General features: G+C 41.4%; 2 protein-coding genes across 2 annotated transcripts; both read right to left on the minus strand.

Annotated features, from left to right (window-relative positions):
• Positions 1–14,464: 14,464 nt before the first annotated feature.
• Positions 14,465–16,031, minus strand: LOC128689043 (uncharacterized). Its single transcript, XM_053777107.2, has one exon. The coding sequence runs from the start codon at positions 15,732–15,734 to the stop codon at positions 15,075–15,077; it is 660 nt and encodes a 219-aa protein (XP_053633082.1). The 5' UTR covers positions 15,735–16,031; the 3' UTR covers positions 14,465–15,074.
• A 2,741-nt stretch (positions 16,032–18,772) lies between these two features.
• On the minus strand, positions 18,773–43,490 carry LOC128689044 (blastula protease 10-like). The gene is made up of 10 exons (XM_053777108.2): positions 43,323–43,490; positions 40,995–41,175; positions 40,393–40,586; positions 34,306–34,509; positions 30,968–31,094; positions 28,841–28,975; positions 25,298–25,381; positions 23,984–24,146; positions 21,523–21,660; positions 18,773–20,406 (listed from the first exon to the last, which is right to left on the minus strand). Exons 1-10 carry the CDS (start codon positions 43,440–43,442, stop codon positions 20,400–20,402), a joined length of 1,353 nt encoding a protein of 450 aa, XP_053633083.2. The 5' UTR covers positions 43,443–43,490; the 3' UTR covers positions 18,773–20,399.
• Positions 43,491–72,089: the final 28,599 nt, after the last annotated feature.

A 72,089-nucleotide genomic window follows, 5' to 3' on the forward strand; every position in this document is an offset into this window, starting at 1 on the left:
GAATAGCAGGTGGAGTAGCAGGTGGAGTAGCAGGTGGAGTAGCAGGTGGAGTAGCAGGTAGGGCAGCAGGTAGGGCAGCAGGTGGAGTAGCAGGTGGAGTAGCAGGTGGAGTAGCAGGTAGGGCAGCAGGTGGAGTAGCAAGTAGGGAAGCAGGTGGAGTGGCAGGTAGGGAAGCAGGTGGAATAGCAGGTAGGGCAGCAGGTGGAGTAGCAGGGGGAGTAGCAGGTGGAGTAGCCAGTAGGGCAGCAGATGGAGTAGCAGTAGGGTAGCAGGTGGAGTGGCAAGTAGGGCAGCAGGTGGGGTAGCAGGTGGAGTGGCAAGTAGGGCAGCAGGTGGGGTAGCAGGTAGGGCATCAGGTGGAGTAGCAGGTAAGGCAGCAGGTGGGGTAGCAGGTAGGGTAGCAGGTGGGGTAGCAGGTATGGCAGCAAGTGGGGTAGCAGGTAGGGCAGCAGGTGGGGTAGCAGGTATGGCAGCAAGTGGGGTAGCAGGTAGGGCAGCAGGTGGGGTAGCAGGTAGGGCAGCAGGTGGAGTAGAAAGAGAGATAGCAGGTGGAGGGTCTGCTGAAGTGCCACTCATCCTAGAGTGTCAGGTGCATTGTTTTACGAGGTGAAATGTTAGTCATTGTAGCGGGTCGAAGACAGAGAGAGAGAGAGAGCGAGGGTGATAACACCTTACATACTGACATTCCTGGTTCCATGGTGGAGAAGAATGCTTAAGAACGCTTGATTTTGTTACCGTGGCTACTAGGCACTGTACGACCCCTATGGGTTTAGTGCTTAACGACTACTACTACTACTCCTGCTACAGCTGCTGCTACTATTGCTACTGCTGCTGGTGTTTCGTTCGTCAAGAGGCATTAACACTGTTGCGTGCATGTGTAATTACCTGTGTTCTTGGAGGTGGGTCAGCAGTCCCCCGCCCTCAGGGACCAGCTCATCAGCTCTGGCTAACAAGTTGTACCGGCGAGCAACCACCGCGCTCCTCCCACCTCTAATATAATTTTCGAAAATTTAGTATTATGCAAGAATTTTTATTACTACTTATTTTTCATTTATATATATATATATATATATATATATATATATATATATATATATATATATATATATATATATATATATATATATATATATATATATATATATATATATATATATATATATATATGCAATAAGATCACAGTAAACAGGTGATTTCGGAATATGCAAAACAACCACTCTGAAAAAATAGAGAAATTCCAAGCGCTTTCGTGACTACTCACATTATCAAGGAACTATGAAAGTAAAGCATCCAAGGAAGCTATATAAGGGGTCAGGCCAGCACCTCACTATCAGATCCCACAACGGTTAAACACCTGACGCGCGCCGACCCAACTTGGATAGGTCCTTTGCACAATTCACCCCACAAACTATTCTACCCAAGAAAATTTAAAAATTATTTGTCCAGTGTATTATTAAATTCTTCCCAAATTCTATTAATTATAAATGGATCTAATTTATATAAACCAAAGGAAATATTCATATTATTGTCAAAACTGTAAGAGATTTTAACCATCCAATTGATTTTCAAAAAGTTGAGAAAGTAGTATCAAGCAAGTCCATGGTCGACAGGAATATAATTGAATCTTGTTTCATAAAAAGCAGTTTTGACAATAATATATATATATATATATATATATATATATATATATATATATATATATATATATATATATATATATATATTTTTTTTTTATTATCACACCGGCCGATTCCCACCAAGGCAGGGTGGCCCGAAAAAGAAAAACTTTCACCATCATTCACTCCATCACTGTCTTGCCAGAAGGGTGCTTTACACTACAGTTTTTAAACTGCAACATTAACACCCCTCCTTCAGAGTGCAGGCACTGTACTTCCCATCTCCAGGACTCAAGTCCGGCCTGCCGGTTTCCCTGAATCCCTTCATAAGTGTTACTTTGCTCACACTCCAACAGCACGTCAAGTATTAAAAACCATTTGTCTCCATTCACTCCTATCAAACACGCTCACGCATGCCTGCTGGAAGTCCAAGCCCCTCGCACACAAAACCTCCTTTACCCCCTCCCTCCAACCCTTCCTAGGCCATATATATATATATATATATATATATATATATATATATATATATATATATATATTGACACCACTAAGTACTCAAGAACGGCCTCGTTTATGTTCCAGCGTCTCAGCATGGCAATCCAGAGGAGATAATGCCCCCTGAAATCTTAGCTGGCGTCTTTCTTCAGAAAGCTGGAAGAAATGCATAACCTCGTTTGATATGTAGTTCTGTTGTGTAGTGTAATGTATAAAGCAGATTCACTTAAGTATTAAAGTTATGGTTCTTGACGTGCTCTGCGGTATCATTGCTGAACTGTCCTGGACATGTCTTGTAAATGTTTAGTGACCAGGAGTAAATTTATCTGTCCTATGAAGCATTGTTTATACAGTCTTTGCAAAAAAATCGAACTCACCGATTACATCACGAATGTTTTGTTGTTACTTGCGAGCACTGTTACCGCGAAAAATTATTGTGGTTTTAGAGTACACTATAATTTGTAAGTTTCTATTGAGTTTCATTTTTTGCGCCTCTTTTCGTACTGAGGAAATAACAGTATATAACAAAATATCTACATTAGTGTTGTTATTTTTCTGGATGGCGCTCCAGTAACTGGTGCTGGATCATGACTCCAGGAATCATTCTGGAGTAATGGTGCTGCCTTCTGGACGTCTTGTGGACTTCATGGCCTGAGTGTACGTTCATGCAGTCCCGAGACTCAATGTTTCTAAATCTAGCTAGAATGGTGGCTGAAGACGAGTAAATAATTGGCTATAAGTGTAAGTTAAAGAAAATAAACGTAAATTACAACTAAGAATTCCCTTTGTTGTGTATCCAGGAAGGGACACACAATCCATCTCACTATACCTAAAACTTAACTTTTCCTATTTCCTCTCATGTTCTTATACTCTTATGTAGTGTTTACTTTTGACATATCATACTGCGACCCGAGGCTTGAGTCTTGTTGATGTTACCTATAGAGTGTCCTGTGTAAAGCTTGGAGAGGATCAGCGAGAGTGGGATGCCCATTCAATACCCACACAGTATTATATGAGGGAGACTGGGCTGCCCATTCAACACCCACTCAGTATTACATGGACAGTTCCCTCTCAATAATTCTCTCTAACCTGGTGTCTGTCATCTAGGAGATAACGGCTCTTGATTCAAAGAAGTTCAGCTCCCTTTCCTTTCCTCAGATTAAACCTGATTATCCCCGTCCCTTTCACTTCCCTGGTGTTGTATGACCCTTATGAATTTAGAGTTTCTCCATAATAATAATAATAATAATAATAATAATAATAATAATAATAATAATAATAATAATAATAATAATAATAATAATAATAATAATAATAATAATAATAATAATAATAACTGTAATAATAATAAAAATAATAATAATAATAATAATAATAATAATAATAATAATAATAATAATAATAATAATAATAATAATAATAATAATAAAATTTATGCACATTTTGTTTATGCATTATCATTTTGTCAATGGTATTATTCTTTGGATATATATAATGGAGATCAATCATTGTCTTAACTTGTTCCTCGCACGATGGTCATGCTATGCTCTTTGTGGTAAAATTTCGCAGATATTTTTTTTACTCTCACCCTGAAGACACTGCCAGATGTTACAGTTAAGGACACACTTTGCAGATGTTGCGGTTAAGGACATGCTTTGCAAATGGCAGGATAGTTAAGAACACGTAGTATTGGAAGTGTAGGGGTGTAGAACACACACTGCTGGAGACGTCAGTAGAGGACAAACATTTCTGGAGATGGTAAAGTTTAAGACACACAGTGCAGACACTCTGCTGGGGACATGTACTACTGGAAACGTCAGGGTTAATGATATGCGGTACTGAAGACGTCACAGTTTGTGACATGCAGTACTGGAGACGTGAGAGTTCAGGACCCGCAGTACTGGAGACGTCGACGTTAATGACATGCGGTACTGGAGACGTCGACGTTAATGACATGCGGTACTGGAGACGTCAGAGTTCAGGACACGCTCTGTAGGAGGCGTAGGACTCCAAAACACACGCCGCAAGAACACGCATTGCAGGAGACATAGAAGTTTAGGTCACGCACTGCAGAAGTTAGAGTTTAGGACACGGACTTAAAGAGATATTAACGTTCAGACCACGCGCTGCGAGACACGCACTTGTTCTCATTACGATGATCGAGATTAACGCAAGACTTATCAAATGATCACCCTCTTATTACAAGCTTAACGAACAACTGTTTATTAAAATTAATCTCTAATACTGTACGATTTGCTGATTAAGGCTATAGAAATGTGTTTAATCGCCGTTTTCGCATAATTGTCAAGAAGATCGTCTTCAAACCTAAACCTGATACACATTACTACTTTTTTTTTTGGGGGGGGGGGGGGTATGATAATTAATTTTCTGTTAAACCGTTTTATAATTGTCGAATAATCTGGCTGACTTCTTATTATGAAAGTAAACATTTGTGGCGAGCAAGCGGTGTCGAACTCCAGTGATCTGGCTGCTGGACGCTGTTGTTGGGAGGCACTGCCCGAGGGAGTTGCTCTAGATGGGGAATCACTGCCGTGGCAGGTCATTTCATTTGGGGAATCACTGCAATGGAAGGTTATTTCACTGGGGGAATCACTGCAATGGAAGCTTAGTTCACTGGGGGAATCACTGCCATGAGACGTTAGTTCACTGGGGGAATCACTGCCATGGGAGGTTAGTTCACTGAGGGAATCACTGCCATGGAAGGTTAGTTCACTGGGGGAATCACTGCCATGGAAGGTTAGTTTACTGGGGAATCACTGCCATGGGAGGTTTGTTCACTGGGGAATCACTGCCATGGAAGGTTAGTTCACTAGGGGAATCACTGCCATGGAAGGTTAGTTCACTGGGGGAATCACTGCCATGGGAGGTTAGTTCACTGGGGGAATCACTGCCATGAAAGGTTATTTCACTAGGGGAATCACTGAAATGGGAGGTTAGTTCACTGGGGGAATCACTGCCATGGGAGGTTAGTTCACTGGGGGAATCACTGCCATGGGAGGTTAGTTCACTGGGGGAATCACTGCCATGGGAGATTAGTTCACTGGGGGAAGCACTTCCATGGAAGGTTAGTTCACTGAGGAATCACTGCCATGGGAAGTTAGTTCACTGGAGGAATCACTGCCATGGGAGGCTAGTTCACTGGGGGAATCACTGCCATGGGAGGTTAGTTCACTGGGGGAATCACTGCCATGGAAGGTTAGTTCACTGGGGAATCACTGTCATGGAAGGTTAGTTCACTGGGGGAATCACTGCCATGGGAAGTTAGTTCACTGGGGAATCACTGCCATGGGAGGTTAGTTCACTGGGGGAATCACTGCCATGGGAAGTTACTTCACTGGCGGAATCACTGCAATGGGAGGTTAGTTCAATGGGGGAATCATTGCCATGGAAGGTTAGTTCATTGGGGGAATCACTGCCATGGGAGGTTAGTTCACTGGGGGAATCACTGCCATAGAAGGTTAGTTCACTGGGGGAATCACTGCCATGGGAAGTTAGTTCACTGGGGAAATCACTGCCATGGGAGGTTAGTTCACTGGGGAATCACTGCCATGAGAGGTTAGTTCACTGGAGAATCACTGCCATGGGAGGTCAGTTCACTGGGGGAATCACTGCCGTGGAAAGTTAGTTCACTGGGGAATCACTGCCATGGAAGGTTAGTTCACTGGGGGAATCACTGTCATGGGAGGTAAGTTCACTGGGGGAATCACTGCCATGGAAGGTTAGTTAATTGGGAGAATCACTGCCATGGAAGGTTAGTTCACTGGGGAATCACTGCCATGAGAGGTTAGTTCACTGGGGGAATCACTGTCATGGAAGGTTAGTTCACTGGGGAATCACTGCCATGGGAGGTTAGTTCACTGGGGAAATCACTGCCATGAGAGGTTAGATCAATGGGGGAATCACTGCCATGGGAGGTTAGTTCAATGGGGGAATCACTGCCATGGGAGATTAGTTCACTGGGGGAATCACTTCCATGGAAGGTTAGTTCACTGGGGAATCACTGCCATGGGAAGTTAGTTCACTGGCGGAATCACTGCCATGGGAGGTTAGTTCACTGGGGGAATCACTGCCATGGGAGGTTAGTTCACTGGGAAATCACTGCCATGGAAGGTTAGTTAATTGGGAGAATCACTGCCATGGAAGGTTAGTTCACTGGGGGAATCACTGCCATGGGAAGTTAGTTCACTGGGGAATCACTGCCATGGGAGGTTAGTTCACTGGGGGAATCACTGCCATGGGAAGTTACTTCACTGGGGGAATCACTGCAATGGGAGGTTAGTTCAATGGGGGAATCACTGCCATGGAAGGTTAGTTCATTGGGGGAATAACTGCCATGGGAGGTTAGTTCACTGGGGGAATCACTGCCATAGAAGGTTAGTTCACTGGGGGAATCTTTGCCATGGGAAGTTAGTTCACTGGGGGAATCACTGCCATGGGAGGTTAGTTCACTGGGGAATCACTGCCATGAGAGGTTAGTTCATTGGAGAATCACTGCCATGGGAGGTCAGTTCACTGGGGGAATCACTGCCGTGGAAAGTTAGTTCACTGGGGAATCACTGCCATGGCAGGTTAGTTCACTGGGGGAATCACTGCCATGGCAGGTTAGTTCACTGGGGGAATGACTGCCATGGGAGGTTAGTTCACTGAGGGAATCACTGCCATGGGAGGTTAGTTCACTGGGGAATCACTGCCATGGGAGGTTAGTTCACTGAGGGAATCACTGCCATGGGAGGTTACTTCACTGGGGGAATCACTGCTATGGGAGGTTATTTCACGAGGGGAATCACTGCCATAGGAGGCTATTTCACTGGGGGAATCACTGCCATGGAAGGTTAGTTTACTGGGGAAACACTGCCATAGGAGGTTTGTTCACTGGGGAAATCACTGCCATGGAAGGTTAGTTCACTAGGGGAATCACTGCCATGGAAGGTTAGTTCACTGGGGGAATCACTGCCATGGGATGTTAGTTCACTGGGAGAATCACTGCCATGGGAAGATAGTTCACTGGGGGAATCACTGCCATGGGAGGTTAGTTCACTGGGGAATCACTGCCATGAGAGGTTAGTTCACTGGGGAATCACTGCCATGGGAGGTCAGTTCATTGGGGGAATCACTGCCGTGGAAAGTTAGTTCACTGGGGAATCACTGCCATGGGAGGTTAGTTCACTGGGGGAATCACTGCCATGGGAGGTTAGTTCACTGGGGGAATGATTGCCATGGGAGGTTAGGTCACTGAGGGAATGACTGCCATGGGAGGTTAGTTCACTGGGGAATCACTGCCATGGGAGGTTAGTTCACTGGGGGAATCACTGCCATGGGAGGTTACTTCACTGGGGGAATCACTGCCATGGGAGGTTATTTCACTAGGGGAATCACTGAAATGGGAGGTTATTTCACTGGGGGAATCACTGCCATGGAAGGTTAGTTTACTGGGGAATCACTGCCATGGGAGGTTTGTTCACTGGGGAAATCACTGCCATGGAAGGTTAGTTCACTAGGGGAATCACTGCCATGGAAGGTTAGTTCACTGGGGGAATCACTGCCATGGGAGGTTAGTTCACTGGGGAATCACTGCCATGGGAGGTTAGTTCACTGGGGGAATCACTGCCATGAGAGGTTAGTTCACTGGGGGAATCACAGCCATGGGAGGTTAGTTCACTGGGGGGAATCACTGCCATGGGAGATTAGTTCACTACGGGAATCACTGCCATGGAAGGTTAGTTCACTGGGGAATCACTGCCATGGGAGGTTAGTTCACTGGGGTAATCACTGCCATGAGAGGTTAGTTCACTGTGGGAATCACTGCCATGGAAGGTTAGTTCACTAGGGAATCACTGTCATGGAAGGTTAGTTCACTGGGGGAATCACTGCCATGGGAAGTTAGTTCACTGGGGAAATCACTGCCATGGGAGGTTAGTTCACTGGGGGAATCACTGCCATGGGAGGTTAGTTCATTGGGGGAATTACTGCCATGGAAGATTAGTTCACTGGGGAATCTGCCATGGGAGGTTAGTTCACTGGGGTAATCACTGTCATGAGAGGTTAGTTCACTGGTGAAATCACTGCCATGGGAGGTTAGTTCACTGAGGGAATCACTGCCATGGAAGGTTAGTTCACTGAGGGAATTACTGCCATGGGAGGTTAGTTCACTGGGGGAATCACTGCCATAGGAGGTTAGTTCACTGGGGGAGTCACTGCCATGGGAAGTTAGTTCACTGGGGAAATCACTGCCATGGGAGGTTAGTTCACTGTTGAAATCACTGCAATGGGAGGTTAGTTCACTGGGGGAATCACTGCAATGGGAGGCTAGTTCACTGGGGGAATCACTGCCATGGGAGGTCAGTTCACTGGGGAAATCACTGCCATGGGAGGTTAGTTCAGTGGGGGAATCACTGCCATGGAAGGCTAGTTCACTGGGGGAATCACTGCCATGGGAGCTTAGTTCACTGGTGAAATCACTGCCATGGGAGGATAGTTCACTGGGGAATCACTGCCATGGGAGGTAAGTTCACTGGGGGAATCACTTCCATGAGAGGTTAGTTCTCTGGGGAATCACTGCCATGGGAGGATAGTTCACTGGGGAAATCACTGTCATGAGAGGTTAGTTCAATGGGGGAATCACTGCCATGGGACGTTAGTTCACTGGGGGAATCAATGCAAAGGGAGATTTGTTCACTGGGGGAATCACTTCCATGGAAGGTTAGTTCACTGGGGAATCACTGCCATGAGAAGTTAGTTCACTGGTGGAATCACTGCCATGGGAGGATAGTTCACTGGGGAAATCACTGCCATGGGAGGTTAGTTCCCTGGGGGAATCACTGCCATGGAAGGTTAGTTCACTGGGGGAATCACTGCCATGGGAGCTTAGTTCACTGGTGAAATCACTGCCATGGGAGGATAGTTCACTGGGGAATCACTGCCATGGGAGGTTAGTTCACTGGGGGAATCACTTCCATGAGAGGTTAGTTCACTGGGGAATCACTGCCATGGGAGGAGAGGTCACTGGGGAAATCACTGCCATGAGAGGTTAGTTCACTGGGGGAATCACTGTCATGGGAGGTTAGTTCACTGGGGGAATCACTGCCATGGGAGGTTAGTTCACTGGGGAATCACTGCCATGGGAGGTCAGTTCACTGGGGGAATCACTGTCATGGAAGGTTAGTTCACTGGGGAATCAGTGCCATGGGAGGTTAGTTCACTTGGGGAATCACTGCCATGGGAGGTTAGTTCACTGGGGGAATCACTGCCATGGGAGGATAGTTCACTGGGGAATCACTGCCATGGGAGGTTAGTTCACTGGGGGAATCACTGCCATGGAAGGTTAGTTCTCTGGGGAATCACTGCCATGAGAGGTTAGTTCACTGGGGGAATCACTGTCATGGAAGGTTAGTTCACTGGGGAATCAGTGCCATGGGAGGTTAGTTCACTGGGGGAATCACTGCCATGGGAGGTTAGTTCACTGGGGGAATCACTGCCATGAGAGGTTAGATCAATGGGGGAATCACTGCCATGGGAGGTTAGTTCAATGAGGGAATCACTGCCATGGAAGATTAGTTCACTGGGGGAATCACTTCCATGCAAGGTTATTTCACTGGGGGAATCACTGCCATGGGAAGTTAGTTCACTGGTAGAATCACTGCCATGGGAGGTTAGTTCACTGGGGGAATCACTGCCATGGGAGGTTAGTTCACTGGGGAATCACTGCCATAGAAGGTTAGTTCACTGGGGGAATCACTGCCATGGGAGCTTAGTTCACTGGTGAAATCACTGCCATGGGAGGATAGTTCACTGGGGAATCACTGCCATGGAAGGTTAGTTTACTGGGGGAATCACTGCCATGAGAGGTTAGTTCACTGGGGAATCGCTGCCATGGGAAGATAGTTCACTGGGGGAATCACTGCCATGAGAGGTTAGTTCACTGGGGGAATCATTGCCATGAGAGGTTAGTTCACTGGGGAATCACTGCCGTGGGAGATTAGTTCACTGTGGGAATCACTGCCATGGGAGGCTAGTTCACTGGGTGAATCACTGCCATGGGAGGTTAGTTCACTGGGGGAATCACTGCCATGGGAGGATAGTTCACTGGGGGAATCATTGTTATGGGAGGTTAGTTAACTGGGGAAATCACTGCCATGGGAGGTTTGTTCACTGGGGAAATCACTGCCATGGGAGGTTATTTCATTGGGGGAATCACTGCCATGGGAAGTTAGTTCATTGGGAGAATCACTGCCATGGGAGACTAGTTCTCTGGGGGAATCACTGCCATGGGAGGTTAGTTCACTGGGGGAATCACTGCCATGGGAGGTTAGTTCACTAGGGGAATCACTATCATGGGAGGTTAGTTCACTGGGGAAATCACTGCCATGGGAGGTTAGTTCACTGGGGAAATCACTGCCGTGGGAGGTTAGTTCATTGGGGGAATCACTGCCATGGGAGGTCAGTTCACTGGGGGAATCACTGCCATGGGAGGCTAGTTCACTGGGGGAATCACTGCAATGGGAGGTTAGTTCACTGTGGAAAATCACTGTAATGGAAGGTTAGTTCACTGGGGGAATCACTGCCATGGGAGGTTAGTTCACTGGAGGAATCACTGCCATGGGAAGTTAGTTCACTGGGGGAATCACTGCCATGGGAGGTTAGTTCACTGGGGGAATCACTGCCATGGGAGGTTAGTTCACTGGGGGAATCACTGCCATGGGAGGTTAGTTCACTGGGGGAATCACTGCCATGGGAGGTTAGTTCACTGGGGGAATCACTGCTATGGGAGGTTAGTTCACTGTGGGAAATCACTGCCATGGGAGGTTAGTTCACTGTGGGAATCACTGCCATGGGAGGCTAGTTCACTGGGGGAATCACTGCTATGGGAGGTTAGTTCACTGTGGGAAATCACTGCCATGGGAGGTTAGTTCACTGGGGAAATCACTGCCATGGGAGGTTAGTTCAATTGGTGAATCACTGCCATGGGAGGGTAGTTCACTGGGAGAATGACTGCCATGGAAGGTCAGTTTACTGGGGGAATCACTGCCGTGGGAGGTTAGTTCACTGGGGGAATCACTGCCATGGGAGGTTAGTTTACTGTGGGAATCACTGCCATGGGAGGGCAACCAGCATTCAAGTAGAGAAAAAAGGTTCAGGAGGCAGGTATTAAAAGGAAAGAAATGCAGTGTAGCCACAAGTATCATAGGGAGAGAAAAGTGACATTGTTACCAGCACCAAAATGAATGTTGTGGCAAGCAGCGCTAAATGGAAGTAAACGTCTTAGTATACCAACATTATAAAGAGAGAAACGTGTTAGAACTAGTAGCATTATAACGAGGGAAACGTGCTGTTGGGGCCAGTAGTATTATAACGAAGGAAACATGTTGGGACCACCAGCGAAAAATGAAGGAAGCGTGTTGGGACCTCTAACATTATAATGAAGGAAACGTGTTAAATATTACTGAATATCATCATTATTGGGACTTGTGCTATCCAATTAACAGAGCGAACTTAGCGTTCAAGCAACAGCACCAGTGGCGAAAGTTTGAAGCCGATCAGACGAGCCATTCTCCAGTGGCGGCACTAATTCCTAGGCACTATCCTGGCCGGTAGATACTTCCATTTTTAATTTCTAAGGCGCTGAGATGAACTAAACTGAAATTTAGCTAACTTGGTTTAATGGTAATAAAAACTTCTTAGTATATTGTATATAATATTAACAAATCTGTAACTATACTCTAGTATTTTATTCTCCATCATCGTCGAATTGGCTGCAACTTTTCTGGAAAGTTAAAAGCTGCGCCACTGAGGCTTTTGCAAGTTATCTCAGCCAGTTCAGGATGCTCAGTCGATGGACTCAGCAGATTTGGTCATAGTGCACATGTCAAGGTCATAGTGCACATGTCAAGGTCATAGTGCAGTAGTCAAGATCATAGTGCATGTGCACATGCCATGTTCGTAAAACAAATTCACAATTGTTGCAAGAACCTAGCCCAATCTTCTGTACACCAGCGTTGAAAATTTCAAGCCAGTCAGATGAGAAGTTGTCGAGTAATGAGATAAATAAAAACGACAATTTGGAGCAAAAGAAAAGAAAAACTAGGAAATAATCCAGGCAACTACTTAAAAGTCCCCCTCTTCGGGGGATACCTAATCGAGGACAGAATTGCCACGTAATTTATGGCAAAGCGAAGTGTTTTAATTTCGAGAATATATGACTAAGGTCATGATCACGGTTTCTAAAATGTGTCTCGACTATTACACGACCAGACGAGAATTACGTAGCCTTTGTTGCTACTTGTTTATTGTGCCTTCGCGTGCCATCTCGGGTAAGAAACTGACTCAAGATTTCTTTTCTCTCACAAAGTTGTGTCATTCATACAAGCGTGAGTGCTTGTATTGTGGCAGCACTTGTTTAGTGCTTGCGTTTTTTTGGTGTTTAGGATTTATTGTGTGTGTGTGTGTGTGTGTGTGTGTGTGTGTGTGTGTGTGTGTGTGTGTGTGTGTGTGTGTGTGTGTGTGTGGATTTTGATTGTTAAAGTTAAAAATACCTATGAGAGGGTGGATCAGGAAGTAATGTGGCAAATACTTCAGAGAGATGGAATGTTGGGGAAAAAATTATTGTAAAACATTTATATAGGATGGGTCCACCTCTGGTGGTAAACTGTTGAACACACAGCCTTGGAGAAGAGGATAAAAATGCTTCCAGGAAGAATATTTGGATTTCTTCCTGAAGCTGTTTGAATATTCCACTTCCCCTACCACCCCATCTTTTTAGTCTTTTTTACCAAAAGGTATATTTTATTACATAATATAGTACAAACGATTTAATACACACACACACACACACACACACACACACACACACATACACACAAACACACACACACACACACACATATATATATATATATATATATATATATATATATATATATATATATATATATATATATATATATATATATATATATATGTAGGGGAAGGAAGGAGAGGTAGGGGTGTCCTCGGAAAAGTTGGAGGGAAGGGGTAAAGGAAGTTTTGTGGGTAAGGGGCTTGGACTTCCAGCAAGTGTGCGTGAGCATGTTAGATAGGAGTGAATGGAGACTAATGGTTTTTGGGAACTGACAAGCTGTTGGAGTGTAAGCAGGGTACTATTTTGTGAAGGAATTCAGGGAAACCAGTTAGCTGGACTTGAGTCCTGGAAATGGGAAGTAAAATATAATTGCATATATTGTGTTGATACGAAATTTACATTTACTTAGTAGATAAATAAAAAAGACTTTCCAGTTCAGACTTTTATTGATATGTATTACATGATGTTTTATTCAAATATAATAAATTTTGCAGTAGCGTCAATAATTACACGCACTTATGAGCTATATATCGTTGACTGGTTAATGGAGTTTCAAGCTTATCGACTACACGAGGGTCATTCAGGCTGCAGGATAACCTTTTCACCACCAGACATGCACACTTTAATCCGTAAAGTATGGACTAGAGTGCACTCTCAGCGCATATACACTGAGAAACACACATCAGGGCATATGTTCTGTACTTCTTATATATATATATATATATATATATATATATATATATATATATATATATATATATATATATATATATATATATATATATATATATATATATATATATATATATATATATATATATATATATATATATATATATATATATATATATATATATATATATATATACAACGAGAACAAAAATATTTTCGCATGAACTTCATAGTTTTTAATAGCGAGATATTATTCTATGTAATTATGCTAGTCTTATAGGCTGGTGTGTGGAGTTAATGAACTGTGATTTTAGATTCATACGCAGTTTGATATTAAGATATTAATTTTAGTGAGATCTTCACTTACTGTATAAACAGACGGTCAAGATATTATAATGTTATAGTGATATATAAACACCATAAAAAACGACAAGTATTTTAACTATAATTGATGAATTTATCATCAATATGTCACTCTGAGGACAATAAATGTCTGCCTCCTACATTAAAATATTGCAGAAGTTTGCAAGAATGTCTAATTATCGCACAAATCTTAGATTACAGCGTAAATACCTATCATATATCATCGAGGAAGGAGTATTACTAAATACAGAAATATACAAGCTATTGTGTATGTGTGCTTGTGTGATTATGTGTATATGGCTCATTTTCATTTTTCAATCAAAACATAACAGTTCACTCGAAAAAAAACTGATCGTATATTCACATGAGCTGGTAGACACTTCACTCACATAGCTGGTGATTCACTCTCAGTTAACAACAGTTTAGCTCACTTCAATTAATAGTTATTTTTACAAACCTTGGCTTTCTTTATATTAGATTTTTTTCACAAGAGGAAATGAGTAGGTGTATTCTTGTTAAAAGTAACGTTTCAGATGTCATTTTATAGTTCAACTTAGCTAAAGGTTTCCTAGAAATATCACGTAGAAAATAGAATGAAAATTCTGTCTTATAAGTCAACTTCCTTATCCGTTCAATAAATATGTGGACACAAGATCATTCCGGATGTAACTGTAGTAACTACCGGGACACCCAGCAGACAAGTAGAACCAGGATATCCCGTAGATAAGCAGTACAGGGACATCCAGTAGACAGCAGATGTAGTAACTACCGGGACACCCAGCAGACAAGCACAACCAGGATATCCAGTAGATAAGCAGTACAGGGACATCCAGTAGACAGCAGATGTAGTAACTACCGGGACATTTAGTAGGCAGGCAGCAGCTGCAGGAAGTACTGCAACACCTAGCAGACAGGCAACATTTGTAAAAAGTACCGGGAAACCCAGAAGCTGTAGTAACTGCCGGGATACCCCAGAAGACCAGCAGCTGTACTAACTACCGGGATATCCAGTAGACAAGCAGCAGCTGTAATAACTACCGGTACACCCAGTAGATAGATTATATATATAATAGCTATTTAGACACCCAGTAGACGCTCTTGTAAGCCGAGGAAGCGATGGGACGTAAGAGTCTGGGCTTCTTGTAGTGATTCATCAAGTTAGTGACAATTACATCCATGATGCTGCCTCTGTGGGTGGGCTTGTTGACCACTTGCTGAAGGTTCAGGTCCGGAGGGATCTTATGCTCCGGGAAGTCCCTGAAGCCCCCGAGGATAACGACTCCCGTATCTGGCTCTCGGCTGTAGATCCCGGTCACTACATCCATGAGGTGGGCCATGAGGGGCTCCCTGAGGCCGCTGGTGTGAGGGTGGGTGTGGTGGACCACACAGAACACCACGCAGGACACATCGCTGGGTAAGCCTCGGGGGTCCACCCTCACCCACAACACGTCCAGGTTACTAGGGACGTGGAAGGGTAACACTGTGGAGGTAATGTCATCCCTGACGTAGAGGGCCAAGCCACCATGTTTCTTTTCTGGCCGAGTCTGCAACCACAGCGTGTATCCCTCTATCTCAGCCTGTGCAGCATCCCCTATCCTGGCCTCGGTGAGGGCGCAAACATCAATGTCCCGATCCTCCAGCCTCTTTTTAAGATCTTCTAATTTGTCTGCGAGTGACTGCACGTTAGCAAGGAGGACTGTGGGTAAGGCTGATCTACTCCCTGCCCCTGCCATGGCTGCTCTCAGACTGACCACCTTCAACTTGGTCCACCCTCGCCTGCCCAATTATACCACAGAAAACGAAGAACCGTGTAACAAAGAGAATTATTCCTGTCGCGCTTATTAATGCTTAGAGGATTTAACCTTTGGTCTTTTTCCAAGTTAAGACTGACCCTGCGTCATTATTTATCACGTCACAGTGTCCAGGTGTTTTATTGACTCACTCCAGCCTTCAGGCCGCGCATCAAACCCGAGGATAAATCAGTTTTAATTTTTTCTTGATAGCGATTTTTTTTTTCGGTGCTTTTAGTAATACCTTACGATGGTAAATATAACACTAACTCTCTCTCTCTCTCTCTCTCTCTCTCTCTCTCTCTCTCTCTCTCTCTCTCTCTCTCTCTCTCTCTCTCTCTCTATCTATCTATCTATCTATCTATCTATCTATCTCTGTTGAGAGCAAATATTCGTGATATTTACCAGACAACAAATATGCTGAGACATCATTAAATCGCTCATATTTTTTTCAGCTTGCCTGACCCCCCTCCCCCCCATTGCCTCCTTCCCACCAAAAAATTATAAGAATATAATTATAAGATTATAAAATATAATTAACTGGAAGCGGAGCGTGAACACAAAAGAGAGATATAAATATTTACAAACAAAAATGATTAGGATTTGTTTTAGTTTTTTTTCCAAATCGGGTAATTATTTGCAAGAAATTCCACACGCAATGCTCACCTGACCGGGATAGTTTTTTAAAAGCATTTAGATCTTGCAGTTTATAATGGCTTGTTTGTCGTCTGGCTGTTGTCTGTTTTCTTGTCTGTTTACCTGTTACTATTTATTTATTTGTTTGCCTGTGTGTTCCTGTTTTTTTTCTGTTACTTGATGTTTACGTACCTGTGTATGCGTGTGTATTCTGCAAATTGTCCTTAGTTTCGAGTGCAGTGGTCGACTGTTAGCTCCTGGCCCCACCTCTTGCTGTAGTTAAATTCCACACATTCCTAGACTTTTGGGCCCTTCCGTACCAGGTGAAAGTTATTTGAACAATTTCTAACGCTATTATGCATAAACTCAAAAAAAATCAATTGAAGGTCATTTTCAAAACTGATTTCCGTAGACATCTACGACCACTTCTTGCGCTGACTGACCCACACTGGTTTAGCGATTTATTAACATTTAATTAACATATAATAGTAAAAACTCTCGGTCTCTACAGTCTTTATTTAAAACAGGAATAACAGAGACTTCACGCTTGTTCCAGAGGATTGCAACGGCGTATGCCGTTCTTGTCAACAACAGTCAAACTGGTAATTTGACCGAGGGGGAAAACGGAACATGTGTGTGTGTGTGTGTGTGTGTGTGTGTGTGTGTGTGTGTGTGTGTGTGTGTGTGTGTGTGTGTGTGTGTGTGTGTGTGTGTGTGTGTGTGTGTGTGTGTGTGTGTGTGTGTGTGTGTGTGCACGCTTGTGGTACAATGAGTCAGATCAACGGTGCACACACTAGAGGCGCAGATCAAACATCCATTGTGATAACGTGTCCTGCGTTGATTATAATAATTATTTCAATCTACACCGAGCGAAACGTCGTCAAAATGACACCTTGCTCAGCACTTGTGTGCTTTTCCTTAGTGCTTTTCTTAGTGTTGGATTTAAGTGATGGAATGTCCTTAGCCTCAGAAATCTTTACTTTTAGCAAAGATCAATGATAAAAAAATTTCGAAATGAGCCATCATAGCCAATAATCTTTAATATAAAGCTATTAAGGCAGAAGCCATAAACGGGTCATTGTTATGAAATTAACTGTAAAACAGTCAGCCCATACGAGTTTTGCAACGCCCGGTAGACGGCAGTCAGTCAGCTTTGACCAAGTAAGGGATGGACGTCTTTTCTCCCTTAGATCCCCTCACAGCTCCTCTCTTATCTTCAAGGCTTCGAATTCCTGGAAAATGTATCGTTCCTGACGAATAATAGACTTGAACTCGAAAACATAGAGACGTACTCTTGATATGCGTCAAAAACGACACCTTCAAAGAACGAACTCTTAAAAAAAGAAGTATTTACTTGAATAAATTCATCTGAAGGTACGACACACTTGTATATTTGTCCATCTTTATTTCTGGAAAGGGGTTAATAAGGAGTGAAAGTGTTGTTCGTGGCAGCATCTGCCGGACTTGTGTAAAACAAACATCTGTTTTACATTACACACATCGTCACTGGCTGTCATTATTAACATATAATTCGATATTGATAGCGGTATCCACGAATGAAATATATTCGATGATTCATAAAGTTTATTTTTTTTTTCAGTGAAATATTACATTATCTTTCAGAGGAATACAGAGTTCGGAATATAACTACAGTCAAAGTGTTTATTATGATCCACAGACGTAAAGGAAAGTGTTTTTACAAGAAAAGTAGTGTTGAGGAAAACAGTTTTTTCCCAAATGTTGCACCTGGTGCAGGTGCTGAAGAAGAACTTATACTTTGTACCTGGAGTAGGTGCTGATGAAGAACTTATACTTTGTACCTGGAGTAGGTGCTGATGAAGAACTTATACTTTGTACCTGGAGTAGGTGCTGATGAAGAACTTATACTTTGTACCTGGAGTAGGTGCTGATGAAGAACTTATACTTTGTACCTGGAGTAGGTGCTGATGAAGAACTTATACTTTGTACCTGAAGTAGGTGCTGATGAAGAACTTATACTTTGTACCTGGAGTAGGTGCTGATGAAGAACTTATACTTTGTACCTGGAGTAGGTGCTGATGAAGAACTTATACTTTGTACCTGGAGTAGGTGCTGATGAAGAACTTAAACTTTGTACCTGGAGTAGGTGCTGATGAAGAACTTATACTTTGTACCTGGAGTAGGTGCTGATGAAGAACTTATACTTTGTACCTGGAGTAGGTGCTGATGAAGAACTTATACTTTGTACCTGGAGTAGGTGCTGATGAAGAACTTATACTTTGTACCTGAAGTAGGTGCTGATGAAGAACTTATACTTTGTACCTGGAGTAGGTGCTGATGAAGAACTTATACTTTGTACCTGGAGTAGGTGCTGATGAAGAACTTATACTTTGTACCTGAAGTAGGTGCTGATGAAGAACTTATACTTTGTACCTGGAGTAGGTGCTGATGAAGAACTTATACTTTGTACCTGGAGTAGGTGCTGATGAAGAACTTATACTTTGTACCTGGAGTAGGTGCTGATGAAGAACTTAAACTTTGTACCTGGAGTAGGTGCTGATGAAGAACTTATACTTTGTACCTGGAGTAGGTGCTGATGAAGAACTTAAACTTTGTACCTGGAGTAGGTGCTGATGAAGAACTTAAACTTTGTACCTGGAGTAGGTGCTGATGAAGAACTTATACTTTGTACCTGCAGTAGGTGCTGATGAAGAACTTATACTTTGTACCTGGTGTAGGTGCTGATGAAGAACTTATACTTTGTACCTGCAGTAGGTGCTGATGAAGAACTTATACTTTGTACCTGGAGTAAGTGCTGATAAAAAACTTACACTTTATACCTGGTGTAGGTGCTGACAGAGAACTTACACCACTGTGTACCTGGTGTAGGTGCAGATAACAATGAATTTACATCCCTATGGACTTAGCTTTATTTCATTTATGTTATTTTTTCACTAGTAGTAAGCCAACTAGTTTATTATTATTATTATTATTATTATTATTATTATTATTATGATTATGATTATGATTATTATTATGATTATTATTATTATTATGATTATGATTATGATTATTATTATTATTATTATGATTATTATTACTATTATTATTATTATTATTATTATTATTATTATTATTATTTATTATATAAAACGTCAAACCTTTGTGGTTCAGTCAGCGAAATGAACGCTGGAGGCTCGATCCTCTGTAAACATTAACTCAACTCTCCCAACCAGGCTTTTACCTAAACCAAGGAACACAGGTAGGTAGTAGTACCACGACTGCCAAATACAACAATTATATTAAGCTTTGCACTTCACTCTAAGCCTATATATACCCTCTGTGTCCATGTGTTAGTTTGTAACAGCTTGATAAAGCTTCTGGAGAGCGAAACGTTGCCACAATAAAATGTCACATTAGTTGCACTTGTGTCCTTTTACCTAACATATTGTCGGCAATTCTACAAGAAGAAGAAGAAGAAGAAGAAGAAGAAGAAGAAGAAGAAGAAGAAGAAGAAGAAGAAGAAGAAGAAGAAGAAGAAGAAGAAGAAGAAGAACAGACAGTTTTTTGCCAATGGAGTTAAGTAAGGTTTAAGAGAGATGTACTCGCCAAGGTTCTTCTGAGGAAGACTTTGAAAGGTCTCCCAGTACGTTAGGCATTTATAGAGCTGGTGGTGGAAGCTGTGTGGATGTCCATCAACCTGCATGAACGATGTTTAAGCTGTGTAGACTTCCAATAACCTGCTGGACGATCACTAAGCTTAGTGAAACATCATTAAACAGCGAGGACATTCTCTAAGCTGCGTGGGTCATCATTAAGCTGCGTGGACGTTCTCTCCAAGGTGGGTGGACGATCACTAAGTTGTCTGGACTATCATGAAGGTGTGAGAATGTTCATTAAGCTGCGTGGACGATCAGTTATTTGAATGGACGTTCATTGAGTTGTGTGGACGTTCAGGAATCTGTGTGGGCGTTCACTGTGTAGTCACTGCCACTACCTCCTGCATAGCAGAAAGCGTAATGGTCATTAGTGGCACCCCTGACAACGTCAGACTTGACGCAAGACTAAATGTATGAGTATCTCGTTATTTGCACTAATTACTGCTGCAGAAAAAAATAGCTGCTTGAAAGCAAAGTAAACAAATAATATAAATGTTCATTTTGTCTGGTTCAGGCATATTTTTTTTTAAGCTGAAGTAAACAGTACTGGAGATTAATTGGATTATGGTGCAAACAACACCTGCAGCGGGTACAGCAGCGAATTGTTGAAGGTACTGAGGAAAAGACACATTTCGGAGCAGGTTTTTATTTTGACAACGTTTCGCTCTAATGTAGCTCGGCGCAAATCGAAATGTTGTCACGATAAAAGCTTGATTAGGATATGTGTTTTTTCATCTAGACTGATACCACTATCTGTTATTATATGCTATGTTATACACCTCTCGGTGTGTATGATGCACCGAGCGATACACACTTCTCAGTGTGTATATACTAAAGAATACACCTCTTAATGTACCTGCCCGGAGAGTAACACATCTTGGTGTATATACACTGAGAGTGATACACACTTTTCGATGTATATACACTGAGACATACACCTCAGTGCATATACGGTAACAGGGACACACCCCATAGTGTATACACCCTTGTCCGGGCTGTGAAGTATATATATATATATTTAGGCTGTTGAAGCTGATGTGTCAGATATTCAGAAAAAAAATTCTCAGAAAAATTATTACACTGGGAAACAGTGAATTTACGTAACCTCTATCTAGATTAAACCTTGAAATATTTTCATACTTTCTTGAATACTTTTCCCAAAATTAGAAAGTATTACTGAAATGTTAATCTGTAAATTACAAAAAAAATTGATAAGGTGCTTATCCACGAAGTATTACCCACAATTTAATCTACAGAACAAAACTAGTATATCTCAACTAGTTTCCTGTCACGTGAAGTGAGTAGTGAGATATATAAGCTTAGAGATTTATAATAGATGGTGATTATTGAATCTTTAGTACTGTTTTATACTGGCTTGTACTTTTAGGAATGTGTCACTAATAGTAATATAATATCTTGAAATAATATAAAAACACAGTAAAAAATACTGAAGTTACCTGCAGGTAGGGATCTGATGAAAGGTGACCTCTGCTGACCAGCCCTTGTAGAAGTTGGTGAGAGTTTGGAAGTTGAGGATCATGGTGTTGGTGGTGGAGGTGAAGGAGCGTCCGGCTGCTATCTCAGTCCCACAGAATCTGAGTTAAAGTTACTTCTTTATAAAGATTTCAAGTCGCAGTTCAGTGGCTGGAATAACTTAACTAACCAAAACTTGGGAGAGGAAACTAGAGACCAGGTTTCGGTCTCTCCTGAAACCTTATTAAGTCACATTATCAGTATGTTTCTTGATAATGGTTCTGGGTGAAGCACAGCGTCATTTGCAGTTTCCTCTACAAAGCGAGAATTATGTGGTTGGTTAATGGGGTTTAAAGCCTATCGACTACATGATGACCTTTTCACCGCCAGTCAAAAATACTATAATCCCAAATATAGGATTAATCTCAAAGAGAATATAAACTGAGAGTGCCCGTGCACATGCACGTTTACTCTGTGCACACACATCAGGAAGAATATACTCATCAGAGTATATGTAGGTAAACTCCTGGATTAGTTCTTTTTTTTTTATTTGCCGGTATTCTCCCGGCCCGGGCCTTTTCCAAGTGGTGGCCCGGCCTTGGCGGCCTGTCTAGGGAGTGTCTGAGACCTAAGTCTCCCATGGAGGAGGTACAAGTACCCCCTCATCGTCGGGACCAACTGTCCCCAGGCCTAGCAACATTCCCCGCCCTCAAGGGGCTCGTAGGGAGAAGCTAGGCCTCTCTGGTCTGCCATCTCCGCCCTAAGAGGGCTAATGGGAATGTCAATCTTGTGAGCAACAAGCTCTGGCTTAGGCACCTATTCTACTCTAGAAGGGCTGGGCATGGTGTCGATCGGGTTAGCTGAAATAACTTCTCCAAAAAAAAACCTGCTCTGTTTTTTTCGTGATATGAATATAAAACTTTAAACATTCTCCAGATAAAATTGTCAGTCTGAACAAACTTAAAAAAAAAAACATTAATTTTAATAAAAATTTAATAAATTTAAACTGGGCTAGAATGTGAATAGTTGGTTAGGCTAAAATATATTAAATTTGTAATAGTCAGGGTAGGTAAGGTCTCTAAGTTAGTTTTTATGAAAAACTTTATATTTTACACCATTTATATGAAAACAATAAATATGTAAGAGAAAATTAGAGAAAATATCTATTTTTTAGGACGGTTCTGCCTAAATAATTTTTTTCCTAAAAGGCGTGACACCACACACACACACACACACACACACACACACACACACACACACACACATATATATATATATATATATATATATATATATATATATATATATATATATATATATATATATATATATATTCATATATGATGGGGTCCACCTCTGGTGTAAATTGTGGGACCCATATATATATATGGTCCTAGGTAGTAGGTTGGTAGACAGCAACCTCCCAGGGAGGTACTACCGTCCTGCCAAGTGAGTGTAAAACGAAAACCTGTAATTGTTTTACATGATGGTAGGATTGCTGGTGTCTTTTTTCTGTCTCATAAACATGCAAGATTTCAGGTACGTCTTGCTACTTCTACTTACACTTAGGTCACACTACACATACATGTACAAGCATATATATATACACACCCCTCTGGATTTTCTTCTATTTTCTTTCTAGTTCTTGTTCTTGTTTATTTCCTCTTATTTCCATGGGGAAGTGGAACAGAATTCTTCCTCCGTAAGCCATGCGTGTTGTAAGAGGCGACTAAAATGCCGGGAGCAAGGGGCTAGTAACCCCTTCTGTATATATTACTAAATTTAAAAGAAGAAACTTTCGTTTTTTCTTTTGGGTCACCCAGCCTCGGTGGGATACTGTTGGTACAGTGAAAGAAAGAAGATATATATATGGTGGAAATATTAGGTCGTGTTTCCATAAGTCACCTGCTGTCCATGTTCACCTGACAGTGAAACATGTACAAGGTATACAGGCCTAGTTGACATCAGTGAAACATGTACAAGGTATACAGGCCTAGTTGACATCAATGACATAATACTATATAGAAAGCCGCTTGTTATACAGAGCATTTCGGGCAAATTAGGTCAGTTTTGTTCGACCCGCACCAGTCGACTAATACCCAGATATTCATTTTAGTGGTGGGGAACATAGACAACCTGTGTAAAGACACATGCCCAATGTTTCTACCCTCGCCGGGAATCGAACTCTGACCCTCGCAGTGTGATGTGAGAGCTTTAGCCACCAGGCCACGGGGCACCCTAATTTTCCCGACATGCTCTTCATAACAGGGGGCTTTCTATATAGTATGTCAGCTATGGTCTATATACCTGTTACATAAGATTAATATTATTAACACGTTACCTAAACATTATCCTTATTGTTGCGTACGTGTCCTAAGTGTTGCATACATGTTGCATACATGTTGCATACAAGCGTTACATACGTTTGTTCATTTCATTACTCACATATCACCGGAGAAGGGGTTTTTCGTCCTGATCTCTAGATTGTCGAAGTAACAGCAACTCTTGCCGTCGCAGTAGTTAGACTTGCCGTAGAGCTTGAACGATGTGAAGGTGAGGCGAGGAGTGAAGCACTTGGGAGCCACGATTAACTTCACACATTTCACACCTGTGGGGAAACAGGTAGTCATGAACACAACGTCAAGAATACTCCAGCATAAGCAAGAAGGGAACGATGTAAGAAGATCGGATACTAAATATAGATTACAGGAAACAAACACTTCAAATATCCCTCAAGGAGTAAGATCAGGGGATGAGCTTGATGCAAAGACTACCACCAGGGGCACACATCAACTAAATAAACTCTGAAATTGATATTCGTTCGACAAATCTAAGATTAACTTCTCGGAAGTCTTAACACTGAATCATATATAACACATGTTAGGCGTATATACGACATATGTTGGGCCTATCTTGGAACATGAATTCCCTTGGTTGACAAAGCATATTACGAAACTCGAGAAAGAGCAGAGATATTCAACGAGATTAGTCCTAGTGCTATGAGACGAGGCTGAAGAAACTTAGCTCGACGAGATTACAGGATAAAAGAACCAGGGAAGACGTGATAATGATACATTGATATACTGTTCGAGAGGCGGTGAACAGGTACACAAGGGCACAGTTAGAAGTTAAACAAACAGAGGAGTCATAGGGACGTCAGAAAACATTTCTTCAGCTTTAGGGCGGTCGGGAACTGAACTAAGAATGAATATGAAAAAGTTCACGAAGTTAGGAAGTTGTATATACAGCAAACAGCAAATTAAAGAATAGGGTTATGAACTAAGACTCAGCTGCTGCATCCATATACGTGTGAGTACAAGCAGGTGAGTACACACCTGAGTTGAACACTGCAATGATACAGTGAAGTCCATGGACGGTTTAAAAAATAGATATGACTAGCTCCAGGCTGTGATGGATATGTGGGGCAGCGAGCCCCTAATAGGAACAGCCTAGTTGACCAGGCAAGCACTGGGCGAGCCTGACCCATGACCGGGCTCCGGTAGTAGAAAAACTTTCAGAACTCATCAAAGATATATCAAAGTTCATTCACCTCAACTGGCTGAAATAGGCGGAAGGAAGAGCAGACGCTGACACATTCTTAACAAAATCAAACAGCCAATTGTAACTAGGTAAATACAAATAAACAATTACAAATTGGTAACTGAGCCTGTACGAAATTTTAAACTTTTACAAAATAGAAACAGAGAGCCACACATGGATAAAAGTCACTGTATTTTAAGATTAACAATCACTAGTTACCGGCATGGTAGTTGTTGGGGAAGTTTGGTGACGTGATGATTCCTGGCCGAGTGATGCGCTCAGAACAAGCACTGATTTTGTCAGCTGTGAGAGAAATGTCGGTGATTAGCCAGAGTCATGGTAGTTGGGACAGTTATGGGGGCAGTGTTGGCTAGTATTGTTAACTTGTCTGTTATTGGTATCATGATAATTGTTGATGGTTTTGTAGTTATTGATGTGTTTATTAGCGTAGATGGTAGTCGGTTAATGGTGTTGTAGTTGTTGGTGCTGTGTTTAGTTGAGAAGTTGATGATTGAGGTAGTTTTTGATGCTGAAGTTGTTAATGCTTTGTGTTGATGAGTAGTTGATGAGGTGTTGGTTATATGTCTGATTCGTTTGTGTCGTTGTTAATTTTCGGTTAATGTTAATGTTTCGCAATTTGGTGGAGCTCCTGTCTAGAAATAAACTTATTCTTGTTCATTAAATGCATCTGTCACTGATTAATGATTCTCAGTGAATAGAGAGAAGAATGACTGGAAACTCAAACTGTGGTCCACTCATATAAGAGGCGCAACGTTATAGCCACTCAACCGATCGATACCATGCCTAACCCTTCTAGGGTAGGGTAGGTGCCTGAGCCCGAGCCTTTAGCTCATAAGACTGTCATTCCCATTTGCCCCCTTGGGGCGGGGATGGCAGACCAGAGAGGCCTAGCTTGTGGCTAGGCCTGGGGACAGTTGGTCCCAAAGATGAGGAGGTACTTGTGCCTCCTCCCATGGGAGACTTAGGTCTCAGACACTCCCTAAAGAGGGAGCCAAGGCCGGACCACCACTTGGAAAAGGCCCGGGCCGGGAGAATACCGGCTAATATTTAATAATAATAATAAGCCACTCAACCACGGAGCTTACAATAGGATGATTTTTACAATCAACACAACTGAGACTTGGATATATTAACGGTATCAAGTGTGATCCCTAGTCTCATGTCCCATGTACAGGGCTGCAGGGGCCTTGACACCCTTCAGGGCTGTGGGATGAGATAATAGGGTTACTGGAGAAATGTTATGGTGATACCGACAAGATGTGGAAAAAAACACTTATATACAGCTCAGGACATTTATTAAAGTAGGGTTACTGTTGATGTTGCTGATACATTCATGTCACAGCAAAACTGTGACATGAATGTATCATGTTAATGTAAGTTCAGGAGCTAGAGTAGTTACAGAACCGGGCAGCTTTTTCCATAGTTCAAGTTCCGGACAGTTCTTCTGTTTATTCATTCAACTTATCATGGATTTATTATTATTATTATTATTATTATTATTATTATTATTATTATTATTATTATTATTATTATTATTATTAATTATTATTATTATTATTATTATTATTATTATTATTATTATTATTATTATTATTAATTATTATTATTAATTATTATTATTATTATTATTATTATTATTATTATTATTATTATTATTATTATTATTATTATTATTATTATTATACCTTTTAATTAAGACATTATATCAGCATTACTTCTGTTACGCTGCTGTGACCTGGACATCCATCATAAATTGCGAGTATGGGTGAAGAAATGTATATATATACACACATATATATACACATATATATACACACATATACATAGGATAAATTCTCCAACAATAAAACATAAGCAAATACAATTTGTTGCTAGGTTTATCTTGATCAACCATGAGTGTTTATCAACACTGTATGTTGTAACTGGGCAAGAAAATATGATAGCAACAAATGATATTACAAAATAAATGCAATTCCTGTGTCATCTGGGTTATCCTAGGTAATCTACACCTAGGTTGCTATGTATGATAATTTACGTAACTGTATTTATGTGTACTTGTAACTGAATAAACTTATTTATTCACCTGTGACTGAAACCTGATCTGATCAGCTGATAAGACACCTGTTGTCCATGGTCATCCATCCGTAAAATGGGTACCTGGGTGTTATTGGACTGGTGTGGGTCGCATCCTGGGGGACAAAACTGACCTACTTTGCCAGAAATATTATACAATACAGTTTTTATTTCTTTGCAAGTTTACGTTGAGATTCTGTAGTTACAATAGTGAGTTGCAGTCTTCTTCTTCTTGATTCGCCGGTACTATCCCGGCCCGGGCCTTTTCCAAGTGGTGGCCCGGCCTTGGCTCCCTTTCTCGGGAGTATCTCAGACTAACGTCTGCCATGGGAGGAGGTACAAGTACCTCCTCATCGTTGGGACCAACTGTCCCCAGGTCTAGCCACATTCCCCGCCCTCACGGGGCTCGTAGGGAGAAGCTAGGCCTCTCTGGTCTGCCATCCCCGCCCCAGGGAGGCTAATTGGAATGGCAATCTTGTGAGCTGCAAGCTCTAGCTCAGGCACCTACCCTGCCCTAGAAGGGCTGGGCATGGTGTCGATCCGAGTTGCAGCGCAAAGAGAGCCACTATCATGCCATGGCATTATGCATAACAAGTGGCTTTCTGTATAGTGGTATGTCACTGATGTCAGCTAGGACTGTATACCCTGTACATGTACTTGTAGAAATAAAGACAGTATTATTATTATTATTATTATTATTATTATTATTATTATTATTATTATTATTATTATTATTATTATTTAAGGCTCATTTTCTCTTATTATTTCATGCGTTAGGATAAGAGAAAACGAATAACATCAGTGACTAGTAAGGGAAGCTTACCTATACTCGCTTTCAAACCAGATAGAGATTTCGTTCTGATTTTTAACCCCGGATGTTGGGATATTTAACCCGGGAAGGTTAGCCACCCAGGCTAACCCAAGAAAGTCAGTGAGTCATCAGAAACTGTCTGTTTAATTTCCACTGTGGACCTTCAATCTTGCTTCCCTCAGGAAACTACCCACACTAGTGGACTAACACCCAGGTACCTACTTACTGCTAGGTGAACAGGGAAAGCAGGTGCAAGGAAACATGCCCTACGTTTTCACCCATGCCGGGGACTTAACTCCAGACTCTCAGTGTGTAAGGCGAGTTCATTGCCAACTGAATCTCAGGACACCACCCGAAGACTGCCATTCACCCCAAACATAACCTTGTCCATCCTAGCGTTGATCATCCACCCAAGTTCAGTAATACTGGACGAAAATATTGAAAGTAAATTTTCATTAATATTTTTTGCGAAGAGCACTGACAGCTGAAAGGTAACAACTGTTAATTTCTGCCGCAGATAAACGGAATTTATATACTTTTTTCCGCTAGTTCTTCAACAGTGAAGACTGTTGTTAAGAAAAGACATGTTGCATGATAAGTTATTAAGTGGCATAGATAATTTCACTTTAACAAAGTGAAGCGTTGTCTCAGAATAAAAGATAGTTCTGCTCTATGTGTGCCTTTCTGTAGTGCTTCAGCGTCGGTCCAGTGAGGACCTGTAACTGGCTGGTTACTGCAATACAAAATTTATTAACTACTGATCTGATTAAAGTACATACCTTAAAGAAAGAATAAATAGCAATAATGACAAGCGTGCTTACTAATTAGTGCACTAGCAAAAAGAATACGCGACTTACTGTAATAGGAGCCAGTTTTCACCTGGCAGTAGGTGCCGGAGGTTCCAGGAGGACAAACGCATTTGCAGGAGGCGCCTAAGTAACCTTCATTTCTGCACGGGTCAGTCTTCAGATGACACTTGGCCAGCCACTTGTCTGTGTTAATGGTATATGTGTACAAGCATCATCAGTCTCTACGTTAATATAAATCTAGCATGGTCATAACACACACACACACACACACAGTAGCGATCAGGGAAGAGGCGGGGCCAGGAGCTGAGTCTCGACCCCTGCAACCACAATTAGGTGAATTAGGTGAGTAGGTGAGTACATACACACCTGACGACACTGGAGGACAGGAGAGATAGGGGGAACATGATAAAGACATATAAAATATGGAGAGGAATTGACAAGGTGGACAGAGAATGTTCCAGAGATGGGACACAGCAACAAGAGGACACAGTTGGAAATTAAAGACACAGATGAATCACAGGGATGTTAGGAAGTATTTCTTCAGTCACAAAGTAGTCAGGAAGCGGAACAGTTTGGGAAGCGATGTAGTGGAGGCAGGATCCATTCATAGCTTTAAGCAGAGGTATGATAAAGCTCATGGTGCGGGGAGAGTGACCCAGTAGAGGCCAGTGAAGAGGCAGGGCCAGGAGCTATGACTCGACCCCTGCAAACACAACTAGGTGAGTACAACTAGGTGAGTACACATACACATACAGGCTGCAGGCCTGATCCAGCAACTGGCTCCTTGAATTTAACCCTGCTAAATGCAAAGTCATGACGATCGGGGAAGGGCAAAGAAGACCGCAGACAGAGTACAGGCTAGGTGGCCAAAAACTGCAATCCTCACTCAAGGAAAAGGATCTTGGGGTAAGTATAATAAGCACATCTCCTGAGGCGCACATGAACCAGAAAACTGCTGCAGCATATGGGCGCCTGGCACACTTGAGAATAGTGTTCCGATTCCTCAGTAAGGAATCGTTCACGACTCTGTACACTGTGTATGTCAGGCCCATACTGGAGTATGTAGCACAAGTTTAGAAACCACACCTGGTCAAGCACGTCAAGAAACCAGAGAAAGTGCAAAGGTTTGCAGCAAGACTAGTTCCAGAGCTATGGGGAATGTTCTACGAAGAAACGTTCAGGGAACTCGGCCTGACGACTCTGCAGGACAGGAGGGTTAGGGGGAGACATGATAACGACATACAAAATACTGCGAGGAATTGACAGTGTAGACAGAGACAGGATGTGCCAGAAATGGGACACAGAAGCAAGGGGTCACCATTGGAGGCTGAGGACTCAGATGAGTAAAAGAGATGTTAGGAAGTATTTCTTTAGTCATAGAGTTGTCAGAAAGTGGAATAGTCTGGCAAGTGATGTAGTGGAGGCAGGAACCATATATAGTTTTAAGACGAGGTACGATAAAGCTCATGGAGGAGGGAGAGAGTGAGGACGCAGTAGAGATCAGTAAAGAGGAGGGGCTATGAGCTATGAATCGACCTCTGCAACGACAAATGGGTGAGTATAAATAGATGAGGACACACACACAGATGATATATATATATATATATATATATATATATATATATATATATATATATATATATATATATATATATATATATATATATATATATATATATATGCACGAAAAAGTCGATAGGCATGGCAATCTTTAAGTAAAGATCTTTCACGCTTTTCATTGATTCATCAGGAGCTATGCAATGTTGCGAGGGGCAACAGGTTGACTGAGAAGTTTTCTCTAAGGAAAAGTGGCATATTGCTGTGTAGTCTCTAGATCCGAGTAGCTTATGTTCAACATCTCCTACATCAGATTCACTGAGAGTGAACACAAGGTCCAGCCTCTCTGGTTCCTCCACTCTCTCTCTAGTTGTGTCCCTGTGAATTTTTCAATCGCTTCTTTCAATAATTTAACTCTTCACGTTTCCTGCCCTCCGTGTGCCTCCGGATTTTCCCAGTCTATTTGAAACCTTTTTGGTTGAAGTCTCCTGTGATCAGTTATTGTGATTGTCACAGTCATCCACTGACAATCACAAGTGAGTTAAATAATTGCTACAACAACAGACAACTAACATATAACGACTGAAACAATCACAACTGAGCAAGGGCGTCACTTACTTATGCAGTTGTACATTTTATTAGCCAGTAGTTTATCCCTGTGTGAGAGACCATCACGCTGGCCTATGACGCCTTGCATTAAGGGGTCCAGGGTGGAGATGGTGGGCTTGCGGTTAATAGAGAAGCTCTGTAAAAGAGAGAGGAAGGCCCTGATAGCACAACCACACTAGGATAACTTTTCAAAGTTTTCAAATACAATTTTTGGTCCTCAAAAAATGACACAACATACAGTGAATCGTAAGTTTACAAATGAATAAGAAAACTGACCAAATATTGTTCCTCAGGAACTGGTATTGCTTTAATTTTGGGAGCTGTTCTCAAAAAGTAAATTTAACTAGTGACACAAACTTAATTTTTGGAATGCGAAATCTGAGAGGAAATTAAACCTTATATAAAACCGATATATACAAGTATTGGCACTAATATTAATTATTAATCACTATGTATACTTATTCCAGGCATACTAAGTAGATATGCCTTCAAGTATTTCCTGGTGAGCACCAAACCCTTATGGATCGTACAACCTACCTTCAATTCGACAGATATATAATTTCCCAGAGAAGCTATACGTGTGCTTAAAATATGATGCAATGAACGGTTCTGCTGAACACTTACCAGGTGTTGTAGTATACCTGATACTCTCGTGCCACAAGTACTTTTGTTAACCACTAGATACGAGAACTAGGTAATTAGGCGTAACAGACCTATATGAACAATACCTTCTCCCTTCCCTTTGTTGCAACATATTTCTAGAACAGATAACAACAGACTGATATGGCTTTTAGGATAACTAAACGATGGTGTCTTGAGAACATGATGGCAGCTGCTTTCTTCACTGAATGATCTAAATGCCGTCGATACATTATGACCCGTATTTCGATCGTCTTCAATATATGAAGCACCTCAACATTGTTCAGCATTATCAAGAATGTTCAGTTACAATTACTAATACTGAATGTCCCTCTGGCTTGCTCCAGGGAACGACAAAACGTCTATGGGCCCAGTTAGTGTTATCTGGTGGATTTTCCCGGTCTGCCGGCACTGAGAACATACTGGTTGCATTTATCAGCATCAAATACAACGAATTTACTTCCATGTACATAATTCTATGCACGAGGAGCTTGGAGAGGACCGCCCAGCTCTTACTCTGGGACCATTAATCTTCGCCAACACCCGCTAGCTTACTTAATCACTACAACATGGTTTCAGATCTCCAACCTACCGCTGGAAGCCTAACTCCTGACATGCATCGCAAGCATCTATCTGCCAGTTATTATTATAAAGAGTGACAGAACACCTTCAGTTCTGACACACCTTATCATTAATGACTGAATACCCACTATATAAATTTTGTATTAAGTCTTAACATTACAGTATATGTTAATGAGTGCCACGGCACTGAGGCTGGCACTTCGTCTGCCGGAAAGCAACTTCCTGGCTCACGTAGGCCTCTGAGGAGAGGGATCGTGACTTTCTCGCTCTTCATTTTCCCAACGAGGAAGAAGGGAGAGGAGAGGCATCCCTTCTTAAACAGAGAAATTTTCCCACATTATGCAGGTAATAACATTAATAACACTACTGCTACCACTAACATTAATAATAATAATAATAATAATAATAATAATAATAATAATAATAATAATAATAATAATATTATTATTATTATTATTATTATTATTATTATTATTATTATTATTATTATTATTATAATAAGGTCAAGAAGGGAACGTGGACAGTGGCTGGACAACATGAGACGAAGTTGACGATCAAGAAGACAAATGGAAAGGTAGAGACGACGAAGAAGAAAGGGACTGCTGTGGAAACTGTTGTGGAAACATCCAGTGCATTCTCGGTGCTCCCCGACGAATGCGAGTCGACTACTGGGAACGCCACTACAAACGACACCAAGGAAGGTAAGAATATTGTTGTTGTTGGGGATAGTCAGGTTAGATATATGGATAGGGCTTTCTGCTTGATGGACAGGAGTAGGAGACAGAGAGTTTGCTTTCCTGGGGCTGGGATGGAGGACATTGTTAGCCGGCTTGACAACATCATGAACGGTAATGGGATCAATCCCATCATCTGTCTCAGTGCTGGAGGCAATGATGTAGGCAAGTGCAGAAGTGAGGACTTAGTTAGAAGGTTCAAGACAGCAATAGACATAATTAGGAAGAAGGGGGGGCGCCCTGTTATATGTGGCATTTTGCCAAGAAGAGGTGTTGGAAATGAATGGTTGTCCAGAGCAATTGGTATTAATTGCTGGCTGGATAAACACTGTAAGGATAATGCAGTACCATTCATTGACAACTGGGACAACTTCTATGGCCGAAATGACATATATGCCAGGGATGGGGTTCACTTATCCAGGGCAGGTGTGGGTTTTCTCGCTAGCTCAGTTGAGGGGGTTGTTAGGACTTTAAACTAGTATTAGTTAGAGGTACGGGTGTAGAGATGATAAAAAGTGAGTATGGATATATTGACTTATGCTCTGATATTAAGAATCTTAATAGTAACTGTCATGGAGTAACCCTAGGTAATGATAATTTCAGAAATCGTGTAAAAACAAAGATGAATAGGAAAAAATGTGCAGAAGAAAAAACATATGATGGTATTTTATGCTAACAGTCGAAGTGCAAGAAATAAGATTAATGAACTACGTTTGATAGCATGTGCTGGGAACTTCGATGTCATTGCATTAACTGAAACGTGGTATGATTGGAGAGGCGTAGAATGAGGGGAGATATCATTGAAGTGTATAAGTGGATGACGGGCATAAACAAGGGAGATATTAATAAAGTACTGCGGGTGTCGAACCAGGTAAGAACCAGAAATAATGGATTTAAATTGGATAAATTTAGATTTAGAAAGGATATAGGTAAGTACTGGTTTTCTAACGGAGTTGTAGATGCGTGGAACAGTCTTCCCAGTGGGGTGATAGAGGCTAGGATCATGGGTAGTTTAAGAAGAGATTGGACAAATATATGAGTGGGAGGGGCTGGGTTTGATTGGTGTCATTGGGTACGGGAGTTATTTCTTGGGTAGCTTAAGGTAGAAGTCGTTTTGATAAGGACCTGCCTCGCATGGGCCAGTAGGCCTTCTGCAGTGTTCCTCCATTCTTATGTTCTTATGTTCTTGTAATAATAATAATAATAATAATAATAATAATAATAATAATAATAATAATAATAATAATAACAGCAATAATAACAACAGCAATAATGATGATGATAATAATAATAATAATAATAATAATAATAATAATAATAATAATAATAATAATAATAATAATAATAATAATAAAATGAATTGCTCAAGCCATGGTATTGTAACTTTCTAACCTTGTCGCTGTAGTGCATGATAGATGATAAATCGTAGATGATGTTGAAGTTGTTGATCCTAGATTTGGCTCTCTTTTCGAAGTTCCTGACTTGAGAAGGTATGATGTTTTCGTTGTTGATGTGGACGAACTCGTCTCGGTCTGGGCGAGAATGTTCGTGTGCGAACCCAATAGCGTGACCCACCTCGTGAACCACTATTCCCAGCTGCAGTGTACGGTACAAGGATTTAGTTGGTATAAACCTTGGTAATAAATACCGACAAGTTGGTTTAGAAAGACACGTAAGCAAACACTATAACATATTTATTAGAAAACGTTTCGGTCCTGGGACCTTGATCACTTCTAACATGTTAGAAGTGATCAAGGTCCCAGGACCGAAACGTTTTCTAATAAATATGTTATAGTGTTTGCTTACGTGTCTTTCTAAACCAAGGATTTAGTTATGACTAGTGTATATGCTCAGCTGCAGTGTACAGTGCTAAGCTTAAGTGCTGGCTAGTGTATGTACTCAGTAACAGTGTACATACAGTGTACGGAACTGCTCGAGATCTGGAATGAGTTACCCTACAATCAATACGTTGTATTTAAGACCAGCACGCACTACCTCTCCTGTGATGAATGGTTTGAAAAACCGACATGTTGAAGATTGAGACACTTATGCAGCATATGGGAATCTTTATCCAGGAAACGTTTCGCCACGCAGTGGCTTCATCAGTCCAATACAAAGAGGAAGGCGTAAGGAGAGGAGGAGAATGAGGTAATCAGTCTATCAACCTGGAGTCGATGTGTTCAGTCCATCAATCTTGTAGAATGTACATTCTACAAGATTGATGGACTGAACACATCGACTCCAGGTTGATAGACTGTTTACCTCATTCTCCTCCTCTCCTTACGCCTTCCTCTTTGTATTGGACTGATGAAGCCACTGCGTGGCGAAACGTTTCCTGAATAAAGATTCCCATATGCTGCATAAGTGTCTCAATCTTCACTACCTCTCCTGCCTGGATATAAAGTTGTGATACCGACAAAAAGTGGAACATATGCAACAGTTAGGTATCTTTATTTCGAAATAAAGATACCTAACTATTGCATATGTGTCTTACCTAACAACCTGTCGGTATTTTATACCATTTTAATGTTCAAAAAGTGGAACATTAAAAAAAATGCCATCCCCTTAGTTCTTGTTTTAATGATAAAGTTTCGGTCGCTTCAACTTCACAAATGGTAAGAAAACGTAAGTTTATTTTTATCGGGAAAACCCCGGAGTAGAAGTAAGATCTATCAATTTTTCACCTTACTACCGTGTTCAGTGGTGGTCAGGACGGTGCCTGAGTGTTGATAATATGTTCTAGAGATGATGCTATATCCTCCTGCTTTCAATGTGGCTGTATTCAATATAAAAAAGTTGTCACACAGCATCTGCATCTGTAGAGATCTGGTTTTGTTATGTTCATTTGTGTCTTGATCGAGTACATTAAATGTCCCCCTGCCGGATTTGCAAAAATTGTCCCTATTGCTCGAATATTTGTGTTCGTTAATTCTAATGGATAAATTCCTGCTTGTCTCACTTACGAATTTCTTTTCACAGTGACCATACTGGATCATGGAAATAAATGGTATAAAATACCGACACAATGGAAATATAAACACAAATGCAGTATAATGTGATCCTTTATTGACAACGTTTCACCCACACAGTGGGCTTTCTCAAGTCACACACGGATCTACCTGGGGTTGGAAGGTACGAGAGTATTTATAGTCATGTTGAGGTCAGGTGGAGAATGCTGCATCTGATGATCTACCGGGTGGGGTTATAGAGTCTTGGGTAGCTTGGCAGGGGTATTGGACAAGTTTGGAGTAGACCTTCTGCAGTGTTCTATGTTCTTATGTGGCGAACCTATACATGGAACATCTAGAAGCCGAACGTTTCTCCACCATTATTCCTTCGTCTGTCACCTGGCTCCGTTATGTTGACGACATTCTCCTCATAACTCCTAAACGCTTCAACGTTCAAGCTCTCCAAGACAAGCTCAACCAGGTCGAGCCTTCAATCCAGTTCACACTTGAAGAAGAAGTCGACAACACTCTTCCTTTGTTAGGTAAGACACATATGCAACAGTTACCTAACAACCTGTCGGTATTGTATACCATTTTGATGTTCACTCTTCCTTTCCTTGATGCTCTGCTCTGCAAAGCTGACAACGAACTTCGTTTTAAAGTCTATCGAAAACCCACCAACCAAAACGATCTTCTCCACTTCTACTCTCACCACGACACCAAAACCAAACGTGGTGTAATTATAGGCTTCTTCCTACGTGCACTCAGAATCTGCAGCAATGAGTTCCTTGAGGAAGAGTGCACTATAATTGAACAAGTATTTTCTAAACTCCACTATCCTCGTCACTTCATCAGAGACTGCAGACGGCGGGCATTAAACATCTTCAACACACCCAGAGAAGACACTGCCGAGAAGAGATACATAGTCCTCCCAACCAACTCCATTGCCAAACATGTTTCCAACATCTTTGCCAAAACATCATTCCAAGTATCTACCTCCACAACCACGACCATCAAGGACATCACCAGTAGTAGACAGGACAAGCCTCCATCCTCTGCAGGGGTATACATAATCCCTTGTAATGACTGCAACAAATTATATGTGGGCGAAACATCAAGAGACCTCCAAACACGTATTTCAGAACACCAATATGCAAGCAGGACTGACGATACAAGGAATGCCTGTGTACAACATCGCAATTCACACAACCATTTAGTTAACTACAGAAACTCAAGACTTATAGCCACAGAAGACAACACTCAATACAGAAGAATCCTGGAATCATCGCTCATCTCTACAACCAACAATTTCAACCAGAACAATGGCTTCTATAACATAGCTGAACCACTCGCCAAGAAACTTCTTCATCGCTATCCCACATAAGAACATAGAACACTGCAGAAGGTCTACTCCAAACTTGTCCAATACCCCTGCCAAGCTACCCAAGACTCTATAACCCCACCCGGTAGATCATCAGCTGCAGCATTCTCCACCTGACCTCAACATGACTATAAATACTCTCGTACCTTCCAACCCCAGGTAGATCCGTGTGTGACTTGAGAAAGCCCACTGTGTGGGTGAAACGTTGTCAATAAAGGATCACATTATACTGCATTTGTGTTTATATTTCCATACTGGATCATGCAGACACCTGCGATAGATGTACGTTGTTTTGTCGTGGCCGCGTTGTAGTGAGTTCCTTCATGGATGTATTAGCTGCAGTAGCAGCTGCGAGGCGAGTATCGGTGTTTCCTTGCAGAGAAACTGAGCTCGTCTTCTCTATTCCTCAGGAATATATGAATGACGGGTGTTGTGGGATGTATCTGAGGATTACGATCTCGGCGATGAATTCCTGTAGGAAGCATGGCAGTTCTGAAAGCTGTGTTCAGAACAGCAAGATATCCTCAGAATACGATGTCCAATCTTTCTATCAACGTATACAGAAAATCTACCAACAAAGACGATCTACTGCTCACATGACGAGTTGCACACCAAAAGGGAAACATTCATAGGCTTCTTTTTGCAGACTTCCATTTCCTGTCCTATTTTCCTGGAGGAGTGCACCTATATTATAAGCATTTACCAGACTTCTGACTGCAGAGGAGGCAAAAGCCATTCCTAGCACACCTAGGGATCACTGGCTATAACAAATATGCACTTGGCATTTCTTGCTTTCAGAGCCATCAAGAAACTCGCCAGAATATGGCCTATGACATACCAACCTACACCGGTATTTACGTAATGCCGTTTGATCTCTGTGAAGAAATATTAAGAGAGATAGGTAAGAATTTATCCACCAGAATTAACTAACACAAAATTTTATGCTGTTGGAACGATCTTAGTGACGCTTATGTGATCCACAGGGACACAGGGACATGGGATTGGACCAAAACACTAATACTCATCGCAGGACCATATATCTACAGACGTCGTTGTGTGGGAGTTTTTCTCATTGTTATAACAAATACAAATGCCTAAGAAGCAGGAAACAATAATATAGCCGCCCCATTGCACACATGATCATCAGTCAGTTATTGTAGTCTCCACCACCCGACATGACAATCAGGTGAAAAACCACTATACCTCTTCTCAAGGGTTTACCCCCACGATAAGCTTATGTTTTCTTGCTATTTTTATAACTGGAATGGCACGATCCCAGGACCGAACCATTTCCACCATAACAGCACTACAATGGTTACATTTTGTGTTATTTTCCCACTGCTCTCCTACCTCATCATCTCTATCTCATCCACTCAACTCTCGCCCTATAATTTTGTTGTTCTTGATTCATTGGGAAGATCTTTTCACACACACATGATTTATCCCTGTGAGCTGAACCAATCCCGGAGATTGGTTCAGCTCACAGGGATGAAATCTAACACATCCTATGCTGAACATTAAAATGGTATAAAATACCGACAGATTGTTAGGTAAGACACATATGCAACAGTTAGGTATCTTTATTTTGAAACGTTTCGCCTACACAGTAGGCTTCTTCAGTCGAGTACAGAAAAGTTGATAGAAGCAGAAGATACTTGAAGACGATGTAATCAGTCCATCACCCTTAAAGTTTTGAGGTGGTCAGTCCCTCAGTCTGGAGAAGAGCATTGTTCCGTTGTCTGACAACGGAACAATGCTCTTCTCCAGACTGAGGGACTGACCACCTCAAAACTTTAAGGGTGATGGACTGATTACATCGTCTTCAAGTATCTTCTGCTTCTATCAACTTTTCTGTACTCGACTGAAGAAGCCTACTGTGTAGGCGAAACGTTTCAAAATAAAGATACCTAACTGTTGCATATGTGTCTTACCTCACATCCTATGCTGTTCTCTTTCCACGTGTTCCACTTTTGAATCAGGTTTCGATAGATGCTGTTCTATACCTGTTCATTTGTATACAAGGATCTATGTGATGAATGGTTTGAAAAACCGACAAGTTGAAGATTGAGACACTTATGCAGCATATGGGAATCTTTATTCAGGAAACGTTTCGCCACACAGTGGCTTCATCAGTCCAATACAAAGAGGAAGGCGTATTGGACTGATGAAGCCACTGTGTGGCGAAACGTTTCCTGAATAATGATTCCCATATGCTGCATAAGTGTCTCAATCTTCAACAAGGATCTATACATACCAGTAGCAGTCATTATTTGTAGCTCTTCATAAATCTCTGCCAGAAATTATGTAAATTCTTGCCTTGGCATTTCTTAAAAAAGTGTGGCATCTCACTGTAAAAAATCTATTATTTTAATTTTTATTACCCAGTGGTTACTATTCTTATATTCTGATGAGGAAGTGTACACTGAAATAGGCCCGGTAACAAAGATGATAACCACGGTCACGGTAAGAAAACACAGTACGAAGTTCACGGCTTTTTAGAGATTGTTACCAGCAGATATAAGATTGTTTATTGTGTGTCAGGATTGCAATGGAAGACCTGGGAGGGGCAGAACGTGGCAGGAAAAATTAATCCTAGGAAAGCATTCTGGTGTTCCACCAGAACTGATACAGTATCAAACTTCAAATATAGAAGGGCCTGAATATATACATTAATGTATGAGACAAACAAGAGGAAGAGATGACAAAAAAATAAAGGACAGTAATTAATTAGTTTTATCTACTATGAGAAAAAAGAGAGAGGATAAACAAAAATTAGTTTTTAGTGTAGAAATAATGTGGTCTTCAGTTTGCTGGCTTCTCCAAGCATATATGTACATGGAAAACAACCACGGGAGGAGTTGAATGATAGCTGTAGTCTAGCGTGTCTGATCTAACTGATCAGACACGCATCATCTGAACGTATTTGCTTGGAATTCCGTTTTTCTCTGCAACATTGCAAGCTCCTGAAAGACCCAGAGTTATCATTCAACTCACCCCCCCCTTCCCGTGGTTGTTTTCCATTATGTATTGCTTGTTCACGATTATTTCATAATATATGCATATATGTAAATATTTTATTGAGATACCATAAGGTTACTTTTAATTTTATTTGTCTGATGGATATAAAGAGTGATGGAAGCGGGAACTCACGTGGTTACAGCCATTGCCGATGGAGACCTCTTGCCCTTTGAAGTATAGTATACGCCCGACGTAAGAGTAGCATCCAGGGCCGTACATAAACCTCAAGTGAGGCTGGTTAGTGTTGGTAGTGGGAGCGAATTTGATGCAGGTGTGTTTCATCCAGTGATCCATGCCAGACACACACGCTTCTCGGTCTACTTTATCTAGAAACACACATATAAGGTATGGGAGATATACACTGCTTAGTAGGACGAATTTGTTCAGCCTTAAAATAAATAAATACTTTTGTAAGGATTTGCAGTTACTTAATATTAAATGAGACAATTATTAATCCTTTTTTTGTATTTTAAAGGAATTGAATATTACACAAGTCTGAAAATAACTGGGGTTAGTCGTGTTAAATATTTCCTCAGCTGGATGAGACACGAGTTTGATTTTATCTCTGACCTCAATAGAAAAATTAATGATACAGTGTATAAAGCAGTGTATCAAGTAGTTCATTCAGTGCAAGAAGTGGAGGATCCATCCTCTGTCCTTTTAAAATGGCCTGGTATCTGGCTAATCAAGCTGTTGGTGCTCGCAACTAGATGGGGTAATCTACCATCACTCACCTCCATCAAAGACATACGGGACTATAGGGTAACCGTCCCCGCCGTTTGGCCAGCGGTAGACTAAGTCTGCCATTGCCTTCCTCTCCCTCACACTCTGCCACTGCTCCTCCGACAGCAACATGTCACTCTGGTACAGCGTCTTTCCCTCGACTTCCTCCGGATTCGTCTCCATGAAGTCGCGCTGGGAGGAAAAGCATCGCGAGTCTATCCAGTATTATTTCTCATAAATACCTGTGTGTCTGTGTGTGTGTGATTCCATCCGTGTGTGAGTGGGGCCGTGTATTTACCTGCACACATATTTGTAGTATATGACAGCCTGCTAAACGGCTGTCATATACTCGACTGTTTTTGGTTGTTTGGCATTGCGTCTGCCTAGAACTTGTGCGATGTATTTCTTTTAGGTTGCAACACTGAGTCTGTACGTGAGACAGAGTATTTCATGTTTAGTAAATTTACTGAAGTTGTGGTTTCAGGTGCATAATCCTACAATGTAAATTGTGTTAAGCATTATGGTGTTTATTACCAGTGCAGTCACCTTGGTTACAGAGTTTTAATTCAGGCTTCCATATCAAGTGATATTTATCTTAAATTTGCATTCATAACTCATTACCCTTGTTTACATACTTATTCATGAACCCTTACAAGTCATAAGAGAAGTAAATTCACTGGTTGTTGAAATTTTCTGACCACTTATTACTCTCGTTTATTTAATGTGTTTAAAGTAACCGTTAAATAAATATATGTTTTTAATAAAATATTTATAGAATTTTGCTCCTTGATCCTATGAACTGTAATTATTATTGTATAGTCTGTCTTACTGTTAACTGAGCAACTGTTATCAGAGCAGCTAGGCCTGATTCATTAGATTGTTAGTGTTGGCACATAATGAAGTGGGGCCTGTCGAGGATCCAGAAGCTATAGCTTAACACTGTATCTAAACGTGAAAAATTTGGCTGTCCAGGTAAAGTTTAACCCTTATCAGTACGCAAGTTAATTTACAGTATTTCAATGTACTTTTCCTGGGTATTTACGGAAGAGTTTATACACGATCTCACCTTATCCAGGCCCAGGAGACTGACCTTGTAAAGCTTATGCAAACTGTCTGTCATATGACTCACGAAATCGTAATGACACGATTGCAAACAAACCATACCACGGGCGGGGTTTGATCCCGCGGTCAGAGAGTCTCAAAACTCCAGACCGTGGCTAACGCGACGGTCTGGAGTTTTGAGACTCTCTGACCTGGGGATCAAACCCCGCCCGTGGTATGGTTTGCACGGAGCGTTTATGAAAATGGATATACTCTTAAAAGCTTATAGAAGGAATATTTTTATAGTACAGACACCTAGTCTTATACCGGGAGAATTTCCCATGAAAGATGCTATTCATCTTATTGGAAATGATGTTACAGCATCAGTTGGTATTCTGGGGAATCCTTGGTAACAAATAATTCCCTCGATGAAAATTATGTACTTGAAGCATATAGAACTAATCCTCCCTTGTTCCTATTGAGTGTGATAGCTCGTACTATGGCTAGGACACAAAAAGTAGTCTGGCCACTTGCTCCCTCTCTAAACATTGACGCGCGGAAAATTGCCCAGATTCTACCCTTAAACACTTTATTCATTGATATACTTCGTCCATCTTCTACAGGGAATGAATGTAACAGGCCGCTTACTAAGGATACAGCTAGGTCACTATAGCATTCACCCATCATGTCCCATCGATCCCACTCTGAAGAGAATTAGGAATGTTGCACTTTCTGAGGAACAAGCTAGGGTCTTAGCAGACAAGTTTACTCTTAGGTTTTTTCGTAGACGAGCTATGGACTTTGCTCACAATAATCCTCTTGGTGGACATCTTGGCACGAAAAAAAAAACAACTCGAAACTTAATATGGACCAAAATGAAGGAGTCGATGGCCTCTCATGTAATTGCCAAACTTCTCATTTGATTTGCAAGCCAAATCAATCTCCAAAAGTGACTCGTTTTGTGCACATTCCTGCTTTAGAAGAGCCGTTCTCCCTGCTCATTATTTGTCGGAGTTTATCTGTTGGAGGTTTACTGTGGGTAGTTACTCACTGATAGATCATTGTCTTCACATCTGAAGGACCCATGATCAGTTCTGGGTGGATGGCGGGGAGGGATGTGTTTACACCTGGTGTCCCTATTTATGCAGCAGAAAATTAACATCTGGGTGTTAGGTGACTGTTATCGGGGCTGGGATTTAAGATGAGCTAAAGTAGAATAAAAATGTTTAAATTGCAAATTGAACAATGCAATAAATGGATTTATTCCATCGATTTACAAAAAAAAATTGAGTTTTTACCATTGTTTCGACAGGTGATACCGCAGAGGGGATAGAAAGCCCTCTTTTAACGAATGCTGATGTAGGTTGAGCACAGAGTGTCACAACCATCACACACAACCAGCTGTAGATCGGCTTCATGTTGACCCTTCGTCACACAGCACACAACTGGTGATTTCCACATCCCTCTGGAGACTTATATACCTCCACATTTCTCACCTGTACACACCAAACTGCGAAAAGAGAGTTTCTGACTCGCTATTAGCAGATGGAGGATCGAGCCTCCACCATTCCTTGCTCTCAATAACTCACATGGTGTAGCGCCTCGTATAATCTTTCTCCACTGAACACACCTGAAACACCCCTGACAATAGGATAATTTTACAACTAGCACTACTGCAGTCATCTTATTGTAAGCTTTGTGACTAAACAGTTGCAAAAAAAAAAAAAGGTTTATGTATCGTTGTTTGTCGTCCTGGATGTATTTGGTATAGAGATGTATCGGATGTGAAAAGTTTAGATATCCGTGGATGCGGATGCGGATCCGGATGCGGATGCGGATATCCGATACATCACTAATTTGGTAGAACATCAGAAGAAAATTCGTTAATTACTTTTTTTGTCATCATGAAAGGCACACGAGTTTGGTAGTTATTAAAGCTGTAAAACAATAAACTTGAGTGAATGGAGCTTAAAGGTTCTATGGAGACAAATATAACCTCATTTAATTTTGTTCATGTTCGTCATTAAGTGTTCAGTAATCAGGTGTTCAGTAGTCTTCTTGCGTAGTGAAGTGGTCCCAGGATCCGGCACTGAAGGATGACTTGCACGAATACCCATGACGCAAACCACAACTTGAAACACCTTCATTAATTTGGTTACGTATTTATTATAGCGAGAATAGAAATATAGATTTTTATGAGTGTGTAATTACCTAATACTGTATGTGCTTACCTCTTTGCTCTTGCGAGGGGCTGAGTCTCGGCTCTTGGCCCTTCCTGTAACCTGGCTGTGGAAATATAAACACAAATGCAGTATAATGTGATCCTTTATTGACAACGTTTCACCCACACAGTGGGCTTTTTCAAGTCACACACGGATCTACCTGGGGTTGGAAGGTACGAGGGTATTTATAGGCATGTTCAGGATGTTGAGGTCAGGTGGAGAATGCTGCATCTGATGATCTACCGGGTGGGGTTATAGATCATCAGATGCAGCATTCTCCACCTGACCTCAACATTCTGAACATGACCATAAATACTCCCGTACCTTCCAACCCAGGTAGATCCGTGTGTGACTTGAAAAAGCCCACTGTGTGGGTGAAACGTTGTCAATAAAGGATCACATTATACTGCATTTGTGTTTATATTTCCATTGTGTCGGTATTTTATACCATTCATTTCCAACCTGGCTGTGAACGGGGCAACTACCGCCTAGACTAGTGCGCTCTTTCATACCTACTCTTAAAGAAGTGTATGGAATTTGCCTCCTCTAACATTTCTTCATCCAGGATATTCATTCGACCAATCATTCCTCCTCCTTCCAGCACTCATTTTCCAATAACCACAAACAAACTCTAACGCAACATACTTAAATCCACACAATACCTCTTCGTTATCTTCATTGTAACTTGCTTTAAATCTGGTTAGCCGTTGTTCCGACAGCACTCGCCACTCGGTACATCATCAGATGCAGCATTCTCCACCTGACCCCAGCATTCTGAACCGGACTATAAATACTCGCGTTCCTTCCACCCCAGGTAGTTCTGTTTGTGACTTGAAAAAGCCCACTGTGTGGGCGAAACGTAGTCAATAAAGGATCACATTATACTGCATTTGTGTTTATATTTCCATTGTGTCGGTATTTTATACCATTTATTTCCAGCACTCGCTTATTCCTTTTCTTAGTCATCTGAGGCTGAAGAAATATTGTATGCGTGAATATGTGGTTGGATCCAAATGCCTTACTGTCGAAAATAGGGAGGAAAACGATACACTTGCATGCCCAGCTTTTATTACGATGATGTTTCCAGCTGTAGTGATCTTTATCAAGTCAAGACTTGATCAAAATCAACACAGACAGCAAGGATGTTCCATAAAAGGCTTGTTCTCTAAACAATGTCTTTTTTTCCACCATGTCTGTGGCTCATCGACTTTTTTAACTTCCGCCTCTGCTCCCATGCACTTGTTTCCCGCCTCTATCATAAGAACATAAGAATGTAGGAACACTGCAGAAGGCCTACTGGCCCATACGAGGCAGGTCCTTATCAAAACGACCTCTACCTAAAGCTGAAGCTCGGGAGTGTCCATAACCCTAGCACTTATAAGTTAAATAATGTAGAAGTTAGCCATACAGATTGCGAAAAGGACTTGGGGGCTATGGTAAGCTACCCAAGAAATAACTCCCGTACCCCATGACACCAATCCTTATCAAAACGACCACTACCTAAAGATACCCAAGAAATAACTCCCGTACCCAATGACACCATTTAAACCCAGCCCCTCCCACTCATATATTTGTCCAGTATCTTCTTAAAGCTACCCAAGGTCCTAGCCTCTATCACCCCACTGGGAAGACTGTTCCACGCATCTACAACTCTGTTAGAAAACCAGTACTTACCTATGTCCTTTTAAAATCTAAATTTATCTAACTTAAATCCATTATTTCTGGTTCTTACCTGGTTCGACACCCTCAGTACTTTATTAATATCTCCCTTGTTTATGCCCGTCATCCACTTATACACCTCAGTGATATCTCCCCTCATTCTACGCCTCTCCAGAGAGTGGAGATTTAAGGCTTTAAGTCTATCTTCATACGGGAGGTTCCTTACACAGTAAATCATTTTAGTCATTCTTCTCTGTATGTTCTCTAATGAGTCTATATCCATCCTGGCAATATAAACACAAATGCAGTATAATGTGATCCTTTATTGACTACGTTTCGCCCACACAGTGGGCTTTTTCAAGTCACAAACAGAACTACCTGGGGTGGAAGGAACGCGAGTATTTATAGTCCGGCTGAGGTCAGGTGAAGAATGCTGCATCTGATGATGTACCGAGTTGGGTTGTAGAGTCTAAAAACTTGGGTAGCTTGGAAAGGAGACTGGACAAGTTGGTGAGCAGACCTTCTACAGTGTTCTTATGTGGGATAGCGATGAAGAAGTTTCTTGGCAAGTGGTTCAGCTATGTTATAGAAGCCACTATTCTGGTTGAAGTTGTCGGATATAGAAATAAGTGATGATTCCAGGATTCTTCGGTATTGAGTGTTGTCTTCTGTGGCGATAAGTCTTGAGTTTCTGTAGTTTATCAAGTGGTTGTGTGAATTACGGTGTTGTACGCAGGCATTCCTTGTGTCGTCAGACCTGCTTGCGTATTGGTGTTCTGAAATACGTGTTTGGAGGTCCCTTGATGTTTCGCCCACGTATAACTTGTTGCAGTCATTACAAGGGATTATGTATACCCCTGCAGAGGATGGAGGCTTGTCCTGCCTACTACTGGTGATGTCCTTGATGGTCGTGGTTGTGGAGGTAGATACTTGGAATGATGTTTTGGCAAAGATGTTGGAAACATGTTTGGCAATGGAGTTGGTGGGAAGGACTATGTATCTCTTCTCGGCAGTGTCTTCTCTGGGTGTGTTGAAGATGTTTAGTGCTCGCCGTCTGCAGTCTCTGATGAAGTGACGAGGATAGTGGAGTTTGGAAAATACCTGTTCAATTATAGTGCATTCTTCCTCAAGGAACTCGTTGCTGCAGATTCTGAGTGCACGCAGGAAGAAGCCTATAATTACACCACGTTTGGTTTTGGTGTCGTGGTGAGAGTATAAGTGGAGAAGATCGTTTTGGTTGGTGGGTTTTCGATAGACTTTAAAACGAAGTTCGTGGTCAGCTTTGCAGAGTAGAACATCAAGGAAAGGAAGAGTGTTGTCGACCTCTTCTTCAAGTGTGAACTGGATTGAATCATCACTTATTTCTATATCCGACAACTTCAACCAGAATAGTGGCTTCTATAACATAGCTGAACCACTTGCCAAGAAACTTCTTCATCGCTATCCCACATAAGAACACTGTAGAAGGTCTGCTCACCAACTTGTCCAGTCTCCTTTCCAAGCTACCCAAGTTTTTAGACTCTACAACCCAACTCGGTACATCATCAGATGCAGCATTCTTCACCTGACCTCAGCCGGACTATAAATACTCGCGTTCCTTCCACCCCAGGTAGTTCTGTTTGTGACTTGAAAAAGCCCACTGTGTGGGCGAAACGTAGTCAATAAAGGATCACATTATACTGCATTTGTGTTTATATTGCCATTGTGTCGGTATTTTATACCATTTATTTCCATCTATATCCATCCTGTTAGGTAAGACACATATGCAACAGTTAGGTATCTTTATTTTGAAACGTTTCGCCTACACAGTAGGCTTCTTCAGTCGAGTACAGAAAAGTTGATAGAAGCAGAAGATACTTGAAGACGATGTAATCAGTCCATCACCCTTAAAGTTTTGAGGTGGTCAGTCCCTCAGTCTGGAGAAGAGCATTGTTCCGTTGTCTGAAACATATTGTTTCATATTGTTAACATATTGTTTCAGACAACGGAACAATGCTCTTCTCCAGACTGAGGGACTGACCACCTCAAAACTTTAAGGGTGATGGACTGATTACATCGTCTTCAAGTATCTTCTGCTTCTATCAACTTTTCTGTACTCGACTGAAGAAGCCTACTGTGTAGGCGAAACGTTTCAAAATAAAGATACCTAACTGTTGCATATGTGTCTTACCTAACAATCTGTCGGTATTTTATACCATTTTAATGATTATATCCATCCTGTAGTAAGGGGACCAAAACTGAGCAGCATAATCTAAATGAGGCCTCACTAGTGATGTATAGAGCTGTAAAATAACTTTTGGACCTCTGTTACTAATACTTCTTGAGATAAACCCAAGTAATCTGGAAATATGAACACATATGCAGTATTGAACATTAAAATGGTATAAGGGTGATGGACTGATTACATCGTCTTCAAGTATCTTCTGCTTCTATCAACTTTTCTGTACTTGACTGAAGAAGCCTACTGTGTAGGCGAAACGTTTCATAATAAAGATACCTAACTGTTGCATATGTGTCTTACCTAACAACATATGCAGTATAATGTTTATATTTCCACTGTGTCGGTATTTTATACCATTTATTTCCAAGTAATCTGTTGGCCTTGTTGCGCACACTAAGGCACTGCTGTTTTGGCTTTAGATTTCTGCTCACCATGACTCCCAAGTCCTTTTCACATTCTGTATGATCAAGCTCCACTTCACCTAGATTATAGCTTCGATGGTTATTTTCATTACCAAGGGCAAGTACCTTACACTTATCCACATTGAACTTCATCTGCCATTTTTCAGACCAGGACATTGATTTGTCCAAATCCTCCTGGAGTACATTGCTATCCTCCTCAGAGTGAATTATACGGCCTATCTTTGTATCATCAGCAAACTTACTCATGTCACTCGTAATCCCTTCATCAAGGTCATTAATGTAAATTATGACAAATAGGAAAAATTCATCGCCACCCACTCCACAATGCCCGAACTGCAGGCAGTTCTTATTATTTTATACATTGATATTTCACCTCCACTCGTCCCACTATCAGTAATTATCATCAGGTTTAGTTCACTTAATCTCTCTTTCCATAGTTCATTTCCCTTGTCTCCAAGATAAGTCTACTTGTGAATTTTTACACTTTCTGTAAATTATTGAGACTAATGGCTGTGGATTCCAAGTTGGTACTGCATAAGATAAGTCAGATAAATGGTGTATATAGGATAGTGAGTGTAACCTTGACTGTTTTATTTGTCAAAAGCGCAATCATGGGAAGGGTTACTCAACTGATGTGCTCCTCTGGTGATATGCTCAGAAGAGGGCGCACCCTTAGATCCTTCTCTTTTTATGAGGTTTTCAGTCAGTGTTCCTCGAGTTTATACTCTGTTTTTGGCCTTCTTTCCTATTCTTCATTTTTTTATAGCTATTCGTTTGCCAGGGTTAAATTCCAGTAGCCACTTGTCTGACCAATCATGCACTTTGTCTTGATCGATTTCTATTTTTTCCCTATTCTCCCATTTTTTTATTCTCATGACTTTCACAGTCTGTGAACAGAGATGCACCAGACTATTTCTTCCGGAATATACTCGTAGTTCGCAATAATATCAGTCCTAATATCGATCCTTGAGGAACCCCAGTTGTCACACTCATTCTGATGCCTCTTCGAGAACAATCTGTTTTTTTTTTGTCTAGTACCTATTAACAACTACGTATTCTTTGATTCCCATTTTTCTTGCGTGGTCCTCTAGTTTCTGGCAATAGATTCTTTTTTGAAATGCCTTTTTTTCAATCTAGGAATATGTAATACTCCCATTCTTCTCTCTCCTACCTTATTTCTGTTGCCTGACAACTTACGCAGGTTTGTAAAACTCGATTTCAGGTTTCTAAACACGGGCAGGTTGTTCTTTATAAAACTGTATCTCTCTCCATTTTTACCACTTTATCGTATGGGTACCATCTTATCTGAGTGACTATTCTCGTAAACTTTTGTACATTTTTCCAGCTTTTTGAGATGCTTTCTCTGATGTGAGTTCCATACTGGCGCTGGATACTCCATGATGGCCTGACATATGCCGTGTGAATGCCACCTTGTTGAGGCTTCTGATAGCCACCGACAGATTTCCTAATCTTGCGGTTGATGCGTTTTACATCCAGGAAACTTTAATCAGGAACTATACTCACCCTAAATCCTCGCTCAGGGAGGTTTGCAATCTTTGTTCCCTGAGTCTGTACACTGTTTCAGGTCTTCTTTATCCATTCCTGATATTCATTACTTTTCATTTGCTGAGATTAAATTCTAATAGCCACTTTTCAGACCACTCATGCAACTTGTCCAGATCCATTTACAGTCTTTCCCTGGCTGTTCCTGTTCTAATTCTTTTCATCTAGTTTTACGTCATCTGCTAACAGGGACACCTACTACTAGATTTCTTTGTCATGTCGTTCACATGCACGAGAAACAGTACTGGTCACAATAGTGACCTTTGTGGAACTCCTACTCGTGGTATAAACCTTGGTAATAAATACCGACAAGCCTCACTAATCGCCGTCACCGACACTATAGAACGCAACACTGGAAACTACAAAATTTCAAAAACATTGGCATACATGATACTTAAGCAGCACCAACCCAACAACACAGGAGTCACATGATTTCATCGTCTACCCTCGCCTCGCATGGGCCAGTAGGCCTTCTACAGTGTTCCTCCATTCTTATGTTCTTATGACATTCCTCAGGTCACGTGCGTCACATCTCACTCTCCGCCTATATATATAATGTCTTTCTACCTCTGTATGTTAGAAGTGATCAAGGTTCCAGGACCGAAACGTTTTCTAATAAATATGTTATAGTGTTTGCTTACGTGTCTTTCTAAACCAACTCCACTCGTCTCCACTCGTCACACTCGTTGTTTCCTTCCTGGTAAATACTGCTTGATCCACTGTTGTGCTTTTCCTGTTATCCAAGCCTGCTCCTCTTGCTTTTATCACAATCTTTTGCGAGGTTCTGTTTCAAACGCTTTCATACAGTCCCAAAATATACAAATATGACGATGTCGGTCCCCAGAATCGGAAGTATTTCCAACGAAGACAGGCTGAACGCACTGATATTTTCGCTCTTTGGAAAGATACGGAATATGGGAAATTACGATTGAAATGTACATATAGAAACCTGGAATTAATGAAGTCAATATAAATAACGTGCTGAGGATTAATACAGAAATAACCGTCACATAGAAAAGACTGGCCACTGTCTTTCTGACAGACTCAAAGAACACAAAAGAAGTGTTAGGCTTGCCGACACCAGTAATGTTCTTTTCTGCTATGCTAGAGATCACAGTCATCCTATTGACTGGTCCTCTGATAAAACTGTCAATCACACTTCTAGCCTTCACAGTCGCCGTCTTGTTGAATCATTCCTTATACACAACTTTCCTTGTATGAATCTTAGTCCTGGCTTTGTCTCTGTAGATGCCTTCCTTTCCCACTACACTGTCATTTGTTCCAAACTTCAGAACACTCGTGACTTTCCCTGATCCTTTCATTTCCTTCTTTCCCTTTTCCTATTTTCCTGTTTTCTTCTGTCTAAATGTGTTGTTCTTCAGTTCCCCCCTCTCCCTGTGTTTTATTTTTTTTTTTTGGCCTACCCGTTGTAGGTCTTACCCCTTGTGGGTCCTACCCCTTGTGGGTCCTACCCCTTGTGGGTCCTACCCATTGTGGGTCCTACCCCTTGTGGGTCCTACCCATTGTGGGTCCTACCCATTGTGGGTTCTACCCATTGTGGGTTCTACCCATTGTGGGTCCTACCCATTGTGGGTCCTACCCATTGTGGGTCCTACCCATTGTGGGTCCTACCCATTGTGGGTTCTACCCATTGTGGGTCCTACCCATTGTGGGTCCTACCCATTGTGGGTCCTACCCATTGTGGGTCCTACCCATTGTGGGTCCTACCCACTGTGGGTCCTACCCCTTGTGGGTCCTACCCCTTGTGGATCCTACCCCTTGTGGGTCCTACCCATTGTGGGTCCTACCCCTTGCGGGTCCTAAACATTGTGGGTCCTACCCATTGTGGGTCCTACCCCTTGTGGGTCCTACCCATTGTGGGTCCTACCCATTGTGGGTTCTACCCATTGTGGGTCCTACCCCTTGTGGGTCCTACCCATTGTGAGTCCTACCCATTGTGGGTCCTACCCATTGTGGGTCCTACCTCTTGTGGGTCCTACCCATTGTGGGTCCTACCCATTGTGGGTCCTACCCATTGTGGGTCCTACCCATTGTGGGTTCTACCCATTGTGGGTCCTACCCATTGTGGGTCCTACCCATTGTGGGTCCTACCCACTGTGGGTTCTTAGCTCTCCTATAGTACTCTTTTTTTCTTGTCCTTATTCTTACTCCACTTCTGCTACTACTAATACTACGACTACCAATCTATTTCTGTTACTTTCCATTACCTTTACCTGGAGTTTACCTGGAGAGAGTTCCGGGGGTCAACGCCCCCGCGGCCCGGTCTGTGACCAGGCCTCCTGGTGGATCAGAGCCTGATCAACCAGGCTGTTATTGCTGGCTGCACGCAAACCAACGTACGAGACACAGCCCGGCTGGTCAGGAACCGACTTTAGGTGCTTGTCCAGTGCCAGCTTGAAGACTGCCAGGGGTCTGTTGGTAATCCCCCTTATGTATGCTGGGAGGCAGTTGAACAGTCTCGGGCCCCTGACACATTGTATTGTCTCTTAACGTGCTAGTGACACCCCTGCTTTTCATTGGGGGGGATGTTGCATCGTCTGGCAAGTCTTTTGCTTTCGTTGTGAGTGATTTTCGTGTGCAAGTTCGGTACTAGTCCCTCTAGGATTTTCCAGGTGTATATAATCATGTATCTCTCCCGCCTGCGTTTCAGGGAATACAGGTTCAGGAACTTCAAGCGCTCCCAGTAATTGAGGTGTTTTATCTCCGTTATGCGCGCCGTGAAGGTTCTCTGTACATTTTCTAGGTCAGCAATTTCACCTGCCTTGAAAGGTGCTGTTAGTGTGCAGCAATATTCCAACCTAGATAGAACAAGTGACCTGAAGAGTGTCATCATGGGCTTGGCATCCCTAGTTTTGAAGGTTCTCATTATTCATCCTGCCATTTTTCTAGCAGCTGCGATTGATGCAATGTTATGGTCCTTGAAGGTGAGATCCTCCGACATGATCACTCCCAGGTCTTTGACGTTGGTGTTTCGCACTATTTTGTGGCCAGAATTAGTTTTGTACTGTGATGAAGTTTGAATTTCCTCGTGTTTACCATATCTGAGTAATTGAAATTTCTCATCGTTGAACTTCATATTGTTTTCTGCAGCCCACTGAAAGATTTGGTTGATGTCCGCCTGGAGCCTTGCAGTGTCTGCAATGGAAGACACTGTCATGCAGATTCGGGTGTCATCTGCAAAGGAAGACACGGTGCTGTGGCTGACATCATTGTCTATGTCAGATATGAGTATGAGAAACAAGATGGGAGCGAGTACTGTGCCTTGTGGAACAGAGCTTTTCAGCGTAGTCGCCTCAGACTTTACTCTGTTAACTACTACTCTTTGTGTTCTGTTTGTGAGAAAATTATAAATGCATCTACCAACTTTTCTTGTTATTCCTTTAGCATGCATTTTGTGCGCTATTACGCCATGGTCACACTTGTCGAAGGCTTTTGCAAAGTCTATATATATTACATCTGCATTCTTTTTGTCTTCTAGTGCATCTAGGACCTTGTCGTAGTGATCCAGTATTTGAGACAGACAGGAGCGACCTGCTCTAAACCCATGTTGCCCTGGGTTGTGTAATTGATGGGTTTCTAGATGGGTGGCGATCTTGCTTCTTAGGGCCCTTTCAAAGATTTTTATGATATGGGATGTTAGTGCTATCGGTCTGTAGTTCTTTGCTATTGCCACCCTTCAATCTTCACTCCCCTTCTTTCTACTTTCTCTCTTTCTACTTTCTACTCTCTTTACTTTCCAATACCACTATTACTTTTAATACTTCCACTACTTCTCTTTCTTCCTCTCTTCGTCCCGTCCCTGTCCCCCTCGCCTACATATAGAGGCTCCCTCACTCTTCTGTGTTTGTGTGACTGTATGAATGGTCCAAATCGGACCGAAACGTCGTCCTACACTCCTCTCTCCTATTTACGGGTTATTTGTGTATTGTCCCAGTCACGGTATTGTGACTTCTTATTCTTCGTGCTGAGGATATCTAACGAAGACTGAAGTCCCAGCAATGGATTCGAGCCAGACAAATTTTAGTTAAAAAAGGATATAGGTAAGCGCTGGTTTTGGTAATAGGATTAGTAGCAGCGTCTATGAGGCGATAACTCTGGAATGTTTTAAAAATATGTCGGACAGATACACGAGTGAGTATTGAGGGATAATTAGTTGGATCAGTCTAGCATGGGCCAGTAGGCCTCCAGCAGTGCCCCACTTTTCATTATTCTTAGTTGCTTACATATACGTCTTTTTTTTTTTTTTTTTTTTTTTTTACATATTATCGGTTAGAGATGGGCGATGCCATAAACCTTGCCGATACTGATACCCATTCATAATTTCCGACCGATTCAGATACCGATACTTCTTCCATATATTTTTTCGTATTTTTCAAATTACGAAAGTTACGTTCAAGTTTGATAGATATTATATAATCCAGGGAGATTAAATATTAAATAATGTCAATGTCATTATTTATTAGTAATTACAGGCTCCCCCAAGAGACTTATAAACTGACAAAAACATCACATTTTTAGTTTATTTATCTATGTATATACATATATATCTATATATATATATATATATATATATATATATATATATATATATATATATATATATATATATATATATATATATATATACACCTTTAATACCTTTAATGAGTTTTGAGAGTCTCTTTACTCTCGAAGCCCGGCCAGACTCGTCTGGTGCTTGCCTGGTCAACCAGGCTGTTGCTGCTGGAGACCCACTGTCCCACATATCCATCACAGCCTGGAGCTAGTCATATCCATTTTTTAAACCGTCCATGGGTTTCACCTGTGAAAATGACGTTGAGAAACGTAACTGTTACTATACTTTATACATTTGTGCAACTATATTTATGTGTTCCTGTGCGTAAATCAACTATCTTACTTACTTGTTATAAATAATCAGAAGAATGCCTCTTTTATCATAATTCTCAGTGTTTATAATTGTTGGTGAGCACAATCGTTTTCTTTCACTCAGAATATGAAAATCATAGAAAGTGAGCTTCTAAGGCTAACTATTGAAGATAGTCGGTAAGCAAAAGTTCCGGATTATTAGCCCCAGAGGATTATTAACCCTGGAAAATCAAAGAAAGTCAAGCAGTGTAACTATTTTCCGTCGGGTTTATTTTGATTTTTTCCCAGGATGAGACCTACAATAATCAACTAACTCTAAGGACCCCAATGGAAATAAGTCACTTAGACTTGTTTTCGGTCATCTTAGGTTATGTTTACATATGCTATGTATGACACTTTAAATAATTGTATTTATGTGTACCTGCACCTGAATAAACTTACTTGCGTATTACTTTCTTACTAAGGTGCGTATTTACTGCTCCATCCACCCCCCTTACAACCCAGAGCGACGCATCACCAACAACAAACATGGACGACTCACCCTCACCCACCAACCATGGCGACTCTACAACAACAACACCATCCGTGACTGACTCCCTCTCTACCTCTATTACCTTCATAGGATTTAACCCAGCTGATATGCTCCCAGGTATGACTAATGATCCTGACACTCTAAAGAACTACATCACCACCCTAACGGCGGATAACTTGAATCTTCGTGCTGAAAATACGTCTCTTCGTGCAACAATAACAAACCATGAATCTAAGTTACTTCACCTTGAGAACAAGATCAACAACCATGAACAACACCTAACATCAACTGGCATGACTGATTTAGGCAAGACCTTCCAATCAGTCATAGCCACACACAGATCAAATAACTTCCCTGAACACGAAGATTGATAATGTCGTCAAGGACTGGAAAATAAACATGGATACCCAATTGAACAATTATTTTGCTAACCAAGATGATAAGGCAGAGCAAGACAAGTAATCTGATGCAGTAGTAATTAACACTCCACTCTTTCCCAGCGAATTAAACCATTCCAACTGCAAAGATACAACTCTCCAGATCATACGTGACCACCTACATGTTAATGTACCAGTGTCGGAAATAAAAGAATCACGGTTACTAGGGAACCAAAGTAGAAAAAGTGTTATGTTCAGGTTTCACACACATGACAGGAAAAAAGATCTCATAATTTCATTTATTAAAGCAAAAAAAAAAAAAAAGATATATACATAAATGAGTCTCACAAGAAAACGACAGAACTTCCTGTACAGAGTGAGAAAACTAAAACGTGAGAATAATGATAAAATTCACCAGTGCTTTGTACGTGATGGACAAATTCTAGTAAGAAAAACAAATGTAGGCCGTGTGTACTAAATTACAAATGAAAATGAACTAGCAAACTTCCTTCATGATGCAAACATTACAGAGTCTGATTGATATTAGTGACCAAATCCTTACTACGTTAGTGTATGTTATTATGTCATTATTGAAGTAATCCCTGTACTATCACCTCCTAGATAGTATTTACTATCTCATTATCCCAGGTGTCCCACACAGTTCTTTGTGTGACCCAATTTATGTTATCTTCCCTGATTCCCAATTCACAAATTATTATTTGCTAATAGGATACTTACTCTTTAATAATATCCGTATTACCTTTATCTTTCCTACTTATGCACTGTTAAAATTCTCTTATAATCATACCTAATTTTCCCTTTTCTCACAAACTACAAATAACAAACTAGTGTATGTTCCTACTACACTACTGTGCAATACCTTGAACCATCCCTCACTAGCTAGTATCAACTACCTCAAATAATATTCCTATAGTGATATTAATTGCTCAAACTTTTTGCTATAAGGCAAATCTTACTCTCAGATTATTTTCATATCTTAGTGACTATATTGTGTGTGCAATTAGTGCATATTTCAATTACATTATTGTTCAAGGCCCAAAACTATCTTTTGCTGCTACTACCAACTACCTCATATTATTTTTACTTTTTATAGTACAATAAATTGCTCAACTTATTATATATAACAAATCAGATCTTACTCCCAAATCAATATTATATCATAGTGACTATCTGTCAATTTAACTTTGTTGACCGTTATTTAATTTAGTCCCTTATATATTTTCTCCTTTATTTTAGCTTTATTTTAGCTTTATTTTAGCTTTACATAACAATCTTAGTTCATATATTCACAATTGTTAAAATAATCAAGGTGCTATTCTCAGGTGCTAAAGTGTAATAAGTTCACTATTTTGCCATTATATTCCCTAGATTATTTATTTTATTACCACTTTATTTGTTCACCACAAATTTTTTTTTAGTCCCTTTTATATTGTCTCCTTTATTTTAGCTTTAAAGAACTACCTTAGCTCAATTTTTTTTTTACATTTGTTAAAATAATTCAGGTGCTATTTCATAGCTTTAGAATATTTACTTTGTCTTATACTTAATTCTAACTACAGATTCACTATAAATCTTATGATAACTAGCATTGACCCTGATACCAACCTCTTACTGAATGACTTAAGTGAATCAAACAGTAACTGTAATTACTACACAGCAGAACAATCAAAGGCACTTCTCAGAGCCAACAACAACATAACTGTCTTTAACTACAATATCAGATCTTTAAGCAAACATTACGATGACCTCATAGCATTACTAAATTCCCTGCATGCCAGTATGTCCATCATTACTCTCACCGAAACCTGGCTAAAGCCTGATACTTACAGATGTCTATGCCATTCCTGGTTACACAGCCATACGCAACTGTAGGCCAGACCAACAAGAGGGTGGCACAGCTATATGCTACTCAGACCAACTAGAATGTATCACTAATACTTGCACAAGGGATGAACATGGGGAATATAATAGCTAAATTCAAATCCAAATACCTACAAAAACCTCTCACAGTGATAAACATCTACAGAGTACCACAGTCAAACATTAGGCGTTTTAGTGAAAACCTAGGAAGTATGATAACTGATGCACACATGAGCAAAGATCACTTACTACTCTCAGGTGACTTCAATATAAATCTCCTGCAAGACCAGGACCCACACGTTACTGAATTCACAAACACTATGAGTAACTGCATGTTGCTACCAACAGTAACAAAACCTACAAGAGTTACAGAGACTAGTGTTTCCCTACTTGACCACATCTGGACCAACACCATATCCCCTTTAAAATCAGGCATAATCACAGATAATACCACAGACCACTACCCTACTTTCCTCATAACAACTCTTGGTAAATTACCCCAAGACACTACTAAAGTCACCTTCAGACTTCACAATGAGGCAGCCATTAATAACTTCACAACAGCAGTAACAAACATTGACTGGCACACTGAGCTAGAAATCTATACAGATATTGACGAATGTATTAATAATTTTCTAAAAAAGACCCAATATCTCTATAACAAGCACTGCCCTAAAAAAACTAAACAGATGACAGCTAAGAGACGGAACAGTCCCTGGCTAACACCCAGCATCCTCAAATCCATAAATACAAAGCACCTATACGAAAAACAGTACAGAATGGGTCACATAACCAGAGACCAAACAAAACGTTACTCGTCAGTCCTAACCAGCCTGATAAGAAGGGCTAAAAAATTGTATTATGAGAACAGATTATCCAACTTACGAGGTGATATAAAAAAGAGCTGGAAAACCCTATCAGAAATTCTAGGAACAAAAAAGATATCACGAAATAGTGAAATTGAATTAACATAACCAGATGAACCCCAACTCCCACCAACTGAACCAGCAAACAGACTCAATGATTTCTTCTCGACTGTAGGAAAAACCTTGTCAACAAAATCCCAAGCTCAGATACCCCACCCATTGACTACCTCACTGGCAACTACCCGAACACACTGTTCCTAGCTCCGACTAACTCAACTGAAGTCTCCCTTATTATCAACACACTAAAAAACAAGACAGGAGATTTAAATACCTTACCACCCTTTATATACAAAAAGGCGTCACAAGTGCTATCACCAATAATTGCAACACTCTTTAACAACTCTATTGAATCCTCTACCTTCCCTACAGTTCTTAAAATAGCGAGGGTCACCCCGATCCATAAAGGAGGAGACCAAGTAGACTTTAATAACTATAGGCCAATATCCAACTTACACCTTCTCTCTAAAATCTTCGAAAAATTAATTCATAAGCGAATCTATTCCTACCTCATCTCCCACAACATACTCAACCCCTGTCAATTTGGATTCAGGCCTAATAAAAATACTAACGATGCTATTATACACATGCTGGAACATATATACATTGCAATAGATAAAAAAGAAGTCCCACTGGGGATCTTCAATGACTTACGTAAAGCTTTTGATACAGTTGACCACGACTTGCTCATATAAAATTGTCACACTATGGTATAAGAGGGCACTCCCTCAACTACCTAAAGTCATACCTCAGCAACACTAGCCAATGTGTGTACACAAAAGGGGCAAACTCTTCCGCACAGCCAATTACAGTTGGTGTCCCACAGGGAAGTGTCCTAGGCCCTGTTCTCTTTCTCATATACATAAATGACCTACCAAATGCATCGCAACTTCTCAAACCCACACTATTTGCAGATGACACTACATACGTCTACTCCCACCCGAGCCCAGTCACGCTAGCCAATACTGTAAATACCGAATTACAGAAAATATCTACCTGGATGAGGACTAACAAACTTACACTAAACATTGACAAAACCTACTTCATTCAGTTTGGTAACAGAAGTACAGATGTCCCTCTTAACATAATGATAAACGGATCATCTATCACAAAACTCACAGAGGGAAAATTCTTAGGAATCCACCTTGATAATAGACTCAAATTTCAAACACATATACAACAAATTTCCAAAAAAAAAAAATCCAAGACCGTACGCATGCTATCGAAGATACGGTACTATGTTCTACAGTCAGCCCTCCTGGCCCTATATCACTCACTTATTTACTCCTATCTCACCTATGGAATTTGTGCATGGGGCTCAACAACAATAAACCATCTCAGACCATTAATTACCCAACAAAAGGCTGCAGTCAGAATGATATCAAATTCCCACTCCAGGCAGCACACTCCACCAATATTCAAAACTCTAAACCTACTCACCATACAAAACATCCATACTTATTACTGCACCTACTACATACATAGAACACTTAACTCTGATATAAACCCTCCCCTCAAACGTCTCCTTACCAACCTCAACAGAACACATGACCATAACACAAGACACAGATCACTCTTTGATGTTCCTCGTGTCCATCTCACGCTATGCAAAAACTCAATGCACATAAATGTCTAACCTGTGACCCAATCAAACTTTATTTTTTAATTACATTACCTAACAGAATACTGCATTCTACTGATTACACAGCAACACAATAAATGACCATATGACCTGTCTTTGTAATACTCATTTGTGCTAAATTGTTATCTGTTTACAATAATGTTTTTACCACTGTATATATCATTGCTTAGTTAATCTTAAGTTAATTTTAAGCCTGTCCATAATGCTCTGCATACAAGGGGCTTTGGCATGTTCCACTGTAATAACTGTATTCTTTTGTACTTCTCTGTATCATGTTCAAATTAATAAATTAAATAAATAAATAAATATATATATATATATATATATATATATATATATATATATATATATATATATATATATATATATATATATATATATATATATATATATATATATATATATATATATATATATATGTATGTATATATATATCGTGCAGAATATGTAAAACTGGTCAATTAGCAAGAACTCTTTTAAAATTAAGTCCTTTCTAAAATTGTCTCTTATACGTTTAAAGATATATTTTTTTCATTAATGTTAATGTAAAAATTTATAATTTTCCATCAAGAGAATCTTAGAAAACTTACCTAACCTTATTATAACAAGAACAATTTATTTTAGCCTAACCTAACTAAATATATTTTAGATTTCTTTACAATAATTTAATACTAAACAAACACAGTGAAATATATTTTTTTCTTTAGGTTCAGAATGATTTTGACGAAATTATTGCATACACAAATTTTCGCTTGTCCTATATGGCAAGATGAGCGTTGATATTTAAGCCAAGATCGCAAGTTCTACCTATTCGGCACGACACATATATATATATATATATATATATATATATATATATATATATATATATATATATATATATATATATATAGGGAAGTACCACCTCTATAGCTGGAATGGGGACCCTCATCCTCAGAGAAGACAATAAACGTACCTCAGAGAAAACTCAAGGTTCTCCCCGGAGCTGTTTGAATATTTTCTTCTCCTACCACCCCCTATATGTTTCTAATTCTATGTGAACATTTATTAATAAACAAAATACATTTACAGAAAAAAACATAAACATGAATACAATGGCACAATGTATCAAAGATGATGAATTTCCTCCAGCTCCTCCTAGGCTGGACGTGAGCCAAGTATGCAGCAAGCATTTCCCCTCTGGATGGCGACGCTGAGGCGCTGGAACATGAAAGTGGCTGCCCTTGGGTCCCTGGTGGTGTCGATGAGTCTGGAACCCAATTCTTTAAGGAAACGTGTGGCATTTTTTCCCCATGATCCCAAGGTCTCCGATCCCACTGGGACAAATTGATACTGTTGGCTAATGTCCCTGTACTTGCTGATCTTGTACTCCTCCCTGTGGTCAGCAGCTCCTCCCTGTCGCCCCACACTGTGATGGATATAGGTGTCAGCCAGTGTGGACACACAGGTATAGTCCCATGCTAAGAGCTTGCCATTCTTCCAAGGATAGATGGTGATCCCGTCGGGGCGGTTTGCTGGGTTGTGGGTATTGTTTGCTGCAAGTGATCGTGGCTCCCTCTCGGCAGGGCATCCAGCTGTAGCAAGGGTTCTCTTAATGATGTCGTTGACCTCATTGTGTCTTGCATGCCAGCCCTTGGTTTTGGAACAGTTAAGACCATGTAGTCCGTATTGGTCTGCTTGCACTTCGCCGCAAATACACATATATTCTGTGTGAATTGGGGCAGCAAGGCGCAGAGCCACTGCAATACGGAGGGTCTTAGGGTCGAGTCGCGTTCCCATTGCCGATATGGGAACTGTTTGGAGGAAGTCCCCGGAGTGATGTGCACTCACAGCCTGGAGACGGGCAATCTCCCTATCTGATGTTGCAGCCCTGAGCATGTTGGCAAGCACCTTTTCAGCAATTGGGCTATCCCAGCTTGACTGTTTGTGAGCCAGTGCTGCACTAGGGTTTGGTGCTGGAGCAGCAAGAGTCTCCCATTCGGTGATGGCACTGACATAGCTAGGGTCTTCTATTCCTGCTGAGTCACTGAGGGTGTCAGGAAGAATTTGTCTTATCAACTCGTTTGATGCAATGGAAGAGGATAGGAAAGCTGGTAGAGCAATCTGGGAGGATCTGCGTACTCCTAGCCCTCCAAGCCTGACCGGAAGTGAGGCTTGCAACCACTGTCCATCGTCAAGGGAAAGATTCAATACACTCTCTAGCATGGCCTTCAGGAGAGAGTCATATTCCTTGAGTTTTGGACTGCTGAAGGCTGGGGAGCATCTCAGAAAATAGGTAAGTTTTGGCGTTGACAGGCACCTGGTGAGTAGGTAGAAGGCATCGTGTGTGTCAATGTCTTTCATCCTGCTTTCCATCGTCCGGAGGTCTGAGACTTTTTTTCCTAGGACCAGATCGATGGCATTGGACCCAAGAGGAGCACCGAGGAGAGTGCTATTGGCTGGATCAATGGCTCGTGCTCCTGGTAAAACGGTACTAATATTCTGTATCAACTGTTGATTGGTAGAAACTATTTCACATTTGGAGGGGTTTAAAGAAAGGCCCAGGCTTTCTCCCATGTCTTTAATTTTACTGATGTCCTCCAGGAGAGACTCTGTTGTGCCAGCCAGGGTACCGTCGTCCAGGAACCAGATATTGAGCTCGCTGGAGAGTGCCTCCGTGACTTCCTTGATGACCAAACAAAATAGAAAGGGGGCGAGAGGGTCCCCCTGTTGCACGCCCTCACACGAGTCAATTTCATGGTCCCCAAACAATAGTTTTGAAGTCACACTATAACACGATTCTATGAAGGGATAAAGGGAAGGGAAGTTTCTATAAACTGCTTGGAGAGCAGCATCCCTTCTGACTGAGTTGAAAGCATTGGCAAAGTCCAATTTGACCAAGGCTTTTTCATAGGACATGTTTTTGATATATACTCGTGCTGCGTGGGCAGCTGCTTCACAGCCCTGTTGAACGCCGAAACCGAGCTGAGTTGGTTTCAGCATTGCAGCAGCCTCTTGACTCACCCTTCTTACTGCAGCCTTGGCGACTAGGCGCCGAAGGGTGTTACCCACTGCAATGGGCCTGATTCCGCCATCCTTTTTGCGGAGGGCACACAATGAGGCACCAAAGAAAAAGGGTCTGATGGCCTCTGGGACACCGCCAGCCAGGCACAGGTTGGAAAATTTGGTGAGTTCAGACAGCAGCCTCTCTGAAACCTCACCAAGTGCTGGATTGAGTATTTGTTTTAAGTGTTGAGGCCTTAAACCAGTGAAACCTCCTGCTGAACCCTGTGGAAATGACATAGCAGCTTTATACACATCAGCATCCTGTAAGGTTAGATGTTCTTCGCCTGCTGCAATGTCAGGGAGGTCAATGTTGGTACTGGGAGCCCTGGGTGGATGTTTGTCCTTCAGAGCTTGTGCCGTGCTGACGTCCTTGGGAGCGATGGTATCCTCACTGGTTATAAGTCTCAAAGCTCCAATAGTATTACCCTCTTCTATTTTTTTGCTAATTTGGGCTCTGATTTTTGAGGTGTCGGGTGTCCTGTTGTTGGCATTTGCCCGGCGGGTGTTTGTCGCCCTAGGGGGGAGACGGACGAGGTTGTCATCCCTTGGGAATGCATTTATTGCCCTAATAACATGCGTTGCTAGTGACTTGTCCCTCCTTGGTGGGACAGCCAAACAGGCATTGCCAAAAAGCAGCAAGTTGTGCCAGGATCTGTTGTTTGACGGAGCATCGTTGACTTTCTTCAGAAGGTCAGTGAATTTGCTAGCGGCTTGAGGGCGAGCTGCTTTGGGGATGTGTGTCAGAGTCCTGGTGGATGTTAATTTGATTGCAGATTTGAGGTCCTCTGTAGAGGTGAAGTCACGGTAGCTGTCAGCCCTGTCTGCTGGGGGAGGCTGTTGGTTGTTCTCATTTGGAGCTCTCCTGGAGCCTAGACATCTATTGTGTGCACGGATGTTGCCAGATGTGGGATTGAGTGCACATTCCCTGTGGCACACCCGGCAGATGCCTCGTGAACGACAGCTTTGGCTCTGTCGTGAAGATTCCTGGGAACCCGCGGCTACTTGTGACATTGCTGATGTCGTGGGGGTGGGAGGGCGCCAGCCCTCCCACCAGGGCGCCAGCCCTGGTGGAGCTGAATTAGGAAGAGTAGGTAATGCAGTCTCTGGGTGATACGCGAAGTTACTTCGTATCTACGGTACTGTAGTAATGACGCTTCATAACTCCGCCAAAACCTGTACCATTAATCGTGATTCTTCATATATTAACAGGACGGACTATAATAGATCTAACTGTCTACTGAACTTAAACCTGGAGCTCTGAAGATGTCGCTAACATTATTGTCTCTCAAATACCAGCGAGTACAGTCCTGGGCTAAGCTGCTTATGTCTGAAAGCAATTGTCAAGGGTAGCGGCATTTGGCACCTGCAGATTATATATTCAGTAACACCTGATGATTCTTCTCCTGGACCAGGAGCTGGATCTGGAGGTACTCACATATATGTACTCACCTATATGTGGTTGCAGGGTCGAATCACAGCTCCTGGCCCCACCTCTTCGCTAGCCGCTACTAGGGCACTCTCTCCCTGCTCCAAGAGTCTTATCATTCCTCTTCTTAAAGCTATGTATGGATCCTGACTTCACTACATCACTCTCCAGATTATTCCATTTCCTGACAACTCTAAGGCTAAAAAAATACTTCCGAACATCCGTATGGCTCATCTGAGTTTTCAACTTCCAGTTATGGCCTCTTGTTCCTGTGTCCCATCTCTAAAATATTTTAACATTATCCACCTTGTCAGTTTCAGTATTTTATACGTTGTTATCATGTCCTCTTCCCCATCCCTCCTGTCCTCCAGTCTCGTCAGTTGGAGTTCCCTTAACCTCTCATCGTAGGACATACCCTTCACCTCCGGGACTAGTCTTGTTGCAAATCTTTGCACTTTCTCAAATTTTTTGACTTGCTTGACCAGGTTTAGGTTCCAAACTGGTGCTGTATAGTTCAATATGGGCCTGATATATACGGTGTACAGTGTCTTGAATGACTCCTTACTTAGGTATCGACACTCTCTTCTTAGGTTTGCCAGGTGCCCATATGTTGCAGCAGTTATTTGTATGTGAGATGTGCTTGGTATGATTCTCACCCCAAGATCCTTTTTCCTTGAGTGTGGTTTGTAGCCTTTAGCCCTCTAGCCTGTACTCCGCCTGCGGTCTTCTTTGACCTTCCCAAATCTTCATGACTTTGCACTTGGTGGGGTTAAATTCCAGGAGCCAGTTGATGGACCAAGTTTGTAGTCAGTTCAGATCCCTTTGTAGTCCTACCTGATCCTCATCCGTTTGAATTCTTCGCAACAGCTTCACATCGTCTGCAAACAGGGACACATCTGAATTATGTCATTCACATACCAGAAACAGCACCGGTGTTAAGACTGACTAGGCGCCAACTCAGCCACCTCGTCACGTACCATCACTAAATGCTTCCTTCCTGTCAGGTATTCTCTGGTCAATATTGCAGTGCCTTTTCCTCTTATTCCTGCCTGCACCTGTGCACATCTAGTATCGGGTCCTTACACAGATGACAACAAGGAAATGAGTGGAATACTGAAATCCCAGTATGACTCTGTGTTTAGTTAGCCACTAATCAGTCTGAAGATCGACAATCCAAATGATTTCTTCATGAATGAGCCTCAAAACTCCATCAATGTATACCAGATTTTCGACATTACCCTAACTCCGATAGACTGAAAAAGCCATTGACAACATGCCCATGCACTCAGCCCCGGGCCCAGACTCGTGGAACTCTGTGTTCATTAAGAACTGCAAGAAACCCCTTTTGCGTGCCCTAAGTATACTATGGAGAAGGAGCTTGGACATGGGTGAAATTCCACAGTCACTTAAAACAACGGATATAGCCCCACTCCATAAAGGTGGCAGCAAAGCATTAGCTACGAACTATAGACCAATAACTCTAACATCCCACATTATAAAAATATTTGAAAGAATGCTAAGAAGCAGGATTGCAAGCCTCCTGGATTCCCAAAAACTGCACAATCCAGGGCATCATGGGTTCAGGGCAGGTCGCTCCTGCCTCTCACAACTACTGGATCACTATGATATGGCCTTGGTTGCACTGGAAGAAAAACAGAATGCAGAAGTAATATACATAGACTTAGCAAAAGCGTTGGACAAATGCGATCATGGCGTAATAGCGCACAAATTACGTGCTAAAGGAATAACTGGCAATGTGGGGAGATGGATCTTCAACTTCCTAATCAATCGAACACAAAGAGTAGTGGTCAACAGAGTTAAATCGGAAGCTGCCATAGTGAAGAGCTCTGTTCCACAAGGCACAGTACTCGACCCCATCCTGTTCCTCATCCTCATATCAGACATAGTCAGAGATATAATCCACAGCACCGTCTCATCCTTTGCGGACGATACTAGGATCTGCATGATGATGTTCAATGATGTTCAATATGATGTTCAATGAGGACAAATTCCAACTACTCCGTTATGGAAAATTGGATGAGATAATAACTAGAACAGAATATACTACTAACTCTGGCCATACAATAGAGCGGAAAAATAATGTAAGGGACCTGGGAGTAGTAATGTCTGAGAATCTCACTTTCAAGGATCACAACAGTGCCACGATCACAAGTGCAAAGAAAATGATAGGATGGATAATGAGAACGTTCAGAACAAGAGATGCCAAGCCAATGACGATCCTTTTCAAATCATTTGTTCTCTCTGTACTTTAACATCTCCATTCAAAGCAGGTGAAATTGCAGATCTAGAGAGTGTACAGAGATCCTTTACTGCACGTATAAGTTCTGTCAAGCACCTTAACTACTGAGAACCCTTGGAAGCACTTGACTTGTACTCGTTGGAACGCAGGAGGGAGAAATATATCATAATCTACACATGGAAAATCCTAGAAGGAATGGTCCCAAATCTGCACACAGAAATCACTCCCTACGAAAGTAAAAGACTGGGCAGGCGATACGAATCCCAATGAAAATTAGGGGCGCCATCGGTACACTAAGAGAAAACAGCCTCCCACCAAGCATAAGGGGAATTACCAATAGGCCCCTGGCTGCCTTCAAGAGGGAGCTGGACACATACCTAAAGTCAGTGCCGGATCAGCCGGGCTGTGGTTCGTACGCTGGACTGCGTGCGGCCAGCAGTAACAGCCTGGTTGATCAGGCCCTGATCTACCGGAAGGCCTGGTCAAGGACCGGGCCGCGGGGGCGTTGATCTCCGAAATACCCTCCAGGTAGACTCCAGGTAGACTCCAGGTAGACTCCAGGTAGACTCCAGGTAGACTCCAGGTAGCTTTTGCATTTATCTCTGTGTGGAACTGTGTAGAAAGCTTTCTCTGTGTGTACTCATGTAATTGTACTCACTTAATTGTGGTTGCAGGGGACTATTCATAGCTCCTGGCCCCGCATCTTCACTGGTCGCCGTTAGATCCACTCTCTCCCTGCTCCATGAGATTTATCATACGTCTTCCTGAAGGTATGTATGGCACCTGCCTCCACAACATAACTTTCCACAGTATTCCACTTCCTAACAACTCTATGGCTGAAGAAATACTTCCTAACATCCCTGTGACTCAGATGAGTCACAGGAATGGTGCTCGTAGTGTGTATTGCTTATTGTTTTGTATAATACTGACTATTTTGTATAATGCTGTAATAAGATGTATCAGTTAAGCTGGAACTTTGCTGGACGTATTACAAGCATTTCGCGATATTAAGAAATTAATTTGTATCTCATTCGTACATTAATTTGGTATTTTAATTTGTTATCGTTCGGTATATATTTGTCAATCTTAAGTACAGCATCGTCACCTGTGGTGGTATACCTGAGTGAATCTACAGCTGGTACACACTGTACAGCTGTACCACCTGCAGAAGTATATAGACCGCCATGAGTCTACAGCTGGTACACACAGTACAGCACCGCCATCTGTGGAAGTATACCTTCAAGAGTCTACAGCTGGTACATATAACACAGTAGTGCCACCTGTGAAAATCTGTTCAGACTGGTAAAAGTTACATTTATTTAGCTTCTTAACAGTCCCTTCCTGTAACTTCTCGTCGACTGAGGATTCACCGGCATTTCTAGACGGAAATTGTGGTGTAAATAACTCCAAATGCGTTTCAATTGAGCTGAGGAAAGACGTAACTGCAAATGCATTTCACTTGGCCTGAGGAAGTTGGTTACCTGTTGAGATATATTGTTTATTTTTTTCCTCCTTTTTAACTTACTTTTTTGCCATTTAGTTTTCACTTTTAAATTTGAGAAATTTATATTTTTCGGTACACGGATTTAGCCAAGACCCAATTATCAATTAATGGGATCATAAATGAATTCATAATCTACAAATATTTGGAATAAATTCTAGAAGGCTAATATTACCTTAAATCTGTAGTGATATCACCTTAAATCTGTAGTGAATGGGTGAGTTAAATTATAGAATAACATTTCGCCTAAAACCCGCATTTTGAGGAGGAACCTTATTACGGCGTCTCGGTGTAGTGATGTCTTATTCTTCACGCGGCCCGCAGGCAGCGTCTCAGTCTTTGAAATTTCTTTGATGTTCTCCCTTCTTTGAAATGCCTCTTTTCTTCGTTATGAAACTGCTCTTATTGCTTCCAGCAGTCGTAATAACCACCTTCATTTTCTCCGTGATTGTTTTCCTGTACAAGACTTGCCTCTCCTTCCTTTTACCATATCCTCAAATTCAAGACGTCGGGGACTCCCTCTCCTGGATATAGTTTCCTCTTGCTCCAGCAACTTATTCTTTCTGCTGAGTTTGGTATCGGTTGGTATCAGCCTCAGCTCTCATGCTGAGGGATTGTGGTTCAATCACAGCCGTTGAACATGTTTCCTCATAACTCTGGCCCATGTTCACCTAACAGCACTAATAATTAATTTTTAAAGGGATAGACCGGTAAGCCAGCAGAAGGCCTCAGTCAGATGACCAAAAGCTCAAGTATGGGGGTCACCATATGACTAAGGCCTACGGTAGGAGACACTTGTCTTGTTTCCTGGCGAGTCTTAGCTAACCTGTTACGGGTTACACCTACAACTTTTCGATTTTATTTTCCACGGAACTCGAGAACGCCTCATCCAATCGGCTTCAAATGTTCAACATTTATGTCCGGTAACGAGGACCAAATTCTTCGAGGAACTGGCATATTCACATGCCCTTTGACCAAGGTTACTGAAAACATTCCTAGCAACTTAGCATAACTCACGAAGTTGTAATGACATGATTACAAACAAATCATTGAACGGGTGGGACTCGAATCCACGGCAGGAGAGTTTTACGACTCACCTGGCAAAAGACTGAACCCCCACCTATTCTGTGATTTGATTCCGGAATGACTTTGATATCTCGCCAAAGTCTCAGTGGCAGAGCATCAAATGTTCGACAATGGTGCCAAAATAAAACGATGAGAGTGAAGAGTGAACATGAACTGTGTGGGTGTAAAGGTGACTATTTTATATATATATAAGTTAGTTAGCTCTTACTTTTGATCTTGATAATATAATAATAATGTGTAATTAGTGTGATATATTTATTCCCGTTTAATTAGGATAAATTTCAGTTAGTCTTTTCTGAATGGCTTCAGTATTTAATGGCTGATTTATCTTAGTTAGAGGATAGTACCTGTTATATTTCGTTACCGTTCATACAGATTTGTTGATGCTGTAAAATAAAACAAAATCGAATGGCTGGAATTTATGGCCTAACTGGAGAATGACTCATCTGATCGGCTTCAAATTTTCACCACTTGTATGGTTTCCTGAACACAAGGCTCGTGCTGTCATTAAGTGGCATAAGTCCTAGATGATCACATGCATCAACTGACTGTACTTAATGGCATATCTGTCAGTCTCTTGCCATATCTGTCAATGGACTGTGACAGTGTTACTGATATAACTATTCTTGCCTTGATATCAAGGTTGCAGTTCACTGAGATTAAAGGGTTTAAAACAAAGTTTGCCCCTATAGTTAGTTCATTGGCTGTGATAATGAAGTGAGAGTAAGCCTGACTGGAGACATCAGGTGTGCTGGGCAGGTGTGTGTGATTATGTAGTTAGTTGTCTATCAGCTAGGGTACTGACGGTTCTCTTCAGCTTACACTTAAAGTCTATCCATTTTAAGTAATTTGTTGGGCAGGTGTGTGTGATATTAGAGTCGACTGGCTGTCAGTTTGAATGTATTTAGAGACAGTTGAATCCGGATGGCACACATTCTTCTGTCATACTGTGTAACAAGTCAAGAGTAACCTTAAATTACACCCAGCATCATCATTCTAATTTATATTCGCATCAGACCATTGCTACAAAATGCGATATCTATAAAGTATAGAAACCTCCAGAGAATACTAGGCAAACTTATTGATCCCACTCTAGAATCTAGCATGTGTCTGGTTTTGTAACAGTTTGTCAGAAAGTATTTTAGTTCAGTTATCCTTTAAAATTATGATCAATTTTAATAGTGTTTTAGGACTGCAACTGATAGGTTACTAACGAAATAAAAGTCGAGATGTTTATTAACAAAATTGTCTAGGTGGACAAAAAAAAAAATGAATTTGATATAATTTAGGATATAAGCTCATACACTTCTCTTTTAGTGCAAAGTTAAATTGTACATAAAATAGTATAATACTGAAAGCATATTTCATATCAGAAAGACTCTTAAGTACCGTCTGGTAGGTTATAAAAATAATACTAGTATATATTAGCGTGTGTGTGAGAATGTGTGTATGTGGTCAAAGTTGTTCGTTATGTCTCTGTAAGACTAGACTCGATTTAGACCTAAACAGTGACTGACTCAACGTCCTCAAGTAATCAATCTTTTTGACCAACAAGGTAATCAAAACAGCTTGCTTGAAAAATGTGACGAATCATTAAACAATGATGTAACAAGCAGGAACACAGAGTCAGGAACATTGAGACAAAATAACGACCCTAACTGGGGACCATCAGCAAATCCTCCATGAAGATAAGATAAGATTTTTTAGGATTTTTGACCCCGAAGGGTTAGCCGCCCAGGATAACCCAAGAAAGTCAGTGCGTCATCGAGGACTGTCTGTCTTATTTCCATTGGGGTCCTCAATCTTGTCCCCCAGGATGCGACCCACACCAGTCGACTAACACCCAGGTTCCTATTTGCTGCTAGGTGAACATGACACCAGGTATAAGGAAACACGTCGAAATGTTTCCACCCCGCCGGGAATCGAACCCGGGCCCTCCGTGTGTGAAGCGAGAGCTTCAGCCACCAGGCCACCCTTAATACTGAATCAGAGTTCAGCTTAACCAAATCCCCGACTACGAGGGTGCACAGATGCCACAAAAAACAGGGCAGAAGCTTTAACTTGGGACCTGGGTTGACTTAGAATGCTGGTACAATACACAACCTCAGCAAAACGTTAAAAATCACCAAGTCTAAACAATGCTCTGTGAACAGAGTTACACAGAGTTACAACGTGTATATTTCGACTCACCAACGAAATCATACTCTACCAAAATAGAAATAACGAACAGACAGAGGCGAGAGGGATGCTTCCAGGACTAGGAGCAGATGGAGAGAGCCGTGATTGTCGAGCTATGACCAGCTATGGAGAGAGAGATTTCTCCACTACAGGCCCCCTTCTAGGGATTTCCCTTGATGCTGGTGAGGGGCTCTTGATTTAGAGAATTGGATCTATGCTCCAGTTCCCCGAATTAAATCT

The sequence above is a fragment of the Cherax quadricarinatus genome, chromosome 21, assembly GCF_038502225.1.
Source record: "Cherax quadricarinatus isolate ZL_2023a chromosome 21, ASM3850222v1, whole genome shotgun sequence".
NCBI classification, from domain to species: Eukaryota; Metazoa; Arthropoda; class Malacostraca; order Decapoda; family Parastacidae; genus Cherax; species Cherax quadricarinatus.

Coding starts and splice junctions, on each gene's coding strand:
- LOC128689044 (XM_053777108.2), bottom strand. CDS start 43,442: ATGAAGCCGATCTACAGCTGGTTGTGTGTGATGGTTGTGACACTCTGT. Junction 28,976..30,967: donor TAAAATGTACAACTGCATAA/GTAAGTGACGCC, acceptor CCATTAACACAG/ACAAGTGGCTGGCCAAGTGT. Junction 25,382..28,840: donor GAAAACTGGCTCCTATTACA/GTAAGTCGCGTA, acceptor TTTCTCTCACAG/CTGACAAAATCAGTGCTTGT.
- LOC128689043 (XM_053777107.2), bottom strand. CDS start 15,734: ATGGCAGGGGCAGGGAGTAGATCAGCCTTACCCACAGTCCTCCTTGCT.